Here is a 60,116-nt window from a genome sequence, read left to right as displayed (position 1 = left end):
GAGTCCCGAGCCTGCTCACACACTGAGTCCCGAGCCTGCTCACACACTGAGCCCCGACCCTGCTCACACACTGAGCCCCGACCCTGCTCACACACTGAGTCCTGACCCTGCTCACACACTGAGCCCCGACCCTGCTCACACACTGAGCCCTGACCCTGCTCTGAGCCTGGTCACACATTGAACCCTGACCTTGGTCACTGACTGAGCCTGGACCTTTATTTAGAGACACGCCATTAATTCGTCATATGGCCAAAGTTATTTCTCTGGCTCTATGCCTCAGTTTTCTCATGTTTCTAATGGAGGGCCTCAGGATGAGCTAGGCACTAAATCAGAAAATCCGCTATGCAGAAGGTGATCTGCAGCCCCCCTGGCCTGTGACAGGAGAGAATCAGCTGCTGCCACCTGCCATCCCCCACCCCCACCCACCACTTTCAGCTCAAGCATCACTGATTTTTGCAGCCGAAGTGATAAATGGCATTGTCGGCAAAATGACATCTTTCTAATCTGCTGCAAGACAGATGGATCCCCAGGCTCACTAGCTCTCTCTAGAGCCTGCCCTGGCCAGCTTCACTGAGGAGTGGGAGAGTAGGACAGACACAGGACCCCAGGCCTGGGGGGTGGCATGGCATGGGGAACGGAATTTCGGTCTCAGACCTTGGTTCTGGTAGGGTACAACCCTGGTGGGTTTTCAACAACCCTCTATTTAAAGTATTCAGTTGTTGTGGGGTTTGTGGTTTTTTTTGAGGAAGATTAGCCCTGAGCTAACTGCTGCCAATCCTCCTCTTTTTGCTGAGGAAGGCTGGCCCTGAGCTAACATCCGTGCCCAACTTCCTCTACTTTATATGTGGGATGCCTACCACAGCATGGCTTTTTGCCAAGCAGTGCCATGGGATCTGAACCGGCGAACCCCGGGCTGCTGAAGCGGAATGTGCGTGCTTCACCGCTGCACCACTGGGCCGGCCCTCTAGTTGTTGTGTTTTTTTAGTATTCCAAACATATTCTCTGCTCCTTTCTGTCCACAGTTAGTCCTTCAATTCAATTTTCTTTTTAATTAAAACCTGAATATTGCTCAAATTTGCAAGGATGAGCCATCAGACGCTGGTTTGAGTGGCCCTTTCTTCTTGCCTCCCTCTGCTCTTGGGGCAGTGGGCGCAGAAGAACGTGCCTCTGCCTGAGCCACAGGGTCTGGGGATATTCCACCTCCTCCCCTGCTTCCCTGAGCCCCTCCCCCTCCATCCTTCCTGCCCTCCGTCCCGCCACAGGCCCCAGGCTGCAGAGCAGGAGTGGAAGTGTCCCTCACGCCTCCTGTGGCCCAGGGAGCTGGGAGAGGGGCTGGTCCCAAGGTGAGGGCAAGTCAGAATGGGGGATCTGCATACCAAGAATTAATGAAGTACAAAGACCAGTCCCAGAGACCCCAGCCTCCCCAGAGACCCACAGGAGCACTGGCACTTGTCTGCCCAAAAGCAGCGAAGCCGGAATGGGTAGGGGTGGTGGGCACAGGCCTGGACTCACGAGCGAGGCAACACTGCCCCCTCCTGGCTAGTTTGTGGCTCCTCCTCTAACGGGCACTGCAAGGCTAAGCTGCTGAGGCTGGGGACACACAAGCAGCTCTCCAAAGACAGCAGGTGACACGCAGACCCTCCACCCAGCAGCCCAGTCAGCCCCTTTGCCTCCTCCCTAGGCAGACTGCAGCCTCCAGGTTCTGCCCATCCTGTCCAACCTTCTCTCACTGCCCAAAGACTCTTCTGAAAATACTGCGTCTGATGGAGCCCCATCACACTGAGGACAAAGCCTGAGTCCTCTCTAAGCTGCCCACGAGCTCGTCCTATAATCAGCCAGCCTCCTGCAGCACAGGCTCTTGCCACTCTGAGCCTCCCCAGTTCCCTGCCCTGCACTTTTTGGTCCCACCTGCATGATCTTGCCCTCATCTTTACCTCCACCAAGAATACCTCCCTCTACACACTGATTCTGCCTGGCCTCTTGGGTTCCCCCCGAGAGAACTCCCCTCTCCCCCCACCTCAACCAGAATGACCCCTCCTTCCCCTGCCTGCACCCACTTGGGTACTGACCATTGTCAGGAATCAGAGTCACACAGTCCTGGAACTGGAGGGAACTTAGACATCCTCCAGGCCTACCCCCCACCCTCGCTGTCCAAAGGGCAACTCTGAGGCCCAGAGAGGGGCAGGAGCTGCAGAGGCCACATGGCACATTAGTGGCAGAATTAGCTTTGTCCAGGGACAAACCTCTTTGGAGTTCACATGGCTGCCTTCCCCAGTGAGCTGGAACAGAACTCCTCCCAGCAGGGACCCCTACAGTGCCTCCCAGTATCCCCAGTATCCCCTCACCCAGGGCAGAGACTTGAGGAAGTACCTGCAAGTGTTTGCAAAAGGAAGGAATAAATAATGAAAATATTTATCTAATGCCTTCTGTGTGCTGGACGCAGCAGGCACCAGCTCTGCTACTTGAAACCTTAGTAAGTTGCTCAATTTGGTATAGAAAAATAACCTCTGTGGGGAGGGGTGGGCGAGCACTCCAGGAGGGGCCTCAGTCGTGAATGTCGATGACCAGCGGGCACAGGTTGGGGGAGTGCTTGATGCCCATGGTGAAAGCTGGCGTGCGGGGCTTGTGCACCGTGACCTGCTGGACGTTGTGGGAGCCAGGGCCAGGCCGAGGCGTGTGGTCCACTGGGTAGGCGAAGCGCTTGGCCATGCTGTAGACAGGGCTGTGGTTCTGGTAGACAGACGGCTCAGGCCGGGTGCGCGTGGCCGGCCCAGGGCCTCCTGCTACATTCTCCCTGTAGAACCAGTTCTTATCTCCGGAGGCCAGACTATAGCAAGGAGCGGCTCTGTTGACAGGGTTGTTGGGTCCCAGCAAGCATGGCAGCTGGTACTGGTTGGGGGCTGGATTGGGGTCCGTGACTCTGTATGGGCACCGGTAGCCAAAAGTGTGCTGGGGTGCCCTGCGTTCTCCAGGTGGGTGGGTCTTCTCCAAGCAGTAGTGGCAGGAGGCTGGAGTGGGGTTCAGGCCTGAAAGTGGGCAAATGAGGGGAGGGGTCTTTGGGTAGGGGGGCAGCCACGTCTCCTGGTGTCCAACTGGTGGGTCCAGGTAGGGAGCTGAGGTCTTGATGAGCCTAATGTGACTTTACTATAAACACCTCAGCATCAAGCAAGGACATCATGACTCCTGTATGAGGCTATGGGCAGGGGAAGGCACTTGGGCCATCCTGACATCAGGATTGTGACACTTGTCATAATATAAAACCACAGGTGTCATCAGAACATCATCCTTGGGCTGTCAGCCTTCTGACATTGTCCCTGTGACAACACCAAGCAAACATCCTGAAATCACTACAGCCCATGAGTTCCTTAGCATGACAATATCGCTACTGAGATATGAGCCCCATGGCATTTCTATCATAATGTCACCCCATAACATATATGCATAACATTGACTTCAAGACATAAGTACTGTGACAGAGACATGGTGATGTCAGCAGGGTGACATTGGTGTCTTGATGTGACATTGCAGGGAGATGCCAGCATCTACAGACAAACCTGGTCCTGAGGGAGGGCTCCCATCCTCCCACCTCCCAAACTGCCTTCCCATCCCATCTTACGCAGGTTGGAGATGCGCTCCTCCATGGGGACCTGCGGGCAGCTGGACATTCCAAACCGAGTTATTTTGGGATCCAAGAAGTAGCAAGGCCCAGGACTGCATACGTCCGTAATACCTGCAGGGCAGCCAGCAAGAGGCCCCATCAGCCCCAGACGCTGCCCCCAGAGTGAGCCTGGCTTGCTCTAGGCAAGATCCCCTCCCCCAAGAGAAGAACAGGGTCCCTTCCAATTCCTTGGGCTCTTGGGTGCTTTAGGACCCTGATCTCCTCATCTGTGAAATGGGGCTTTTAACTCCTTACCTAACATCCTCAAGAACCTGCTCAAAGGAACAGATAAAATAACAGCAGCCTGGCCGGTGCTACCCACCAGGATGGGTGCCAAGGGGTAATAATGGGCACAGTAGCTCCTGCTAAAGTGTTGAGAAAGGGCCCAGGCCAGGCAGGGGAGGGTGTGTCGCCCAGAGAGGGGCCTAGCAGACACCCTAGATCTCAGACCCCCAGATACACACCTACACCCTTGCCCAGCATCTCTTCTCACTGGTCCTGGCCAACAGCCCCAGGTCTCCTGCGGCCCTCTGACCCCACCCTTCCACAGGGTTCTAAGCCACCCAGGAAGCTTTGGGGGCCCCCACCCCCCAGCTATTCCTGCCCAGCCCCTGTGGCAAGAGAACCCATGGCATCAAGAGCTGAAGGTCAGACAGAAAGGAGCCCCTGCATGGCCAGCTAGATGGCCACAGTGACCCTCGAAGCTCTCTCAGGGGGTCCAGCTGGGAGATCTCCCCAGAGCTGCCTTTAGAGGGGGTGGGTCACTTGGGCATCCCTGCTGCCTTCCTTCTGGACCCAGTAGGACACCTGGGTGTCCCTCTCATGGCAGGTCTGGGTTCCCAGGGAACCTGCGGCTACAGAGAATGGCTCATGTTTCTCACTGCCACCCCAACCCTCCCACAATGATAACCCCACGCCCAAGGGGATGACGGGTGATGTGAGCACCCACGCTTCTCTGAGTGCCGGGTGTGCAGAGTGTAGGCTGGCTCCTGAAACATAGAGATGTCATGGTCTATGTAGCCTGTGCAGGATGGCCGGAGGTACTTGGCAGGGCCTGGACCTGTAAGGACAGACAGGGCAGCCCTCAGCCTGGACCCACCAGATCAGAGTCAGGGAAGCCCCAAAAACAGTGCGCCATGAGAACATCGGGGTCTTTGCTCCCACTGATGTTGCAATGCTACAGATCCCACCATCAAGCTGCTTCCTTTGCGGAAAGGCAGTGTTCCCAGATAAAATGCAATTTCTCTCTGACAGACAATGCGTAGCAGGAAAGGTAGTAGTTATAATGACTGAGAACTTATTCTCTGCCAAGTACTATACTAAGTATTTTATGTGGATGAGTTCAGTTAAGCCTTTCAACAACTCTGTAAGACAGATACTATTGTTTTTCCCATCTTACAGATGAGAAAACTGAGGCTTAGAAATATCAATCTGGCTAAAGTCACACAAGTTGGTAATGTGGCAATTCTGAGACAATCAGCGAACAGAACCCAAATGTTTAACCTCATACTAAACCACCTCCCACAGAGAGCAATGGTCAGTCATTAAACATGTAGTAAGAATTAGTTTGTCTGCTTTCAGTTGAGAGTAAGATTTAAGGGAAGCGAGGAAAGCCACAGCTGGACTCAAGGCTCCACTGAATCCTGGGCCTATTCCCCAAAACTGGCCTCACTTCACGCCCCTCCTTCTCCTACCGCCCTGAAAAGTTCCAGCAGCTAATACTGCCTATGAAGTTCAGCTTGGAGGTGCAGATCATCTGTAGGCTTCGAGGAGAGTCTGCAGGGGCTTTGCAGGAGGCAGGACTGGAAGGCTGGGACACCTTCAGCAGCCCCACAGGGAGAGGAACAAGCCAAGCTCAGGGCTCTCACCTTTGATCATTGCCATGATCACAGGGGTCTGCTTTACCTCCTGCCATGAGGGCACCTGCACCTTCTCCTCTGGGTGCTGCCCATAGAACACAGAGTTCCTGGCCCCCTTGGGCAGCTTCATGGCTGGGGCCAAGGAGGGGCCGACAGCAGCTACTCAGAGATCCAAGCGACAGGCAAGGAGCTCGGCCTGTGTGGGGCTGTTCCAGGTACCCTGCCCAAGCCCCTGTGTCCACTATCTCTCCCCAACTCCAGAGGCTGCGTGGGGGCTGGGAGGGAGGATGGGCCTCAGGCTCAAGCAGCTGAGGCCGTCTGGGGTGCAGCCAGCTGCAGGGCTCAGCAGGCTGGAGCTGGGGATGATGTCACCTCAGAACTTGGACTGTGAAACACAGAATGTTTATTTCCCCCAGTTGCCGTGGTGCCTGAACTATGGCGAAGAAATTCTACACTGGCAGCTCAGTTGTGGTACCCTGAGAACTCAGCCCTACTGCCCCCTAAATAGCCTGAGGGTCCCTAGGACCCTAGGTCAGGGAAGGGAAAGGGAGAGTTGGGGTGACAGAGCCTGCTCTTCATTCGTGGTGGGCACCCTGAGGTTGGAGAAAGGAATGGAAAGAGTAGGTGGGTCATGGGTGAAGGGTTCCTGCAAACAGCACAGGCCCCTGGGGTGGCCCTCTACCCCCACCCCTCCCACCTATCCCCCCAGGTCCTGGACATGCCCTGAACGTCTGGTTTTCAAAGTCTGGTTTTCCTTGGAAAAGAATCAAGCCAATTATGCCACACTAAGGTGCAACCATCTGATAGCTTCCCCAATGCCTAGCCCAGGGCACGGGATCCTCAGACATCCCTGTCTGGCTCAAGGAATACTTGCCAGGTGGTGGCATTCAGGCAGGGAATGGGGAGCAAATAAAGTAGGACAGAGGGGTGACACTGAGGCCTTAAGAGGCCACTTCTTGTTCCTGTGGTCAGGAGCGCCCCTTAGGGGGAGCGCGAGAGGAAACAGTGAGGGACAGGGAAGATCCTCAGCAGTTGTGATGGATGGAGGAGCCCCAGGGCTGAGGAAATGCTGAGGACCCCTTCACCTCTAAAAACCCAGGAGGTTGGGGGCCCCAGGGCCTGCTTGCACCCACCGATTCATAGCTTAGACTGGGGATTTGATCTGAACCAGCTAAGAGGGGTTTCCATCTTGGGAAAAAGTGACTACTGGCTTTAGAGAGGGGGTCCGTCACAGCCCCGGTACACAGGTAACGAACCTGAGGCCCAGAAAGGGTACAGAGTTGCCCAAAGTCTCCCCTTACCATAGTAGCAGAGATGGAACCAGGACACAAACCCCAGGGCTCTCTTTGGATTATAGCCTCTGATCTAATGGAAACCAAACCACGCTCTGGACTCATTCCAACCAGCAGGCGTGATGAGGACTTGGAGCAGACTAGCCAGACATGCTGGGTACTCCAAAAGATCCTTGTGGGACTGAAACGCTCTGAACAGAGGGCAGGGTTCCCTCCTCTGCCAGCAGCAGACCCTTCTCTCCAGGCCCCTCCCATCACCCGTGGGGTAGCCCAGCCTCTGATTTCTGGAGAGGCGAAGACCAGGCAAGGCTGGGATTGGCTCAGCCTCAGCTGGCTGTGGGCCACAGGCAGTGCCGCCTCCTCACCCCCATCCTCGTCAGTTTTTCCTTGAGGAAGATGTGGGCCTGCTGGGCCCCAGCCTTGATGGTCCCCTCATGCTGACAGGGGCCAAATGTGAAGCTGGGACTTCCACCTTCTTGGTCTGGGGGGAGGTGGTCTCCAAGTATTTCCCTCGCAGGGAGCCTTCCTGACACCCCCTACACTGCTCCTTTTGTCCTTGTGGATGACTCGCTTAGGGAAGCAAAGCCACTCTACACCCAAGCAGGTCACAAGCCACCCCACTTCTGCTCTAAATGCTCCCTTCCCTCCAACTGTAACAGAGACCTAGCTCACCGCTGCTGACAGACCCTCAGCCAGCTCCAACACTAGCGGTTCTGTCTCTCACAGCCCTGTTCCTCAGAGCCCAAGGTGGAGTGCGTCCCTGGCCTCCTCGGTACCCAGGCAGTGCCCCTCCTTGTCAAAAGCCCTGGTCCTAGAGGGGCCCAGCATCCACAGTCCCCCTCCTCGTCTCCTCAGGGCTGCCATCTCTCTTGACTTGTAAACCTGGCAGCCCCGGCCTGTGGTCTTCTTCCCCACCTCCCAACTCCTGAGATTATGCCTCTGACTTAGGCCTCCCTGGGGACCACCCACCAATCCCCTGGCCTCCCAGTTCTGAGACCTCCTCATCTCCAAACACCTCCCCTCCACTCTTTCAGCCACTCTCCCCTCAGCACATCCTGGACTTCTCACCCCCTCCCCCTGCACTGACCGCACGCCTCGCTCTGGGACACCATCCCTGTCCTTTCACTTCTCTCGCTCCGGTGCTCTCGCTGCACAAATTGCCTGCCATCACTGAGACCTCATCACTGACCCTGTACTTTCTCCTCATCCCTCAGTCCCCTCCTGCCTTCACTGCCCTCCTCGTCCAGCTTCTTTCCTGGCAAATCCCAGCCCTGCGTCGCCAGGTCTGCCTTGCCCACCTGCCCCAGGCTAAAAGCTGCTGGGAATAGTCTCAAGCCCTGAGCCCTGGACTTGCCTCCATGCCATCCCACAGCCTACCTCCACTCCGGTCACCTTGCTCTCTCCCTCTCTCCAGAGAGCATTTCCAACAAGCTCACTCTCCTCCACAGGCTTGGCCCTGCCTTCAGCCTCCTGCTCTGCCTCCTCCTCAGCGGAGAAAACAGAGGCCTTCAGACTGGACTCTGCCTCAAACCCTCCCCGCCACACCGTCAGAACCGCTGGCTTCTGGTGTCACCTTCTCCCACTTCCCTTCTCAGGCTTGGGAGGACCCAACAAGACCTTTTCCCATCTCCTCTGCCCACTCAAGAATCTTTGCTCTCCATTGCCCCCTCTCCTCTCTTTGACCCTCATCTGGACCCTTCCTATCACACTGTATATACCCCACATCCCTTCCATCTATTAGAAGCCATCTCCCGGGCCCTGCACACCTCTCATCATCATCATCCTCATCATCCTCATCATCACTGCCCAGATCCCCCTCCCCCAGTTCACAGATAAAGTTCCCCAAAGAGACGTTTTCCCTCTTGTCTCTATTCTCTCCTGCCTTTCACACTTTGACTCCCTCAGGCTGGCTTCAGGCTCATCCCTCCACCTAAACCGTGACCTGCATGTGGAAGTGGCAGCTCACGGGCACTTTCCACCCTCGCCCAACCAGCCTCTCAGCAGCCCCAGACCGAAATGACCAACCACTCCCTCCTTCCTGCAGCACCTCCTCCTGGTTCCAAGATGTTCTCCCGGTCTTCCTCCCGCGTCCCTTCACAGGCTTTCTTCCTGTCTCCTTTTCCTCACCCTGGCCTTTCAATGTTCGCATAAGCTTATTAAGTGCAATGGGAAATCAGCAACTTTACAGGGAGAGTGCTGGCAGGCACCACCTCAACCAAGTGACGTAAGTCAGCATCCCTGACAATGGGGCAGATAGATGTTGTGTACTTTCTGCAAGGAGACACCGAGAGGGACACGGCCTCACTTCTGGAGTGTTCCCATCAAAGATGCACAACTGAATCTAATTATGAGGAAACCAAACAAACTCAAATCAAGTTTCACTCTACAAAATAACTGGTCTGTACTTGCCAAAAATATCATGAAAGACGAAGAAACACTGAAGAACTTTTCCAGATTAATAGAAACTCAAGAGACAGGACAACTCAATGCAGCACAGGGGCCAGGACTTTCTTTTGCTATCAAGGAAATTATCAGGGAAATTTTCAAAACCAGACAAAAGTCTGTGGCTGGTTAAAGGTACTATACCAACGTTAATGTCCTGATTTTGATCATTGCACTCTGGTTATGAAAGAGAAGGTCCTTATTCTTAGGAAATACACACTGAAAGATTTAAGGATAAAGGAGCATTCTCTCTGCAACTTGCTCTCAAATAGTTCAGGGAAAAAATATATATATACATAGAGAGAAAAGAATTAAAAATACAACAAAATATTAACATTTGGGAAATCTAGGTGAAGAGTATGTGGGAAATACTTGTAACGGTCTTGCTACTTTTCTGTAAGTCTGAACTTATGTCAAAAAAAAATGTTAAAAGAAAACAATGTTGGTGTGTCAGAGCTCAGCCCTGGCCTCCCTCCATTTTACACTGCTCTCCCCTGGCCTGGGCAGTCTCATCTCCTCTCATTTCTTCAATCCCATTATCTGTACCCAAACAATTCCTGAATATACATGCCTCTGCTCAGACCTTCTTAGGAGCTTTAGACCCACATATCTGGCAGCCTGTGCAGTGTTACCTGGGTGTCTCACAAGCACCTCAAAATCAACATGCCCAAAGCTTTTCACGTGACATAACCTCTGTCTCCCATTTATCTCAATAAATGATGCCACCACCCATCCAAGTGCCCAAGCCGGAAATCTGGGCTTATCCTGGACATCTTCCTTGTCCTTACTCCCCCTATCCAACAACCAGCAAGTCACTTTGGAGCCTGTGAGCTCCCAAAGGCAGGGCTCCTGTCATTTACCCTTGTGTCCCCAGCCCCCAACATACTGCCTGACATCTGGTAAGTGCTTAAGAAATATTTGTTGAATGAATGAATGAGTTGATCCATTGATTGATCAAGGAAACATCACTCCTCCTCATGAGGGCAGAGTCCTATTTTCTGAGTCCCAGACACACATCCAGTCTGGCTCACTGGACGGCCATTTACAGTTGTGCAGGTTTGCATCAGCTCTCTAATGCTGTGTAACAAATTATCCTCAACACCTAAGTGCTTAAAATAGCAATAAGCAGCTATTATTGCACACAGTGTCTGTGGGTCAGAGTTTAAAAGTGACTTAGCTGGATGGTTCTGGCTCCAGCTCTCCCAGGAAATGGCAGCCAAAATGTCAGTAGGGGCTGCAGTCATCTGGAAGTTTGATGGGGGCTGGCAGATCCACTTCCAAGATAGCTCATACACATCAATGGTGAGTGAGTGCTGGCTGTGCGCAAGAGGCTGCAGTTCCTCTCCACAGGGGCCTCCACAAGCTGCTCAGCTGTCCTCAGGCCATGGTCGCTGGCTTCCCTCAGAGCAAGCAATCAGAAGACAGCAAGGCAGAAGCTGCCATGTCTTTTATGACCTTGACTTGGAAGTCATACTCTATCATTTCTGCAGTGCTCTGTCAGCCATACAGGTCAGACCCATCCAGTATGGGAGGTGACTACACAAGGGCATGAATACCAGAAGGTGAGGATCATTGAGGGCCATCTTGGAGGCCGATTACCACAGACGTTTCACTGTACAAGGACTTCTAGCCAGTGGGGCCAGTCGGGGCTGAAATCCAAGCTATACATTCTTATGTAGAATAAACATACCCACCACGCCCCACACAGGCTGAAGACAGCCCTGCCAGCTGGCTCCAACCAAGACCACCTCTTAGTTGTCAGTCTTGCCTCTCCTTCAAGGCACTTCTGGGAGTCGTGCAGAGAGTAGGACCCTCGCATCAACAATTGCCATCATCATAACTACCAGGCACTGCCCCTCATGGTTTATAAAGCCCCAGCACCTCTGTTGGAGGGAATCATCCAAGCACCATGGCGGAGCTATAATTTGCAGATGAGGGAAAAGGTGCAGAGAGGTGAGGCAATTCGCCTGAGGCCACACAGAAAAGCCTTGGCAGAACCAGGCTTCTGGCTCCTAACCCTACATTCTTTCCACTGCCCTGCCCAGTCGCCAGCTCAGACCCACGTCTCCTAACGCCCAATGAAACCTCATTGCCAGTCCTGAGCAGGTATTTCTCATCCTTTTAGGAGCCCTGCCCCACCCCCCAAAGATGCCTGCCCTATGCTAGAGTCTGAGCAAGTATGTTTACAAATTTTCCATCCAAACAGGGACCATTCATCCCCCACCCCAGGTTCTCTCTGCAGGCAGCCAGATGTCCACTGGTAGAGCACAGCAGGGGTTAACAGCATGAACCAATATTTAGAAATAGCACAACCCCAGGGGGAGTCAGCTGTGACCAGCTGGTCACATCCACCGAAGCCACAAGCCTTTGTGGACATGGTGTGGAAGACAAGTGCCTGCTCCCAGGAACAGAGGCTCTGAGAGGGTTTCCTGCTGTCCCCAGCCCACACCTCCCCAGTGCCACTTGGGCGTGGCTCAGAGCCTGCCCCTGGCCAGGGCAAAGCCCTGCCACTGGCCTCACACCCACACCCGGCAGCTCCTGAGAGCAGCAAACTAAACTTTTCAGCTCCTGAATTGTGTAATTGTTGTGAATAGCTGCCCCTGCCCCTCCTCAGCCTGGCAGCCTGCACTTGGAAAAGCCACATTGATGCCTCCGGCCAAGAGAAGGAGCAAGACCACTCCCGCAGAGGCCCCTGGGTCAGAGGCCCAGGCCTGGGACCTGCTGCCGCAGAGCTCCTGGCCACGAGACTACAGAGCCATGAAATTGGGGCCGAAAGCCCGGGTTCCCGTGCACAGTACTGGCCTGGGTTCTGTGACCTTCATGATGGAAGGCCAATCCCTTGACGTCAGGACCTGGGCAACTAGAGCACGCCCCAGCTGAGGCACCACCCCACCTAGGGCACAAGCACCCGCCATTTATGAGCAAGCTGGCTTTAGCCACAGGCTCCTTGGGTGGGGCCCAGGCAGTCAGGGTGCAAAACACAGAGGCATTGAGAGTGCCAGGCCCTGACCGAGGGCAGGACCAAGCCACGACTGCTGCCAGAGTGGGCACTCTTAGTCCAAGAAGCACTGAGGGGAAGTGTGACCAGGAGAGCCCGGCCAGCACGCTTGGCAGAACTCCGCTGGCAGAGAGTGGGTGATGCTGAGCTCTCTGTTGTTCTCCCAGAGGCAGATCACTTGGAGAAACTGAGGCAGCACATTCCATAGGTTATTGCAGCCTCATAAAATTCTGAATCCTCCTTCACCCCTGGGGTATTGGCAGCCTTCTTCAGTCTTTAAGTGTGTCCTGAGTCTCCCTCCCCTCCTCCCCATGCCGCATCCTGTGCTTTACTGGGAAGGGATCAGTCTAGGGGGCAGGAGAGGCCCTGACTCACACCTCCTGACCCAGCTAGGGCTCCTGGAGGGGTGCGAGGGGAAGACAGAGATCACTACTCCAGGGGGTCTGTGGAAAGGGAGGCCAGTGGTGGAAAGGAGGGTGGGAAGGCTTCCTGGAGGAAGATGAGATGAGGCCAGGGAAGCAGGAACAGTCAGGGATGGTCACCGAGGATGCCTAGCCAACCCAAGCTAGAGAAAGTTGTGGCAAAGGTTGGAAGGAGAGAGAGAAGGCCTGAGGATGCCAAGGAGGCTCTGGTCAGCTCTCCTCAGGACCGGGCCTTTGGAGCCTCAGCGGGGCATGCTGAGGAGGCTGGGGAGGGGACAAGTGAGAAGTAGGCACTGCCTTGCCCACCACCCTTCGCTCTGGGACAGTCGGGGGCAGTCAGGGATCAGTTTCAAAGCAATACAGGCCCTCAACTTTCTGCCAGTCCACCTGGCATGATGCCACTCAGCACGGGTCCCAAGCTCGGGTCCTGGGTACAGGCTGAGCAAAGGTCAGGCCTGTGGGCACTGGAGCCCAGAATCCCTCTTCCACTCAAGCCTCAGTTTCCTCATCAGTGAAAAGGGAACACTGTCCGCTGTCCCCCAACGCATACACTTCGCAGGGTTGTCAGGAGACCAGGTGAATGTTTTGTAAACCGGGAAGCTCCAGCAGAGAAGGGAGCCGGGTTTTACTGCGTGCTGGTTGTCATTATTTTTCCGGGCCTGTGTTTCTCTCCCCAGCTAGCAACAAGGCAGGGGGAGGCTGCGAGCTAATCCAGACTTGAATCTCAGCTGTGGGCGGGAACTCCAGCTGCAGGCTACACAGACAGACTGGGACTCCTGGTAGTGGTGGGTAAATCTGTGTGGGTGGGGTTCAGGAGAGATGGGAGAAGATAGGGAGGGGAAGGACAGGGAGACGGGCAGGTGGGGGTCTCTACCCAAGTGTTTGATCATAAAGAAGCAAAAGCTTCCCCCTCTCTTCTTTCTTCATCCCTAAAAAGAAAACACTTTTCCTCCAAACGCAGTCTTCCCAGCAGCACCCCCTGACCCTGGGCCCACACTTGGCCAGTAATTAGCCCCTAACAAGGACCAGGTCACTTGCTGACTTGAGGAGAAGGAAAAATAAGGGACAAGTTGTGGAACCAATGGCTTTATGCCACCGAGATCAGCCGAGCACAGTCCCGCCCAGGCCTCCTAGGGTAAACTGGATGGGAGTTCTTAGGCTTGCCCAAATCTCCACAGAACAGCCGCAACTAGCTTCTTAATCAACCCCAGCATGCATTCATTGAGCACTTACTGTATGCATCTGGCTCCGGAGGGAAAAGTTCAGCCCTCAAAGGGCTGACTTTCCATCAAAGGAGGTGGTGAGTGTGAAGCTTTATGCAATGAAACACGGGGAGGATGTGCAGGATGACAGTCAGAGAAGCAGGAGAAAAGACAAGTGCTTGTTGAGCACCCAGTTGTATGCCAGGTCCTGGGCTAGGCATCTGAGATACATTAAAGCATTTAATCCTCACAAACCCAATTTAATAAATTAAGGAACTGAGCCACAGAGAGGTAAAGCAACTTGCTCAATGTTGGACAGCTAAGTAGGACAGCTGGAATTGGACCCTACGTCTGTCTGGGCTCAAGATAGTGTTCACAACTGCCACACGGACCCAGCACCATCACACTGTGTTGTGGTGGTAAGAGTGCTGGTCTTGGGGTCAAGACCTGGTTCCACCTCTTAGCAGCTGTGTAGACTTGCTCAAGTCCCTTAATCTCTCTCGGCCTCACTTTCTTCATCTGCAAAATGGAGCTCAATTTTGTTGCAAACTATGAAGTGCTGTACACATGGTGGGACTGTCACTGGTCAAGGGGAGGGGCTGGGGAGAGAGCGCATGGTGGGATGGGATTAGGGATGGACTGAATCAGGCAGATGTGACAGAGGGATTCTGATGGAAGAAGGGAGGGGAAAGCACCCCAGGGGTGCTCTTCCACCCATTTGCTGGACAGAGAAACCGAGGCCAGGCAACGCTGAGACTGGGGCTAGACAGAGAGCAGGCAGAGCCTCTAGGTGCTGGAAGCTCTGCATTAATATTGCCCTTTCTTCTCCTGTTTGGGACAAGGCTGATGTTGTTCCCTGGGAGGGAGCCAAGAAGAGCAGGGCCCCAGCCTGAAGCTGTTAGGTAGGAGCTAAATCCAGGGCCAGATTCCAGGAGGCATCCCCAGGAAGCTGAGACACCCAGAGTCAGGAGTCAGGAGGCCTGGCGTCACCCTCCCAAATGGCCAAGGACCTGCTCTTCACCCGGGGGCCTTGCAAGAACCGTTTCCAGCCCTGAGCCACAGTCACCTCCTCCATAAGATGGGGGGACGGGGTGGTTCTCATTCACCTTGCAGGGTTATTTTGAGGCAAATGATACCATGGAGTTGAGAATCCTTCCTGTCTCGTGGAAGAGTCTAGAACATATCTCCTTTAAAAACTGGGAAACTGAAGCGGGGTGGGGGGTGGTAGAGGTCAAGGTCCCAACGCCAGTGGGCACAGAGCCCTGTAAAACCTCAGGCTGGAGCCTCTCTGTCCAAATGGAGTCCTCAGGAGGCCTCAGCAGCAAAGCAGCCCAGAAGCAGTCTGTCGGGTGGCAGGCTTCTGCCCTTCCTCCTGGGCCTGGCCTGGAGTGCAGAACCCTCCCTCGACCCTTGCAAGGGCAGAAGGGAGAGAAGTGAGGCGCTAGTCCAGTTCAGGTCTCCTGGCAGAGTTGGTCTCCTCCGGGAGTCCTTGAGTCAGAGCTCACGGAGCCTGGGCTTCCCTGGGACTTTGTCCCAAATCTCCAGGGTGGGGCTTGGGTCTGACGGAGCTGTAGGGATCCCCTCATCCCTGCACGGAGAGGAACAGTCCAGCACGGGCCCTTTAAGAAGGTGGGGGGCGGGGGCAGACAGCGGCGGAGCCCCCGCCTGAAACCGGAGCGCGGGTCGGCGCCTGCCCCGCCCGGAGTTAAGTACGGCGGCGGCCGCCCCAGAGCCCAGCCCGCGCCAGAAAAGCCCAGTTCTCTCGACTCGCGACTTCGGGCGTCTAGACTCTGGACTCTGCTCCGCTGCTCGCCAAGTTCTGCCACCCAGCCCGCCGCGATGCGCTCCGGCCCGAGGTCCCCGCCTCCAGCCCCCGCCCTGGCCCTAACTTTGACCTTGGCTGTATTGGCCCGACCAGCGTCCGCAGGTGAGTGAGGGGCCTGAGACCCGGCCCCAGACGAGCTGTAGGGGCTCCTTAGGAAGAGACAAGGAAGAGGAGGGCCCAGAAGCGGCCCCTAGACGAGGAAAAAAGGGGGCTGCGCTTTGCCATTCTAGGCTGGGATCCCTGGGAGTTCGACCACCCCCACGGTGCACGTGGGACCCCCAGCCATATCTCTCCGGCTTCTGGGGGCCCTGGTTACCTGAGGTTGGCCCCAGGGTCGGATTTCCTAGGGCATGGCTCTGCACAGGATTGTCCACTATACCCAGTGGGGCCACCCCAATGCTGTCTGTGCTCCCTGTGCCCAGTAGGCTTTCTGTGACTGCATTGGTGCCCAAAGGACGCCCAGTGACAGCAAGAAGCAAGTACTTAGAAGCCCAGGCCAGGAATGGGGACCCTGTGGGCCATCGGCACCTCAGCTGCCAGCTCCTTCAGCCTCCTCCAGCCGCGCAGCTGCACCCCAGCTCTGCTTCTGCTCCCAACCCCTTGTCCCCAGGTGCATTTTCTGTCTGGCCTCTTCACCACCGCCTTCCTCCTGCCCTCCTCTCCCCCTCCAGTCTTTTCTCTCCTCTCTTCTCACTGAGAGGGCCTGGTTGACAACAGACAGACCACCTACCCTTCGGCCTCCTAGAGGCAGTGCTGGTGCCCTTCAGGTATCCTGTGCCCCAGGAGGGGCTTGTCCCTCAGACCGCCCTGAGCAACCCCCTGCCACGCCTCCCTGTCCCAGGCATTGGTGCTTGACCCCAGCAGAGACTGAATGACAGTTTGCCTTCTGAGAGGTGCTGGGTCGTGTCCCCTCTCTGTTACAATGCCAGAAAGCCCACATTTACAGCATTCTTCCTTTGGTTAAGGCATGGTCTAATTGTGCCATAAGAACTGTGGCCTCAGGGCCCATCAGTCATTACTGCTCATGTAGGAATCAGGGCTTCAGCCAACCTCATTTGGGACCAATCCCAAGAGCAACTTTGAGCAGAGGAAGGGCCTGAGACTCCCTTTCAGGGGTGGGCCACACCCTTCTCCCCATCAGATGGGGAAGCCAGCTCTAATGGACAGCATCATGAGTACCCAGAAGGGATATGAGTCAGGGTGGACCCCCCCCACACTGGGATGAGTCAGAGCTGGATCCCCACACTCCCTGCTGCTATCCCCAGGGACCCCATTCCCCAAGGTCTCAGGGCCTGGGTGATGGGCTGGGCCTCTAGAGAGGTGGGAAGAGGACATCTGAGGTGACTGGACATCTGCTCGTCTAGCCCCCTAGCCTCCAGCCAAGGAAGAGAGTCCAGCACCTCCACCTTCTTGGGCTTCTGCTGAGCCATTCTCAAATACCTTCTCAGCCTCGACAACGTGCAGACATTGTGCTGGGCAATGGGGAGTGCACCAAAATACACAGCCTGAACTTGGACTCATTCACGAGGCAGAAAAGCAAGTTAAAACTCAAAGAGCAATTCCTATCATGTCTGTAAAGATCCAGATGAAGAGTACAGAGAAGAGAAATTCAGAGGCAAGGGGCAGAGGGTGATCCTTGAGTCAAGCCTTGGAGGATGGGGAAGGGGTCAGAACTCCAGCAGGGGCTCAGTGAACAAAAGCACTGAGGTGGGTATGAGCAGAAGGATGTGGAGGTAGGAAGGCCAGCAGCCTGGCTGGAAGGCATACTTTAAGCACAAGCCAGGAAGAGCCGTAGGGCCGGAGCACAGAAACCTTAAATGGCAAAATGCAGCCCATAGCCTATGCCCTGTCGGCACTGGGGAGCCCATGAAGGTTTCAGAGAGGAGAGTGGCATGGTATCAGTGGGGTTTTATAACATTAAGCCGAAGGATTTGGAAATGGAGGAGGGGGGAAGGCAGGGTGAGCTGGTATCCTCTCCTCCTCCCAGGGAGGGCTCCCTTCCAACAAACAACACATTGCTGTCACCATACCTGGCTTAGCTCCCCCTCCTGGTCTCTGCAGTAGGGGCAGCCCCTACCTGAGGAACGCCTCACTCCCACCCCTCCTGGACACCCCTAGCCCCAACGGCCCTTGAGGCCTCAGGGACCAGAGTAGCACAAGCTGGGATGCTTTCCCTGCACTCATCAATATTCCGGAGCATCCAGGTCATGGAGGCCGAGAGTTGAGCACTCCTGGAGACCATCTGGGCCAACCTTCCAATTGTACAGATAGGGAAATTGAGGCTCCAGGAAGGAAGCAAGGTGCTCTAAGTCACACAGAGAAGCCCAGCTGCCCAGGAGGAGCCCTCAGTCCTGTTTTGAGGGAGCTCCCTCTTACATGGGAGCTAGGCTTGGACCACTGTGGCAGTGTGGGTGATAAGTGTGGTGTCCAGCTCCCTCTGAGCCCTGTGGAGGCCCTCAGCAGAGCTACAAGCATGGGGAAGATTGGGTTTGAGCTGATGCAGAGATGGCATTCCACTCAGGAGAAACAACGTGAGCAAAACCGGGAGGTCAGGGTGAGCACAGAGCATGCAGGCCCAGTGGCTCTGTGTACCTCTTCCCTGGCCTGGCACAGCTGCCTCTGAAAGGCAGAAGGTAAGGGGTTGAAGTGGGACTTGGCCAGGAGTACTTGGTAGGGAGGGTTCCTGGGTTACCTGGGTGGTTCTGACTGATGGGGGTGTCTCAGAGAGCAGGGCCCTGGGGGCATCAGGTGCAAGGAGCTGAATCAGGGTACAGTCTTCTGCCTCTAAGGATGGTCTGGGGGGCCAGTGGTGCCAGAGTTAGCCTCTGAGCCCTGTGTGCACGCATGCACTGCCCCAGACTTCGGGGGGGGGGGCTAAGGTTCTTGGCCCAGCCCACCCGGACTCTGGAAAAGCTGTTCCAGAACCAAGTATAACTGAGACCCCTCCCGATGTTGGCCCACCCTCCCAGGCAGGACAAGAAGGGCCTTTCAGTGCTGCCTGCCCGGGGGCCTGGGGAGGGGACCCCACCAGGTGGGCCAGCCGCTGGCAATGTCGACAGGCCAGGCGGGAGGGGAGTGGGGCGTGTGTGGAGCTTCCAGAGGAAGTGTATAGGCTGCATCTGGGAACTGGGCGTGCTGCCCAGGAGGGGGCTGGGGAGGGGAGTTGGAAATAGCCCTGAGTACACACTCACAGATGTGGGTGCTCACACGAGTACACACAACCATGCACACAGCCAGCCAGGTTTACAGACCTGGGCTTGAAGCCTGGGCCAGGAGCCCAGGGTGGCACTTGGGGAGAAGGAGACAAGGATGGCATGGGGCAGGGGGAGCTATGCCACCCTGTGGCTCCTCTCCTCGGTGCCAGGAGCAAATGAACCAGGGGGCCTTTGGTCTGGGACTTGAACCTGCTCCCTCTCTGGTCCCTCTGCTCCTTCACCATCTCTCCCTTCAAAAGTACTAGATTCCCATTATTACTGAATGTGTATGAGTAATTTTTGAATGAAGTGAATTTGATGAACAATTTTGTACTTGGATTCTCTCTGGGGTAGGCACTCCTCGTTCTCTCTGCTTCTCAGGAGGGTTCATAACTCCCAAACAGTGGGGAGGATGGAGCTGTCTTACAACTGAGTTCCCACCTCCAGAAACACCCAGTGGGGGGCACTAACCATGTTGTCCTGCAGCAGCAGCCCTGCAAGTCAAGAAACATTCCCATTTTACAGCTGAGGAAACTCAGAGAAGAGCAGGGACTGACCTCTGGGCACTCTGGGCACACAGGCCATGGTGTTCTCACTCACCCCAACAGCTGGCTTTCCTGGATTAAGCCAGCTGGGCAGCCACCCACCAGGGGGCTCAGGCCACCCAGCAGGGGAGACAGACAGGTATTCAGGGGAGAGACAGTTCCCTGAGGACCCCAGATCTCTCTCCTCTCTCCCCATACCACTCCAGCAGGTGCCCCCTCACCTGTCCAAACCCTCCCCACTTTCTCACAGCATAAGCCCTCTGCCCCTCCTCTGACAGCTGGGGTGGCGGATGAAACCCCGTTTGTCTCAAAAGTAGGGTAGTTCCTCTGGGGGCTGCCGTCAAAGTGGCATGGCTCGCTTACGTTCTGGACAGTGCCTGTCCTGTTGACCGTTCCTTTCTCCCGCTCAGCTCCTGCCCACGCCCAGGCCGCTCCCAGCCTACAGAGGAGCCAGCTCTGCCAGCTCTAATGTGCATCAGCCAGGCCTCCTGCCACTGCTCATGCTAAACCGTTTCCATGTGTCTCTCTTCTGGTTTAACTGTCGTGGTGGGTCAGTGAGGCCGCCTCCCTTCTCAGATCTTACTGCAGAGATTCCCCACCCCAGACCAGCGCCCCCCATGGTTCATAGGGAAACTAGGGCCCAGAGAGAGGCAGCTACTTTCTCGGAATCACACAGCAAGTCCTTAGCAGGGTAGGGGCTAGGACTCCCAGCTCTTTGTCCTTGTGCACTGGTTTAGGTGGTGGCGTTGCCCACGGGCCAGCCATTCTCAAAAGGCAGATTTCCTATCTGCCTCTCTCGAGGATCTCCACAATCTTGCTGCACACAGGACTGAGCCCACAGAGGGGCGCAGAGCTCACATAGAGCCAACCAGGGGTTTTCAGACTGTGCCCAGGGTACTCCAGGGCTTTGCATCCACAGGTGGCGGAGCCTGGGAATATGTGATTCCTGTCCCCTCCCAGTTCGTGCAGAGCAGCTCCACAAACATGTGTTTAGAGATTGGGGTTTTGTGTAACATGGGGTTTTGATACCACATTCTATGACTTTAAAAAAGAAAAAAATGACTTGAAAACCAATGAATTGCTTTGAGTTGAAACATACTGAGAGCAGAGGAGACTCAAGTCAGATACAAGGAGGACTTCCTGGCTTTCAAAGAATCCAGATCAAGATTGATACCAACGGCCCCTAGAAGATATCCTGCCCCAGGTGGAGCAAGGTCTGGGGGCCTGAAGGAGGGGAGCCTCCTCACACACAATCCCAGCTTCCTCCCAGCCAGACCCAGGGACCTGCCCCAGCATTCCACTCCTGCCCCTCCTGGAACCAAAAGGGGCATTCCTGAGCATCCAGGTAGGGAAGAGCCTCGTGGTGCCACCTGCCTGCAGCCCAAAGCCGCCATGGCTGTGCTGGGCCCTCTCTCCTCACAGTGTATCAGCCTCCACATTCAGGGTGATCCTGTGTCCACAGGCTGCTGATAAACTAGGCCATCGGATAACAGTCCATAATCCCTGGTGCCCTTCCACCTTTGCTTAAGCGGTTCCTTGCAACTGGTCTTCCCTTTTTCTCGCCATCCTTCAAGGTACAGCTCCAGCACCACCTCCCTTGGGAGCCTTTTCCAACCACTGATTGCTGAGGCCCACAGCCTGGTCTGTCCTCATCCTGGGGCCCTGCCCTCCATCTCTGCGGGGTTACAGGGCTTTCCTCCTCTCCCCTCACTTGGCGTCTGCCCCCTGGTCCGTGACCTCCATCAGTGTGATGCCTAGTAGATGTGCATGTACACATACGTGCGTGCACACACACACACACTGTTGCTCAGCATCCTGGCTCAGGGCCTCGCAGGGAGAGTGACTAGCCCCTGAGCCAGAAGTAAGGGGGGAAACCCCCGACTCAGGACACACAGCCCCTGGCTCTACCGCCAGGGCAGGGCCTCTGGCCTGGGCCAGCCTGCTCCCTGGGGAGATAGAGGGGGCTGGGAAGAGGAGACCAACTTCCGTTCCCACCTAAGAGCAACTCCTCCCCCCACATTTCAGGAGGGGGCAGCTATAAATATCAGTGGGCTGGGGATGCTGATTCCCATGACAAGGCCCCTCCCTGCCCCCTTCCCTGTGCACAGCGGCTGGGGCCAGCCCAGCTCTCCTACAGCTGGAAGCTGGCCAGGCAGGCCTCAGTCCCAGACACACACACACACACACACACTTCCCACCGTGGTCAGGGAAGGAACAAATCACCCTTTTTGGGCGTCTTAGAGCAGCTCAGAGTGAGCTCCCCTTCCACCCCTGTCCTGACTCAGGCCCCACCTCTCCCTCCTCTGAGTCCTCAACTCTAGAAACCTCTGCAGGGCCGGGGGAGGCAGGAGGCCAGGCACACGGTGGGAAAAACATGGTGCTAGAGAACTTAGGGTTGAATTCTAGTCCCACCACTTGATGTATGACCTTCGGCAAGTGATGCGGCCTTTCTGAGCCTCAGTTTTTCCCCTCTCTAAAATGGGGACAAATAATTCCTACCTCCTACGTGTGTTGAGGATTAAAGCCCTTGCCTGGAGTCCATGCTCCTGAGGTTGCTGTTACTGTTAGTACCATCTTCTTCTGGAGACGGGGCAAGCCCAGAAATATAGGGGCTCCTGCTTAGGAATGGTTGAGAAAAGTTCTAAGGTGGGAGACTGGATGAGGTGGCCCTGTGAGAGGGTCTGTGTGAGACAAAATGACCTGGAAAAGGGGAGGTGGGCTCCCAAGGGAGCTATCAGCCAGCCGCTGCCTACTAGCCTTGGACCCTTCAGAAAGGGGTGGGGGTGGGGGGTTCTACACCTGACTGACTCACCTGAGGCCCACATACCTCTCCTACCACGAGGAGAGGAGCACAGCCCCTCCCAGCCCCACAAAACCCAGTAGCCCCTCAGATGGCAATCATTGAGCTGGAGTACAGTACAATCAGTATGTGTTGAACAAATGACCAAAGGAAACTCAAACCCTGCCTGGAGAACAGAGGATGGGGTCAAAGAGAATGAGCAGGTGCCAGGACCTTTTATAAGACAGCAAGCCTAGGAGCCTATCTTTTCTTGCTGTCTGCTTACCCCTCGGAGGGCCCCTGCGGAGGGAGGAGCAGAAGGCCAGGGCCCGGGATGTGAGATGGCTCGACTGCCAGAGCTCCCTCGGGGCTGTTGCCACCACTCAATGAGCAGTAGTGGCTGCATTATGAGGAGCAGAACCCAGACCGAGAGGGTGTGGGGTGCTCTCTGCCCTGGGCCGCTTGGACCCAGCAGGAGTGTTGGTGATACCTGGGTCCAAGTATGTGTGAGATCAAGGTTGGTGGAGGCCGGGGGAAGTGAGTCTCAGGGAATGGCTACAGAGCGAGGCTAGCAGCCTGGGGGAGTGCCACCTGGAGGGACGCTGGATAAGAGCCTGGCCAGAACCTGGGCCCCCAGGTCAAGATCCCAGTGTGTGGGCCTCCTCTACCTTCACCCCCATAGAGGAAACTCTTCTCTCAGCAGACACTGGGCAGCCCCACCAGCCCCCCGTATGTGTGCTAATAGAATCCAAGCACCTGCCCCCGCCTGGGGCTCTCTCTGGGCAGCTGGTGCCCATGTGCTTCTAGCCACCCATCTGGAGCTCAGCTGAGCCCCTCCAGGGGCAGGTACTCAGATGGGGGCCTGTCCCTCCAACTATTGACAGCCCTGGGGTAGGAGAGATGTTTTAGGCACCTGAGCCAGCTGTGTAACGGCAGCCCTTGGGACACCTGGCCCTGCTGTGTAGCCTTAGGTAGACCACTGTCCCTTTTTGGGCTTCTGGGTAGAATCTTCAGTCTCCAAGATCAGCTCTAAATTCCTCAGGACAGGGGACTCTGCTTCTGTCCAGAGAGAGCAAGCTGCTGCTTTGGGGCTACACAGCAAGGCGGGCTGGGCCTAGAATGGGGCTGAGAGGCAGCCCAGTCTGCCAGAGGTCCCTGGCATTGAGAAACCACTTTCCTACATTGGCGCAGAGTCCTCGGGCTCTCCCAGGATGAGAGTAGCGGTTCCTCTCCACCCCTGGTTCCCATTTTCTACCCGCTGGCCCCTGCCCCGCCCAACCTAAAATAAACCCAGACCACCCCGTCTTGTACCAGCCAGACCCACCCAGCCCCTCCAGAGCCAGTTGAGTCACCACTGGAAGCTGCTCCTTTTTTTAACTGTCTGAGTCACCGGTTGTGGCTATGGCTCCATGACAAATGCCCCAGGCTGCAGCTACCCTGCAGCCCCCAACAGCACAACCAAGGGAGGGGTATGAATAGAGGCTGGCAGCAGGTGTGAACCCAGGCCATAGCCTCAGCTTGTGATACATCCAGGACTGGGGAACTCACTCCCTAGCAAGTCTGAGCCCAGACCTTTCCCCACGGGTCCTGGTACTACCCCGCCCCACCTGCCCAGGACAGTCCTTCAGGGATCTTGGTGACAAAGCCCATCTGTGTCAGCTCAGCCCCTATAGCATTTCTTTGCCTTAAAACAGGTCTGGGCCTTCCACCCTGAGATTACCAGGAACAGAGGGCCTCTGGGCCCTAGCCCTGGAGGGGTGGGAGTGGGCAAGGGCAAGGCCTGGCCTGGGGTGAAGGCCATGGAGATGCCTAATTCCTGCCCTTCCTCACTGGGTCCAACTCCGACGCTGACCACTCTGCCCAGCGCACGGTGAAGACTTTCTATGGAACAGAAGCCCCCACTTCCGATCTGCCCTGGCTTCTCTCTCCCCTTCTACCCACAGTGTCAGCTGGGCTGCAGATCCCTCTTCCCCCAACCCTGTCTCTGTCTCTTCCCCACAGCTGTCTCTCCGTCTTTGCCTGCTGCCTCTCTCTGGCCCTGCTCTGTGCTCTTTCCTCTCCCCAGTCCCAGTGGCAGTCCTAGGTGCTCCCTCTGCAGCTGGCACCCCCCTGCCACAGCTCCTTCTCTGTCTTCCCAGTAGACATAACACACCCTCACCACCCATCCCACAAGGGACTCCGGGCCCCAGGGACCAATCCCGAGAGAAATTTTCCATCCCCATCACCAAGTCCCTCTTTCCCCTGCCCCAAAGCACAGGCTACATCCTGTCCCAGGGAATGTCAGGATCCCACAGGCACTTCCTTGGGGGCTGAGAAAGGGGGACAGGGGGCCTGGGAATGGCCCCACCCCCAGCCCTGTCTGAGCAGGAGCCTGCACAGCCTCAACCCCATCCATCTCCTGCCTGTGGCTATGGCCTCCAGCTATAAATAGGGGCTCTGATTCTATTTTCTTTAAAAACAAGCACCAGACTGTCACCACAGGCCCAGAAAAGCATTCCCTGGCTGGGGCAGTTCCCCACCCGACCCCAGCTGTTGTGTCCAGCCTCCTGCCTCCAGGCACTGGGGTCCTGGAGGACAGAGGAGGACTGGGAAGAAGTCTGGAGGTAAGACAAGGTGGGGGAACTGGGGCAAGCCCCCAGAGGATCACCCAGGGAATGCGGCTGTCCCCTGCCTTGCCAGGCCCCACCACCTCTCTCCATCTCCACTCTCCAAGCACATCAGTCTTGTCCCAGAGACTCAGTGTTAACAGAGAGAGGTGACAGTAACGCAACTCCACAGTGAAGCCACAGTTGCATGTCTTTGCACCCCAAATGCAGAGAAGGAGCTTTGGGCCGCGGGGAAGGGTCGGGGAGGACTTCTTCCCTGAAGGAGCGTGAGGGCATTTCACAGGCAGAAAGGAAAGGAGAGCTTGCCAGGCAGAAGGCCCAGCCTGAGCAAAGGCCTGGAGTGGAGACCTGTCAGGTGTGGATGGAAAACAGCGCAAGGCCCGATGAGCCTGGCATGTGGAGTGTTCAAGAGAGGTGAACAGGAAAGCCTGGCAGGGCAGGGGCAGGGTCACCCACAGCTTCGGTGCCGCACTAGGGCTGGGAGTTGATTGTAGGGCAATGGGGAGTTATCGAAGGCTTCCAGGCAAGGGAGGATGTCAGAGCGACTTTCAGTGTAGGTTAAGTTTGGCTGCTATTAACAAAACGAGACAGGAAATTCATTAAGCTAGGCAAGGGATGGTGGCCATCTGCCTTGTGGGATGGCACAGAGGAGCAAGAAGGGGAGACAAATTTGAAAGAGAATTTAGGGGCAGGATGGGAAGGAGGAGGGAGAATGTCCAAAACGACTTTAAGATTTCTGCCCAGCAATGGGTGGCTGGTGCAGCCTTCACTGGATAGTGAGCAGCTTGGGGAAGAGATGACACTGAGTCTGGCTTGAGATGCGTAGGCTTGGGTTTGGGGGTTCCTATGGGTGTTCCTGCTGTTGATGTCTAGGGAGCATTGGCAGGTGGGCCCAGAGCCCTGGAGTGTTGGTGCTGGAGACAGAGGTGTGAGTTCCTAGCAAAGAGGCAGTGCATGAGACCCGGGGGAAGACATAGGCTAGAGATAGGAGGGCAGGGGTGGGCACAGCTCGGACAGTGCTGACAGTCTGGAGAGGTCCACGCAGTTGGCAGGTGGAGGGTGCTAGGCAGGAACCTATTCCAAGAGGAATTGGGCCTGCCCAGTGGGGAGGTCTCAGTCTGGGGGTCTCTGGGAAATCTGGTTAGCACAGAAGCCACTAGCAAGGACACTGAGGTTTCCTGGTCCACCCTCCCAGGCCACACCTTCCTGCCAGTGTACCACCAGTGCCAGGAGCTTGCTACTCTGCCCGTCTGTTGTCAGCTCTGCCTGATAGAAAAATCCCTCATGTGGGCCAAATGCCACCTCCATTTGACCCTCCATCAGCATCCCTCAGTGCTGCTGTTTCCTCTGTCAGCACATGTGTGTGGGCCTCCTGGATGCCCTGGGCAGAGAATACGGGCCATGGATCCTGACCTCGAGAGCTTCCAGTCTGGCCAGGCCTATGGCCCTTAGGCCAGAGGTGGCTCCGCTGTACCCGCTGTAATGGCCACACCTCTCTACCGTCAATTTCTGCTGAGCTGGGCTGGGTTCGCCAGGAACTAGGTTTGTGTCAGTCTCCCCATCCAGGTCCCCTTTCTACAGATGGGGAAAACTGAAGCCAGAGAGAGCACGTGGCTCTGATTGGAGAGTGTGTGTGTTGGTGGGGGATCCCTCACCCAAGCCTTTGCTTCCTCCAGTCTCCTGGACATGAGACTTCTGTCTGTGGGGTCATCCCACCCCTTTTCCCTATATTTCAGATGGGGGAACTGAGGCAAAGATAGTGGTGGCTTCTCCAAAACACACAGCCTATTGAGCACAAGCTGGGCCAAATCGGTCCAGGCCTCTGTCCAGACCAACAGTCATTGCTTCCTCTGTCCCCTATCCCAGCTCATGTACTCACTGTCTCCAAGCCCAGTCTGCCAGTCGGGGAAGCCCAAAGACACCTCCCTGACAGCCCTGCTCTTAGCGGTTTCTCCTCCTGGAGTGGAGGGGAAACTCAGAGATGAGCAACATGCTCCCCAGCTCTGGATTCAGCCCAAGAGAGGAGTTGGCCTGGCAGCCTCTTGGAGGCAGGCCTCTCACCCTGGGCAGAGCCCACACCCCAGCCTCTTCACCCTCTTCCCTGACCTCCAAAACCCCAGTGGGCATGGCTGGCGCTTATCACTGGTTTTTGGAACGTGCCATCCTCAGCTAGCCCTGAGGAAGGTCCCTCCCTTGATCCAACCAACCCAGAACCCAGCCCCATCCAGCTAGGCTGGGAGAGGCCGGCTGCCAAACCACCCATGAAAGCAGATGCTCTCCCCTCCCTCCACATCCACCCCCAACCCTGACACAGGGAGCCCCTGAGGACAGGAAAGGAAAAGCGTGTCTTCCCTAGGCAGGGGGCCAGCTCTCACACCCTCCTCTCACTGGAGCAGGCAACAGATGCCCCACTTCCGATTCCCACACAGCAGCCATCCCATACACACACATGCACACATGCCCCTCCTTGACTCCACAACACCCAGTCCTGGACCTGCACCCACAGGAGCTGGAATCCGGCTCAGCTCCTGCTCCTCCTGAGTTTCTAACACAGCCCTCTTTGAGCCTCAGTTTCCTCATCTGTAAAACAGGAGCTAACTCACAGGGACCTTGCTGGGGTGGGGGGGCTGGGCAGGCCCCTTGCCAGGTGAGGGTCCCTCACTCTGTTTCTTTCCTGCCAGAACCCCTGCCTCAGCCTGGGTCCACTGAGATGAGGGTCCCACTTTCCCTCCAGGGCCAGGAAACCGACAGAAAGGGGCTGTGGAAGGGGGCCCAGAAACCCACCCATCTCCCTGTACTGAAGGAAAATTATAAGGCAGGGAAAAGCCTCTGGGAATTGCTCCACCCGCAGCAGCCCCACCCCTCCTCCCTCCTTGCCTCCAGCAAGTGGAGCAGCAGGGCTTCCACAAAGACTCCATTGAAGGCCCGCTTTCCTCCTGCCCCAGCCCTCCAGCCTGGGTGGACTCTGGGCTGCTCCATCCAGCAAAACTTTTCATTTTCCCTCCCACTTCCTCTGTGCCCCACGTGGCCCCAGGGTTGGGATACGTGGCTGGGAGCCCAGAGCACCAGCCCTGCCCCTGTCAGCATCTGTGGACCAAGCTCAGCATCTCCCACCCACCGGTCCCAGGGATACTCTCCTTCCAGAGGGGGTCCCTAAAATTGGAAATGTTCCCCAAGATATACCCCTCGGCAGAGGTGGCCTCTAGGTGCCTGGTTAGAGGACCAGTAGCTGAGGCCAGTGACCAGGGTCAGGGCTTAGCCAATAGCAGAAGAAACCACTGTCCCACCCTGGCCTCCTTGGCCTTACAAGGGACGGGAAAGGCAACCAAACAGAAAATCAAGGGAGGGAGTTGAGGAGGGACGGGGCCACCTTGATCCCAGCCGAGATCTCTGCAATCTTGAGACAGGAGGCAGTCTGCCCATGAGCACTCAAGATCTGACATTCCTGCACTCTACTGGGACAAGCTATTGTCTCTGAGAGGGACAGCTGCTTTTTAAAGTTCTGTGTGACTTTGAACCAACCTACTATTGTTCCTGCAGCTGTCGCTTGTCGGGCAGGAGAGGAGCAGGTAGTCAGCGGGCCTCTGGGATGGCCCTGCGTTGTGGACTCCCAGTCTGGGAGAGCCAGAGCAGTGCACTGTGGGTCTGCAGGTGCGTGAGCATCTCCCAGGCAGCAAGCCCTGCAGAGGGTGAGTGTCTAGACCCCAGTGTCGCTGCTGCGGGCGGCTTATGTTTCCCTTTGGTCTGACCTGAAGCCTGTCCCTGACCTTCCCCATTGTTACCTTCAGAGATAACAGGCTTGAGGGAAGGTGAAAGCTTGGTTTGAGCTTTGAGGGGACTGTGGGACATGCTGAGGGAGGGCTGACACCTGAATAGACACAGTGACAGCTTCTCCCTTGCCTGGGAGCCCAGGGAGCCAGGCGTGGCTGGAGAGAGTCACGGTCCAGTATCCAGAGCCAGACCGGGCGCCGCATCCTCACCTGCCCCACGCTCACGGCACGTGCTATGACATATGCGCTGGCCAGCCCTCCTGCATACTCACAGCTGTGCCGCCCACTGTGCCATGCAGGCGTCTGTGGCACTCCGTGGGGCTGATTCCTTATGCCAGCACACTGCACTGCTTTCCCAGCTCTGAAGTGGGAGAGGGCAGTGCAGGAACGTCAGCCCCCAGGCCTCAACTCCTCCAGCCCTGGTTCTAAGCTCTGGTTCTAAGTCAGGGAACTTTCTGCCCTACCCCAGCCTCCTCAGAGGCTGCCTGGCTTGGGGGCAGAATGCTGGTAAAGTTAAAGCTAATCCCTTGGAGGCACAAGGGGAGGAGATCTGGCCTGAGTTCTGGAGGGCCTGGGTGATCTCAAGGAGGACTCAGCTGCTGAGACAGGCACCTGGCCCACCCCTGCTCTCACACAGGGCGGGCATTCAGCCCCCAGGTGGGCCACACACACACTCATGAGAGGAGACAGAGAGCCCTTCATCCCTGCCTTGGCCCTTCCAGAGCACCCACCCCACAGCCCCCCTTGGACTCCCTCAGGGGGACTCTCCCAGCCTCACCCCTACCTACCCAGGATCTGAATCTGGAACCAGGATCTGCCTCCCCTGGTGCCAAACCCCAAGGAACTATGGTGGAAAAGTTCAGCTTCTCCTCAGAGCAGGACCCCCTCTTCTCCCCTCCCCTCTCCAGCTGGCTGGCAGAGTACCCCCCCCCCCCCCACCCTCCTCGCTCCTGTCCACAGCGGCACACTTGCTGCCAGCATCCTGCCTTCTCTGTCTCTCTTGGTTTTTTCTCCTCCAATTCCTTCCTCAGGCCTCAGACTGGATCCTGGGTTAAGTCTTTGTGGAGGAGTCATCTTTATTTCTCATTCTCAGTTTTAATATCTTTCTCAGGCTTTCTGTCCCTCCCAGGTTGGTTCTCCTTTTCCGTCCCTGTCACTGCATAATGCATTTATGAATGAATGAATGAATGAATATGGGTTCCCCCTTCTCTCCCCATCCATCTCTCACCTCCTGCTCTGTCTCATGCATAGGTCTCCCACCACCCACCCTTGATTGTGGGTGCAGGCCCTCCCCCCCCCCCCCCCCCCCCCCCCCCCGCCCCAGCCATTGTGCCCAGCAGCTCTAGGCTCTCAAACTTTCTCCCTTATAAAGTCAGGCAGCAGCGGACACCCAGGAATGCTGCTGCTACCCATGGCGCCTGCTGTCTGTGGAGCTGCTTGGCTGCCCCAGGCGACCAGGAATGTGGTGAGAGGAGAGCGGGACACACAGACATTGATTGCCAGGGAGTGGGGCAGGGTTGGGGTGCCTGGGCAGGTGGGGCTCAGACAGATGCAGGGCTGGGGACTGCAAGCTTTCTCCTTCTCTCTGTCAAGTTGCTTCTCCTCTGGAGCCTCAGTTTGTCTGTCTGGTAAGTGGAAGCAGAGCACCCTACTGCAGGCAAGGGCTGTGGAGAGCTTTGCTATTATGGAACCCATCACCAAAGGGCCGGGGCACAGGGCTGGGGAGGCACGAGACCCCAGGCCTGGCTCTCTGGACTGTCCTAGTGCAGGGTGATCCTCCCAGTTACAGCCAGGATGGGGCAGAGGCAAGAGGGGGGACAAAGACAAAGACAGGGAGAAAGGAGGAAACGCAGAGGCAGAGGCCGGCAGCACAGTGGCTGAGTGGCCAAGACAGAGCCGAGGGAGAGATGGGAGGGAGCCAGTCTGGCTAGACCGGGGGTTCTGAGGACTCAGAAGGAGCAGGGTCTGCCACAGCCCCCGGGCAGGAAAGGGCACTGGTGCTTGAGACCCTGCCCCTGGTGAGCCTGGGAGGGGGTGGGCAGTGTGATGGGCAGAGACACTCCCCACCCAGTGACCCCTTGTCCTAAGACCCTGCTGATAGGTGAGGGTTGGGTGTCACAATGGAAGTAAGCCTCAGGTTTGGGGTCCCCCAGGTCCCCATTCATACACGTCCTAAGAGTGTCCCCAGGGAGCTATGAGATGTCCGCACAACCTGTGCCCTGCCAGAGGGTGGCTTGCTGGGGGACCTTGGCCTGGGCTTCATCCCCATGTGTGACAGGGCTTGATGGGGAAGGACAGACTCTTTCTGTGCCCCCAGCCCTCCTCTCAGGAAAAGGGATGGAGTGGCCCCGCCCTGGGCCCAGACAGCAGCGCCCTGTTTGTGGCAGGAAGGGTGGGAAGCTGTGGGACTTCTCCACCTTCAGCAAACCTCTAGAAGGATAGGTGCCGGGCAGGAGGGGCGAGAATCTCCAGGAACACACGGCCCCTTTCATGGAGCCAGGCACAGCCGAGTCACGGCGGGCGGACACCAAGGGGCAGGACAGGCCTGGGCACAATCGTTGCTCTGTCCTGGCAGCTCCCAGCCCACACACGCGCACATACACAAACACACAGCCTTACACAAACCCAAAATACACCCCAGCAGCCACCCACACACTTGCACACATGCAAATACACGTCTCCATAGCCTTGGAGACTCACCTGCGTACCTTATTCCCGACAGAGAAACCCATACGTGTGTCACTCTTCCTGCCCCTCCACTTGTCCTACAGACCCCTTGGGGCATCCTGCCCCCCCCCCCATGCCACCCAACTACCCAGGTGGCCCAACCAGTGACCCTCTGCACACTCATACTTGAGAGCAGACGGGTAAGGGACCTCCAGGACTAATCTCCACAGACGGGAGTAGGAAGAAGTGCCCATTTTACAGAATGGTGACACTGAAGCCTAACCTGGGCCCCTTCTCCTGGCCCAGAGGGCAGCACACACAGCTGCTGCAGGCCTGAACGAGTGTTTGATGAATCATGGGTCTTTTTGGCCCAGGAGAGGCAAGGGCAGGTCTCCAAGCATGCTGATGCCTCCTCTCCTCCCACTCCCTCTGCACCCCGATCAGGGTGCTGAGCCTGGCTTGGCGCATGCTACTTTTCCCTCTACCCCTCTGTCTTCAACTTTTCCAGAGCCTGCATATCCATGCCTGTCTCGCTTGGCCTCGCTATCCTCTGGGACTGCCCCATTCACTTCCTTCTCTGCTCCTCTATACCAGCCTCACCTCCCGCAGGAAACCCTCTGGGATTGGCTCCTAGCCCATTACTTCTTTATCCTGCATCCCCTCTCCAGCTGCACCCCCCTACCCCAGGACAGGGATTCTGGGTTCTTGCAACTGCAGCCCATCAGAGATGGTAAGAAGGGGCAGAAGAAGATCAGGAGGTAGGGGGAGTGGTGCTGTCAGAGTTTCCAAATCCCTGGCCAACAAGGCCTCAGAGGCCTCTGTTGCTCTGTTGGGGCAAGGGGGCTGCCTGGCCTGTGCGCTCTCAGTGCTCACACAAGGCAGCTTATGTGAGCCCTTTCCTGCCTAGCCCCACAGGAAGTAGCAGGGCCCAGCCCCTCAATGGGTCCATTCAGACCCCAGCTCTCTGGAAAGTACCTCCGCTTCCTGCCACCCTCCCACTCTGGCCTGGAGAATCAGGCCAAACATGCTGCTCCCCTCCCCTGCTGGGAGGGGGCTGGAGGCAGGTGGTTCAGTGGTTAGAGCCAGCCATCTACTTCGGCTCCTGCCTGGTCCAGCCCTGACCATGTCCATGTCCCAGCAGGTTTACACACACCTTTAGCAAAAGGGAATGTGGATGGGTGCGTGGGCTCACTCCCGCACAGGGCAGGGCAATGGGCCCTCTCCCCAGGGGTGGCATGCAGGTAAATGTCTAGCAACAGGCTCTCTGGCAGAGAGGGAGTCCTGATCTGTAGTGTTTGCCTCTTTTCATGGTATAAATATTCTCACTGGGCAACATCACCTGGCTCGCAAAATTCCTGCACATTTAATAGTCAGTTCTTGCCAGCTGCTCTGAGCTCTGGCCTGCCACGGCAGTGGCTCCCTCCTGTGGGGCCACGTGCCCCTACCCTCTGCGCTGTGGCTGCCCTCAGTTCAGTGTGCTGCATTTTGTTCTTAAGAATCAGTCCTTGCAGATAAGCTACCCCCGTGGGTGCCCACCACCTGCCAGTCCCCTGGTCTGCCCCTCCCTGGCACTGTGGTGTGCTGGACTGGCTCAGCCATGCCCACCCAGATGGTTTTGCAATTCTTGTTTGATTCTTTTAGCTTCCCAGACAAAGTTCTGGTGTTGTAACAACAGGAGATAATTAGAGGGGATTCCAGCTCAGTCCAAGGGGAAGAGCATCGTCTTGCTTGGCCATCGCTCCACATAGTGTTGGCTGCCCTTGGGGCATTCAAGTCTCAGGCTCCTCCAGTGGCTAATGCTACTTCCCTAGGCGCATGTCAGCTGACTCAGGCTGGCCGAGGACCAGCACGTATGTGGCTGGTGCCAGATCATCCCTACCAAGGCCAACAGCCTTTACTCGCCCACACAGGCTTTAAGGGAAGCCCAACAGGGATGAATCACTTTTATAACCATTCCTGTCCACCCCGCTCCAGCCCTGGACCTCTGGGAGGCAGAGTCAAAGTTATATTTGGCCCTAATCTCCAAAAAAGGAATGGACCAGAAATTGTGGCAGCAGGTTGGAGGTCAAGGGAAGCTAATTTGGGGAAACTGCCTGGAGGAGGTGGCAACTTAAAAAGAAGAGGTGTCCCAATGTGGGACAAAAGGGGCCTGCACAGTGACCGCTAACCCTGAGAAGCCCCAGACCCGGCCTGCTGCCTTGGGAGGCCCTCTTTGGCCTGACCAGCAGCCCCTCAGCCTCTCCCAGCCCTGTCTTCAGCCTCAGACCCAGGCTTGGAGAACTCAGCTGTTGTCATCCCTGGCTCCCTGGCCATGGTAGAAACAATGGGGCCTGGATCTGACCACTCACTGGGGACCATTAGTATTTCTACAACAGGAAGCAATACCGGGTGATAGAAGAAGTTTTGGCCCATTTTGGGTCTGGCACTGCACGTGGTCTCCATCTGGCCTCAGAGACTTTGCTCCTCAGTGGACTCAGGCCAACAAGCCGCCACTCCCACCCCCAAAGATAGCTGGGAGCATGGCCCAAGAGAGAAGTGGGGATGGGTGGGCTGCCTGTCTTAGGACCACTAGGAGGCGCCAGCCGTGGCGCCAGCCAACCATGGGGGTGGCACACGGCATGGAAAGCATGGCCAGGAACCAAACCGTAGGGGCACTTAGGAGAAGGAATTCTAGCGGGGATCAGTTTGGGGTAGGGCTGGTTCTTCTGAAATTCCATTCCTGGGGCCTCTGACCACCAGGCCAGGTGGTCAGGCCAGTGATGGTTTCCCCTTTGGCCAGGGAGGGGCCAAGCCCAGGCCCAGACCCAGGATGGGGATTTCTCCAGGGCCTAGGGGAGGAGAGCCAGAGCTGCAGAGGCACCTGGCCCCAGGAACCTGTGAGGGGAAGATCTGAGTTGCTTCGAATTGCTGGATCTAGTCTCCTTCAGAGCCAAGGTCTAGGGTGGACACAAAGTGAGGCTGTGCCTTCTGGTGCCAGGACCAAGCAGGTGCTGGCATCTGGCGGAGGCCCACAGGGCAGCGCCATTTAAAACAACTGTGAGGGCACACCAGCATGAGACCCCATCCCTGCAGCCCACCCGTCCACTCTGCAGTACCTTTCCTCCTCCAGGCAAGAGTCTGAGCCTTCACCCCAGCCTCCTCTCTCACAGCCTCCTTCTTCGGTGAAAACCACCTGGAGGTGCCTATGGCCACGGCCCTGACCAGCATAGACCTACAGCTGCAGTTCTCCACGTCCCAGCCCGAAGCCCTCCTTCTCCTGGCGGCAGGCCCGGCTGACCACCTCCTCCTGCAACTCCACTCTGGCCGCCTGCAGGTCAGTGACAGCTCCCTGTTGAACTCCTTCTCTAGCTTTTAATGGCCCCCAACCGGCTGTGTGACCTTGTGCAAGTTGCTTTCACCCTGGGGTCTCAGGTCCTCCACTGTGAGATGGACAGTAGCATCCCAGAGGGTGTGACTCCCTCATGAACTGGCTCTGTTCTCCTACTCTCCAGCCTCACTTCTCACCACAACCCCTAGCTGGCCCTTTTGTCCTCTAGCCGCACAGACTGCTTTCAGTTCCTTGTGGCCTCTTGCTGCCAGGCCTCTGCTCCCTGCACTCCCTCTGCCTGGTGCTTGCTTCATCCACTTCCTGCACCTGCCTACTTCCAGCCTCTCCTTCAAGTCTCAGCGTGGACATCCCTTCCTCCAGAAAACATCCCCCTGACACTCACCTGGGCTGGCTGCCCTCTCCTGTGCTCCAGCTCTGCCTCTGCATCCCTCTGCATGGCATCAATCCCCCTGTATCTCCATTGTCTGTCCATAATGGTAACAACCAGTACGGCTGTAGCTTCCTCATTTTTCCATTTCATCCTTCAAGTCACTAGAGGCTTTTTGGCAAAGAGTCTTCTGGCTCTCTCTTGACGATTTCTCCTAACCATGAAGAGTCTGAGAACCCAAGTTTGGTCTTAGTCCAAACATGGGGGAGACATCTGCTTCTACAGCCCAGTGGGGAGAGGACTGTATGGCCTCGTTACCATCAGTCCATCTGCTGCTGCCATTGCTTCTCACTGCCACAAGGTGTCACTGTTGAACACGGCCTGGTACAGCCTGGCACTGCTGCTTTTCCTCTCTTCCAGGTACAGTGATGTCACACCCCTAGAAAGGTGCTCTGTACTTGGACTCCCAAGCTCACTGTTCTTAGTGCTCTGCTCTTTCAGTTCCCATACTCTGCCATTCTACCATCTGGTTGTGGAAGCACCACACCAGAGCTAGTTCCAGTGTCTGTGTCAGTGAGACAGAACCATGTCCCTCTTCTCTCCCCAAGGATCTCCCCTCACCCCAGGCCAGGGAGCTTTTCTTTGCTAAACCTCCAAAACACAGAGCACCAGGTTGGACTCCCTGTCCCTGAACAGTGATCCTGGCTGCCTCAGAGACCCCAAGGTGTTTTGCCCCACTTAGTGGGACCCATCAGAGGAGTCCCAGGTGCCCATCAATTCAGGGGTGGAATATTCTGAGTTCCAAGGTGGTTTCTCTGGCACATCTCACCCATGGAAGGAGAGGAAGAATAAGAAAATACAGGCTGAATCTCTAGGAAAGCATCTTACTTTATGTCAGTTCTTTGTGGGCAGGGACCACGTGTGATTCACATCAGGGTCCCCAGAGCCCATCCAGGCCTGGTGCAGAGATCACTGGTGAGTGTTTGGGGGATGATAAAGAGGTGGCAAGAAAGAGAGAGGGGTGGCATGAGAAGCCCTTGTCCTAGGCCCTCTGCTCTGGGGACCCCAAGTGTAGGGGACCAACTATGCTCTTACAGCAGAATGATGGATTCAAATTGCTGCCCCCTTCCCCCATGTACCCATCTCTCCACAGGTCAGACTTGTCCTAGGCCAGGAGGAGCTGAGGCTGCAGACCCTGGCAGGGACGCTGCTGAGCGACTCCGTCCTCCACACCGTGGGGCTGACTGTGTCAGACAACTGGGCCTCGTTGTCAGTTGATGGGCTCCTGAACGCCTCAGCCCCAGTCGCAGGAGGCCCCCTGGAGGTCCCCTATGGGCTCTTCATAGGGGGCACTGGGAGCCTTGGCCTGCCCTACCTAAGGGGAGCCAGCCGACCCCTGAGGGGTTGCCTCCATGCAGCCACCCTCAACGGCCGCAGCCTCCTCCGGCCACTAACCGCAGACGTGCATGAAGGCTGTGCTGAAGAGTTTTCTGCCAGTGATGACGTGGCCCTGGGCTTCTCTGGGCCCCACTCGCTGGCTGCCTTCCCTGCCTGGGGCACCCAGGATGAAGGCACCCTGGAGTTTACACTCACCACACGGAGCCGGCAAGCACCCCTGGCTTTCCAGGCAGGGGGCCGGCGTGGGGACTTCATCTATGTGGACATATTTGAGGGCCACCTGCGGGCTGTGATTGAGAAGGGCCAGGGTACCGTGTTACTCCACAACAGTATGCATGTAGCCGATGGGCAGCCCCATGAGGTCAGTGTCCACGTGGATGCCAACCGGCTGGAAATATCTGTGGACCAGTACCCGACACGTACTTCCAACCGTGGGGTCCTCAGCTACCTGGAACCACGCGGCAGTCTCCTCCTCGGGGGGCTGGACGCAGAGGCCTCTCGCCACCTCCAGGAACACCGCCTGGGCCTGGCACCAGGAGCTGCCAACATCTCCCTACTGGGCTGCATGGAGGACCTCAGCGTCAATGGCCAGAGGCAGGGGCTCCGGGAAGCCTTGCTGACTCGCAACATGGCAGCTGGCTGCAGGCTTGAGGAGGACGAGTACGAGGAGGATGCCTACGGGCCATATGAAGCTTTCTCCACCCTGGCGCCTGAGGCTTGGCCGGCCATGGAGCTGCCTGAGCCCTGCATGCCAGAACCAGGACTGCCTCCTGTCTTCGCCAACTTCACCCAACTGCTGACCATCAGCCCGCTGGTGGTGGCCGAAGGTGGCGCAGCCTGGCTCGAGTGGCGGCACGTGCAGCCCACGCTGGACCTGAGCGAGGCAGAGCTGCGCAAATCCCAGGTGCTGTTCAGTGTGAGCCACGGGGCACGGCATGGTGAGCTAGAGCTAGACATCCCGGGCGCCCAGGCGCGGAAGATGTTTACCCTCCTGGATGTGGTGAACCGCAAGGCCCGCTTTGTCCACGATGGCTCTGAGGACACCTCCGACCAGCTGGTGCTGGAGGTGTCGGTGACCGCTCGGGGGCCTGTGCCCTCCTGCCTTCGGAGGGGCCAGACTTACCTTCTGCCTGTCCAGGTCAACCCTGTCAATGACCCGCCCCGTGTCATCTTCCCTCACGGCAGCGTCATGGTGATCCTGGAACACACTCAGAAGCCACTGGGGCCTGAGGTGTTCCAGGCCTACGACCCAGACTCGGCCTGCGAGGGCCTCACCTTCCAGCTGCTCGGCGCCGCCGGCGGCCTCCCAGTGGAGCGCCGAGACCAGCCCGGGGAGCCAGCGACCGAGTTCTCCTGCCGGGAGCTGGAGGCGGGCAGCCTCGTCTACATCCACCGTGGGGGCCCCACGCGGGACCTAACGTTCCGGGTTAGCGACGGGCTGCAGGCCAGCCCTCCAGCCACGCTGAAGGTGGTGGCTGTCCGGCCAGCCATTCAGGTCCGCCACAACACAGGGCTGCACCTGGCCCAGGGCTCCGCTGCACCTGTCTTGCCCGCCAACCTGTCGGTGGAGACAAATGCTGTGGGGCAGGATGTGAGCGTGCTGTTCCGAGTCACCGGGGCCCTGCAGTTTGGGGAGCTGCAGAAGCAGGGGGCCGGCGGGGCGGAGGGTGCCGAGTGGCGGGCCACACAGGCGTTCCACCAGCGGGATGTGGAGCAGGGCCGCGTGAGGTACCTGAGCACCGACCCGGAGCACCACACCGAGGACACTGTGGAGAACCTGGCCTTGGAGGTGCAGGTGGGCCAGGAAACCCTGAGCAATCTGTCCTTCCCCGTGACGGTCCAGAGAGCCACAGTGTGGCTGCTGCGGCTAGAACCGCTACACACTCAGAACACCCGGCAGGAGGCCCTCACCACAGCCCACCTGGAGGCCACCCTGGAGGAGGTGGGCCCGAGCCCCACCCTCTTCCACTATGAGGTGGTTCAGGCCCCCAAGAAGGGTAATCTTCGGCTACAGGGCACGCGGCTGTCAGACGGTCAGGGCTTCACCCAGGATGACCTGCAGGCTGGTCGGGTAACCTATGGGGCCACAGCACGTGCCTCAGAGACAGTCGAGGACGTCTTCCGTTTCCGTGTCACAGCTCCACCACATTTCTCCCCACTCTACACCTTCCCCATCCACATCAGGGGTGACCCAGATGCTCCTGTCCTCACCAACGTCCTCCTCTCGGTGCCTGAGGGTGGCGAGGGCATCCTCTCTGCTGACCACCTCTTTGTCAAAAGTCTCAACAGTGCCAGCTACCTCTATGAGGTCATGGAGCGGCCCCGCCATGGGAGGCTGGCATGGCGGGGGTCACAGGACAAGGCCATCATGGTGACATCCTTCACCAATGAAGACCTGCTGCATGGCCAACTGGTCTACCAGCATGACGACTCGGAGACCACAGAAGATGACATCCCATTTGTGGCTACCCGCCAGGGCGAAGGCAGTGGTGGCATGGCCTGGGAGGAGGTACGAGGCGTCTTCCGTGTGGCCATCCAGCCCGTGAATGACCACGCCCCCGTGCAGACTATTAACCGTGTCTTCCACGTAGCCCGGGGTGGGTCGCGGCTGCTGACTACAGACGACGTGGCCTTCAGCGATGCCGACTCAGGCTTTGCTGATGCTCAGCTGGTGCTGACCCGCAAGGACCTCCTCTTCGGCAGCATTGTGGCTGTGGATGAGCCCACGCGGCCCATCTACCGCTTCACCCAGGAGGACCTCAGGAAGAGGCGAGTCCTCTTCGTGCACTCAGGGGCTGACCGTGGCTGGATCCAGCTACAGGTGTCCGACGGGCAGCACCAGGCCACCGCACTGCTCGAAGTGCAGGCCTCAGAGCCCTACCTCCGTGTGGCCAATGGCTCCAACCTAGTGGTCCCTCAGGGAGGCCAGAGCACCATCGACACAGCTGTGCTCCACCTGGACACCAACCTAGACATTCGCAATGGGGATGAGGTCCACTACCATGTCACGGCCGGCCCACGCTGGGGACAGCTGCTCCGGGCCGGCCAGCCTGCCACAGCCTTCTCCCAGCAGGACCTAGTGGATGGGGCCATTCTCTACAGCCACAATGGCAGCCTCAGCCCCCGTGATACCCTCGCCTTCTCCGTGGAGGCAGGGCCTGTGCACACAGATGCCACCCTACAAGTGACCATTGCCCTGGAAGGACCACTGGCCCCCCTGCACCTGGTCCAGCACAAAAAGATCTATGTTTTCCAGGGAGAGGCAGCTGAGATCAGAAGGGACCAGCTGGAGGTAAAGGGCTGGGGTGTGAGCAGGGTCACGGGCCAGATGAAGGGGGCCTTTCCCTCCAGCCTTCATGCTGTGCGTGCTTGGACATTTTGGGCTGTGCCTGTGGTGACTCCTGGGTCAGGTGTGAGCACGTGCCTTAGGCGTGCACCTGTACATGTGTGTGTTGTGTGCCTGAGGGTTTCTGGGGAGTCTTGTACGTATAACTGCCTGTGAGTGGTGTGTGCCTCCACATGTCTTGTGCATGTGTGTACATGCTGTGACTAACCGTGCAGATTCCTAGGCCCCACCCAGACAACAGAATATCTGAAGTGGAGCCTGAGAATCTGTATTTTAATAACGATAAGTTCTCTGGAGGGTTTTCATGGGTACAGACTTTGAGGACTATAGGCCTTGGAGGCAGGCTTGGCTGCCCCTGCAGGTTCCCATGCGTTCAGCTCTTTTTCCAGACTTTAGACCAGGACTCAGGGTCTGGAGAGGGCTACTGACCCCCCAGGAACCTCACAGAGCAACTACAGGCTGTCCAGCAGGCCTACTGACTTGCTGTGTGACCTCAACAAGTCCCTTGCCCTCTCTGGGCCTTATTCTCCTCACTGCCAATTTCTGAGCCTCTTGTGGTTCTGGCTGTGGACTTTTGGGCAGACTGTGACTAAACATGTCTCGCATCAGGAAGGCTTCGCCCTGCAGGAGGCAGCATTTGAGTTAGGCTTAGAAGAGTCTGGGGTTTCAATAGCAGAGAAGTGGGGACAGTATTCCAGACAGAGGGAGCAGTTCAGGCAAAGGCACAGAATCAGGAATGTGAGTTTGGGGGCAGTGTGTAGCCCTTTGTGGCTGGACCATCAGGTGAGGGGGCACCCAGTGGCCCTTGGACTGGACCTGGGTCTGCCAGCTCCATAGAGCCTAGAGTCTAGGAGTCTGTGCCTCTAAGAGGGATAGGGCACCCTCTGGTGGTGAAGGATGGCAATTGCGGGGGCATTCTCTGTGTGTATGTGCGCATGCGTGTCTAGGTGTAGGACGTACATGTGTGTCTCTGTCCACACATCAGTGTGTGGTGAGATTGTATGTCTGTGTCACTGACTCTGAGGATTTGTGATTATGTGTTCTGAGGGAATGTGTGTCTCAGAGGCCAGGACAGCCTTCCTCTGTGACCCCCGTGAGTACCTGTGACCCTCTGTTAACCAGGCAGCCCAGGAGGCAGTGCTGCCGGCAGACATTGTGTTCTCGGTGAAGACCCCACCAAGTGCTGGCTATCTGGTGACATTGTCTCACGGCACCACGGCAGCCGAGGCACCCAGCCTGGACCCCGTGCAGAGCTTCTCTCAGGAGGCGGTGGATGAGGGCAGAGTCCTGTACCTGCACTCCCGCCCAGAGGCCTGGAGTGATACCTTCTCCCTGGATGTGGCCTCAGGCCTAGGTACCCCCCTCGAAGGAGTCCTCATGGAGCTGGAGGTGCTGCCTGCTGCCATCCCACTGGAGGCACAGAACTTCAGCGTCCCCGAGGGCGGCACCCGCACCCTGGCCCCCCCGCTGCTCCGCATCATTGGGCCCTACTTCCCCACACTGCCAGGCCTCAACCTGCAAGTGCTTGAGCCACCCCAGCATGGGGTCCTGCAGAGAGAGGAAGGACCTCAAGACAGGACCCTCGGCACCTTCTCCTGGAGAGAGGTATGACTGTCAGGGAGGCCCTGGGGTTTCAGCCCAGCTCTGGGGGCAGAGTAGGGGGAGCCCCAGGGCCTCCCAGTCTGGGGGTATGTACTTAGAGGAGGCATGGAGCCCACATTTATGGAGCACCTCTGCTTTAGATACCTCATCTCATTCCTTCTTCACTGGGCAGACAGAAATGATTGTCCCTATCTCCTTCACCCCTTCCTTCCTTCACTCGGGGAGAAATGATTGTCCTCATTTCCAGAGGAGTCAGTTTCCTCCCGCACCCAAAGGCAGGTCATGAAGACCCACGGTGAGTCTCAGGCCTGCTGAGGCCTGACCTGCAGCCCTGGGCCTGCCCACAGGTGGAACAGCAGCTGATCCGCTATGTGCATGATGGGAGCGAGACACTGACAGACAGCTTTGTCCTGGTAGCTAATGCCTCGGAAATAGGCCGCCAGAGCCATCCTGTGGGCTTCACCATCACCATCCTGCCTGTCAACGACCAACCCCCCATCCTCACCACAAACACAGGCCTGCAGGTAAGCGCATTCTAGGACCACCTCCCACCTCTTCTCCCAGAGAGAGGCCCAGCACATAGCTCCCCCGAGCCTCAGTTTCCTCCTCTGTAACATGGGGGCTCTGCCACGTGCCTCACTAGGTTTTTGGGAAGAGAGAAGAGCTGTTATACTGAAAATAGAACACAGGTGTGAGGCTTTGTTATTGGACACTTATAAGTGCAGTAGGCAGCCTTGTGAATGGCCACACTTGGCCCTGCTCTTCCCTGACTCACCCTCAGCAGGAGGCTTTTTCTATAGCTCAGGACCAGAACTCATGAAGAAAGTTTTCAAGCCTTTAAGGATGGACTCCAGGTGGGGAACAGTTAAGCTCCCCACTTCCTCCCCCAGAAAGTGAAGGCCACAGACTGGATCCCCAAGCCCCTGCCCCTTATACCACTGCGGAGCAGCAGTGCCCCCATTCAGCAGAGGTGGAGGTTGCGACCCAGATAGAGGTGACAGAACTTCTTCACAGTCACAAAAGTAGTTACTGGTATAACAGTAAGGGCGTGGCTTGACCGAGGCCACACAGCAAGATAGCAGATGGGCAGGACCTTGAACGCTGACTTCTAGGGTGTGCACTCTAGGTCAGCAGGAGCCGTGGAAGGCTTCACAAGGGGGCTGATTTGGGCTGTCTGTGACATGGGGCACTAGGCATCTTTGGTGGTATAGGATGTGCCTGTGGGAAGCAGCCCAGTGGTGGAGAGGCCTATGGAGGGTACAGGCTAAGGGCTGCCCTGAGACCACAAGCGGGTGGTGCTGTGTGGCAGCTTGGCCACCAGGGGGTGCTATCCACCGTGTTTGTGCCAGAAGCCTCGCTAAAGCCCTGCCCTCGTAATTTGCAGCCCTCCTTCCAGACCTGCGGCTGGGGTCCTCCTGGGGCTCTGGGAGGGAGCACAGGAATCCAAGAGGGCTGTTTTCCAGATATAGAATCCCCTCCCCAATACTGCCCACAAGTTGCTGACCCAGCAGGATGTATAATAGGACCCTGGGAACAGGATCCTGCCATGCTGGCAGGTGACAGGCCTGAGGGGATCTCCCCTTCACTCTGAGCATGGGGAGGGGCTGCTCACACCCAGGCATCCCTCACCCATCTGCTTGGGGCTCAGGCCTGCACTGGAAACACCTGGGCCTTCATCCCAGTGCTGCTTCCATGCTGCGGGATGACAGCCAGCCATCAGCCTCCAGCTCTCCATGCTTCATGCCCTCTTTCTCACCTGGAAGGGGAGACCATTTCTAAGTATCCTGGGCAGGCAAAACTCACGTTCCCCAGTGTGCCCAGCCCCTGCCCAAACTTGCTGTGGAGGGTCTGAAGGGAGACCCCTGCCCTGCCAGTGGGACAGGGCTGGATTAAGCAGCACTGTCTGTCAGGGTAGGTAGGGTCTCTGAGGGGTGAGAACCTGGTGAGGCTGAGAGCTGGGGGCTTCCTGAGGTAGGGGGACATGAGTTGGCCTTGAGGGACAGCAGGATTAGGGCAGATGGAGAGCAGGGAGCCTGGGCGTGGGGGCCCTGGGGTAACAGGGGAAGGTGAATGGGGTGGAGGGCCCTTTGTGCAGGGGGCCCAGAAAGGCATAGGCCTCAATGCCAGCTGAGGGCCTGAGCTACAGTGCGCTCAGAGCCCCGATGGTGGCCCCATGGCCGGGGAGGAATAAGGAAGGTAAGCTTGGTAGGGGCAGAACCTTCACAGTCCTGTGTCCCCAGATGTGGGAGGGGGCCACTGTGCCCATCCCTACGGAGGCCCTTAGGGGCACAGACAACGACTCAGGGCCTGAGGACCTGGTCTACACCATCGAGCGGCCCAGCAATGGACGGGTAGTGCTGCAGGCGGCGCCGGGCACTGAGATCCACAGCTTCACACAGGCCCAGCTGGATGGCAGGCTCGTGCTGTTCTCACACAGAGGTGGGTGCTGAGAGGTGGGGATGCTCTGAGGATGGGGCGCCAGCATGGGCCTGCGAGACCCAACTCCACTCCTGTCCTCAGGAGCCCTGGACGGAGGTTTCCACTTCAGCCTCTCCGATGGCGAGCACACTTCCCATGGACACTTCTTCCACGTGGTGGCCCAGAAGCAACTGCTCCTCTCACTGGAGGGCAGCCGGACCCTGACCATCTGCCCAGGTGGGTCTGCCAAATGTGGGTGGCATGCCAGGGTCATGCCACCCCTCTAGCAGTGGCAGGCTTTGCCCTGGCTCCTGGCCAAAGGCTGACAGGCCCCTTTTGCCTCTCGCAGGGTCCATCCAGCCGCTCAGCAGCCAGAGCCTGAGAGCCAGCTCCAGCGCAGGCACCGACCCCCACCACCTTCTCTACCGCGTGGTACAGGGCCCCCGGCTTGGCCGGCTGTTCCGTGCCCAGCAAGGCAGCACTGGGGAGGCCCTGGTGAACTTCACTCAGGCCGAGGTAAGGGCCCAACTCTCTACAGCCCCCGCTCGGACTCCCTCCAGCCTCAGGTGGCACACTCTGCCTATGGACACGAGTACCAGCTGCAGCATCGTTGGCAGCAGGCACTCCCTGGGCCTGCCATGTTCCAGACCCTGCATGCCTTGCCTTCCAGGAGCCACCAGGCTGGTAGGGCAAAAGGGGCTTAGTGTTACAAGGGGAGGGAGGAGAATGCAGGAGCCCAGAGCAGGGATTGGGTCCTGGGGCTTGGCTTCTAGAAGGAAGCTGCAACAGGACCCTAGGGGCTGGAAAGGGTGCACTGTGTAGGGGACACTAGTACACCCGAGTGGCTGGTGAGGGGCACTGCTTGGTTCAGGGGCATAGAGTTAGATGAAGGCAGCTGTTGGGCCTACAGGCAGAGGTGTGAGCCTGGGGCTCAGCTCAGGGGCCAGCAAGAAGCAGAGGGGGTCCTGGCAGCAGATGAGTGGACAGAAGGCAGCTGAGGAGGTAGAGCTGAGAGTGAAGTTGCCGTCTGTCCATCATGGCATCTTTAGGGCATAGCTGTCCCAGAGCATACCAGAGGCCACCAGCAAAAGCTAGAACTCAGCCCTGGGAAGAGGCAGACTGCTAGCCTGCTGGGATCACAGAGCTCTCTGTGCTAACTGTGCCAGTGGGGCCGGCAGCCATGACTTACATTAATGCCCCTTCTAAGTTCAGGAGGGGCCAGGGTAGCCTTGGTTCTCCCCAGAGGCAGAGCAGGTGGGGAACTCTCAGGCATCAGGGAAGGAGGTGGCTTTAACGAGGTGGGAAAAGGTTGCTCGGGTCTCTCACATCAACCTCCCGCAGGCCTGGGTTCTCCATTCTCCAGGAGCCCTGGCTTCTGCTGTGGCCATTCCTGCCCTCTTCCTACAATGAAATATTCAGCAGGCTGTGGCTGCAGCAACTGCACCCTGAGTCCCTAGGAGCCTTTGTCATCAGATGCGCAGGAAGAGAGAGGGAACAGGACCAGGCCTCAGGGCCCCACCCGCACCTGACAGTGCTACACTGTCCCACACCCCAGCAATCTGAAGGACGAGATTGAGTGGCCACCAGGGGGCCAGGCTGGCAGTGCCACCCAGGGAAGCTGGGAGGGGCTGTGTGGCAGAGATACCTTCCCCACCTTGGAGAAGGGGGCAGGGCAGGACTGGGGAGTGTCTGACAGCACCACTGTCCCACAATACTCTGAGCTGGGTGGGGCAGGGATCAGGTGTCCCCATTTTGCAGATGAAGAAAATGAGGCTCACAGAGGTCAGGTGACTTTATTCAGAGCACATGGCTAGTAAGAGGCAAAACCAGGACTCTGCGTTCTGACTGCTAGTGCAAGAGTCCTCTCACCAGAGGACACTGCTTGCTCCCAGAGCTCAGGGACTCCTCCCCACCTTGTCGGGATTGCCTCACTCCCTACTGGACACCTCCCACCCACAGACACTCCTGTGCCTAGGCATCCAGCCTCCCACTCCCACTCCCAGGGGTCTCCATTTCCTTCCTGCCCACCCCTCAGCCTGCGCCAGAGGTTACAGCTGGTAGTCCTTGTGGGCCACATCTGGCCCACAGATGTGTTTTATTTGGCCTGCACAGTGCATTTAACATTTTTTAATTAATGGTCAACCTATAACCTTGGGGAGATGTCACCAAAAAACCTGATTTCCAGTTTCTTGAAAGGCCTGTGTTCCCTCTTACAACAATCAGCTGAGGAGCAGCCACCAGTCTCCACAGGGCTCTGCTCCTCCTTTACACCAGGTCTGGCTCCCCCTTTAGAATGGGCAGTGCCCCCGGGTTCACCACAGCCCATTGCCCTGAGGGCCTCCGCACACTCAGACCACGCTCAGTGTCCATCTTACTATTGCACAAGTCTTGTTTTTCTGAGAGAAGGAACATAGTTCCCCGTGTCTCCTAAAAGGGGAAAACAAAAGATAAGCCAAGAGGACACATTGGAGTTAGAAGGGGGAGGGAACTTATTTCTTTATGGAAGTGAAGAATGTTCCTTAGTGTTTAACATGCAGACAGCCCTAGAGAAGAGCAGGTGACTGGAGTGGAGTTGCTGTAGAGGGAGTGGTAGGAGATGAGGTCGCAGGGGTAACCGGTCACAACGAGGTCTTCGTGGTCAAACAGTAAGCCATTGCACTATCTGAGCAAGGGTGACATAAACTTACTTACATTTTGAAAGGCTCATTCTGGCTTCTGTGTTAACAAACTGCCGGGGGGCAAGGGGCGGGGCTGAGGCTGGGACACAGTTAGGAGGCTATTGGCAATAATCCAGGCCAGAAATGATGGTATGTGAGATAAGGAGAGGAGTCAGCGATGACTCCAGAGTCTTTGGCCTGAGCCTGGAAGAACACAGCTGCCATCCTGTGCCGTGGGAAGACTGGGAGGCAGAGCAGGTCAGGAGTCTGTCTGGGGCAGGCTGAGTCTGACGTGGCCCTTGGACATCCACAAGGAGCTGCTAAGGAAGCAGGTGGATATATGAGTGCAGAGTTCGGGCGAGAGCAGTCCGGGCTGGAGATACAAATAGGGGCGTCACCAATATAGCTAGCATTTGAAGATGTGAGAGTGATCCAGGGCACATGGGGAGCACCTGTAGATAGAGAAGAGTCTCGAGGCCAAGCGTGGACTTTGGGGAGAACAGGGGGACCAACAAGAGAGTCTGTAAAGGAGAAACTAGAAAGGTAGGAGAAAAACCAAGAGAGCAGAACGTCCTGGAAGCCGGCTGGTGTGTTGAGGAAGGAGTGTTCAATTGTGTCAAATGCTGCTGAGCAGGCAAGCAGTATGAGGTTCAAGAACTGACCACGTAGGCCATTGGTGCCCTTGGCAACAGCAGTTTTGATGGCATCACAGGAACAAAAGCCTGGGTGGAGTGTGCTCAGGATAGCTTGGGGGGAAGAGTATAGCCTATTCTTTTTGGAGTTTTGCTGCAAAGAAGAGCAAGAGAACTGGGGGGCAAATGGTAGAAAAAGTGAAGTTAGAAGTTTTTTAAGATGGCAGAATAGCATAGTTTTGTGACAATGGGAATGATCCATTTCGGGGGAAATTGACACCATAGGAGAAAGAAGGGAGGTGGTGGAAGTGGTTGAGAGAAGGTGGAGTATTACTCTCTCCAGAGGTTCAGAGAAATGAGGTGATTTGTTCAAAGCGGGAGAGCCGGGATTTGACATGTCATCTGGCTCCAGGACTCAGCGCTTCACTGCTCACGATTGCCTAATGGCGACCCACTGAGCTAGTGAGGGAGAGCGCCGTCACAGACACAGTGATAGGTCTAGCCGGGGAAGCCGAAAGTGAGGCTGGGCACTGAGGGGCTGGCAGGGAGACCGCAACGCCCAGTGCCGGTGCCAGCCTGGGAGGGAGCTCCTGGGCACCATAGGCTGGACCTTCTTCTCATCCAACCATGGGGTGTCCCCACAGGTATACGCTGGGAATGTTCTGTATGAGCACGAGATGCCCCCTGAGCCCTTCTGGGAGGCCCATGATGCCCTGGAGCTCCTGCTGTCCTCGCCTCCTGCCCCCGATGTGGCCGCCACTCTTGCTGTAGCTGTATCTTTCGAGGCTGCCTGTCCTCAGCACCCCAGCCGCCTCTGGAGGAACAAAGGTGAACAACATCATGGCTGGCAAAGTTGAGGGGACACTGGGAGAGGCCCACAGAGGAGGGGACACAAGGCCAGGGTCAGCAGCTCGTGCCAGCTCCCAGGACCTGGGAAGTTATAGGAAGGGTGGGCAGGTGGGGATCCCTTGAGATCAGAAGGCAGACATGGTCCTTGTCTTCCTGGGGACTCTGACCCTCATTCTGGGGTACTTGGTCTGAGGGAGGAGGCACAACCTTGCCCCAAGGGCCTGGTCTTGGGGTCCATGGCTCTTCCCTCAGTGGACTGGACCTTCATAGTCTATGTCCCACCCCTAGGTCTCTGGGTCCCCGAAGGCCAGCGGGCTGAGATCACCACAGCTGCCCTCGACGCCTCCAACCTCCTGGCCAGCGTTCTCTCACCGCAGCGCCCAGAACACGACGTGCTTTTCCAGATCACACAGTTCCCCACCCGGGGCCAGCTGTTGGTGTCCGAGGAGCCCCTCCATGCCGGGCGGCCCCACTTCCTGCAGTCCGAGCTGGCTGCAGGGCAGCTGGTGTACGCCCATGGAGGTGGGGGCACCCAGCAGGATGGCTTCCGCTTCCGTGCCCACCTCCAAGGGCCAGCAGGGGCCTCAGTGGCGGGACCCCAAACTTCAGAGGCCTTTGCCATCACAGTACGGGATGTGAATGAGCGGCCACCTCAGCTGCAGGCCTCCGTCCCGCTCCGGCTCACCCGTGGCTCCCGCATCCCCATCTCCCGGGCCCAGCTGAATGTGGTGGACCCAGACTCGGCTCCCGGGGAAATTGAGTACGAGGTACAGCGGGCACCCCACAACGGCTTCCTGAGCCTGGCAGGGGCCAGCCCAGGGCCTGTGACCCACTTCACGCAGGCTGATGTGGACGCCGGGCGGCTGGCCTTCGTGGCCAATGGGAGCAGTGTGGCAGGCATCTTCCAGCTGAGCGTGTCTGATGGGGCCAGCCCACCCCTGCCCATGTCCCTGGCTGTGGATGTCTTGCCATCTGCCATTGAGGTGCAACTGCAGGCACCCCTAGAGGTGCCCCAAGCTTTAGGGCGCTCCTCACTGAGCCGGCAGCAACTCCAGGTAGTTTCAGATCGGGAGGAGCCTGACGCAGCATACCGCCTCACTCAGGGGCCCCAGTACGGGCATCTCCTGGTGGGTGGGCGGCCTGCCACAGCCTTCAGCCAGCTCCAGGTAGACCAGGGGGAGGTGGTCTTTGCTTTCACCAACTTCTCCTCCTCTCGTGACCACTTCAGCATCCTGGCACTTGCCAGGGGTGCCAACGCGTCAGCCACAGTAAACGTCACCGTGAGGGCTCTGCTGCATGTGTGGGCAGGAGGGCCATGGCCCCAGGGTGCCACCTTGCGCCTGGACTCCACTGTCCTAGATGCAGCCGAGCTGGCCAACCGCACAGGCAGTATGCCCCGTTTCCGGCTCCTGGCGGGACCCCAGCACGGCCGTGTGGTCCGCATGCCCCGGGCCAGGACGGAGCCCAGGGGCAGCCAGCTTGTGGAGCAGTTCACTCAGCAGGACCTTGAGGATGGAAGGCTGGGGCTGGAGGTGGGCAGGCCAGAGGGTATGTCCCCCACCCCCACAGGGGATAGTCTCACTCTGGAACTGTGGGCCCAGGGTGTCCCGCCTGCTGTGGCCTCACTGGACTTTGCCACTGAGCCTTACAATGCAGCCCGGCCCTACAGTGTGGCCCTGCTCAGTCTCCCTGAGGCTGTTCGGACAGAAGCAGGGGAGCCAGAGAGTGTCACCCCCACGGGCGAGCCTCCAGCAGCCTCCAGCCCCATGCCCACCGTGGCTAGTGGGGGCTTCCTGGGCTTTCTTGAAGCCAACATGTTCAGCATCATCATCCCCGTGTGCCTGGTCCTCCTGCTCCTGGCACTCATCTTGCCCCTGCTCTTCTACCTCCGCAAACGCAACAAGACAGGCAAACACAACGTCCAGGTGCTGACTGCTAAGCCCCGCAATGGCCTGGCTGGCGACACTGAGACCTTCCGCAAGGTAGAGCCAGGCCAGGCCATCCCACTCACAGCCGTGTCTGGCCAGGGGCCCCCACCAGGGGGCCAGCCTGACCCAGAGCTGCTTCAGTTCTGCCGGACACAAAACCCTGCCCTTAAGAACGGCCAGTACTGGGTGTGAGGCCTGGTCTGGGCCCAGATGCTGCTCAGGCCAGGGACAGGCTTGCTCAGGCCCCAGCCCCATTGCTCCCATGCCCTGGTGCTGTCTGAGTGTCCCCAGAGCCAGGGAGACCTGGGGACACTAGGGACGGAAGGTGCTGGGAGGAAGTCCAGGGGTCCAGGACAGAGCGGAGTGAAGAGCTGGAATCTCGCCAGCTCCCTCCATGCCTAGAGAACTGCAAGGCGCCCAAGGCCAGAGGCAAGCTCAGAGTTGGGGCCCTGCCCTGGAGCTAGCTTGGGCTGTGAATACCAGAGCAGCCTCCTAGATGGGTCAGGACTCTGGGTCCTGGGTCTCTGACCTTGGGTAAGTCACACCTGACCCAGCCTGCTGAGAAGGCAAGGAGAAGTGAGGGCAGGGAGGGGCACATGGGGATTCCTGGCTTTTCCACTCCAAGCCAGGCCTCCCCTCATCTCTGCCCCAGGGCTGAGAGGAAAACTTTTTCCCCTGGTCCTTTAGGAAGATGGTATTCCCTGGAGCAGAGGGCAGGAGGAGAGAGCCCCTCCACTCTCTAGAAGGCACAAGCCAGTATAATAATATATTCAGGGTACAAGGTGGGGGGTTGCTCTGGAGATGGGCTTATTTAAGGGGAATTGTAAGGAAGCTGTTTAACATGGTGCTGAGCTAGCCCCAACTAATGGAGCCCGTGCGGGCATGGGATAGAGGAGGGTCTGAGGCCAGTTCATTCCCAGGCCCCATTTTGATGGGCTGAAGGTAGGCAAGCATGGGTCTGTGGCCCAGGAGCCGACAGGGCTGGGCAACATGCAGGGTCTCGGGCCAAGGGCCACTGCAGGGCCTGTGCTCCCAAAGGACTGGGGGGTGGGCATCTGGGGGACTCGGCTCCATGGGGCCTGGATAAACGGTGCTTCAGAGGTTCTGGACAGCTGTGTGTTGTTTGTCTGACCATGTACTGGGCCCTTCTCCACATCGGGCTGAACTCCCCTGGGGCAGGCCATCCCGCCGGGCCTCAGCCAACAGGGTAGACGGGGCCATGCAAGCCATGAATTTCCATCTCCTGGGGCCTTCCAAATCTCCTCTACCCACACCTGTGTGGGCAGGTTGGCCAGGCTGTGGAACATAGGCTAGGCCCTCTCCAAGGAGCTTAAAGGAAAAAATGAAACCAAGAGATATTTGGTGTCCCGGGTCAAGATTTCTTAGCCTGAGTTTTGGCTTCCACAGCCCTGTCCCTTGCCATCTACCTCTCAAAAGGTTGGAGCAGCAAAGGTGAGGAGGCTGAGGGCGACTTGGGGATCCTAAGGCTGGGACTTGGTGTTGACAGGGAGGCTGAAGGGGATTGCCACAGATGCCTCCCCTCAGCTCCCTGGGGATTGTCACAAGGAAGATTTCTGCTGGTCTCCACCCTTCCAACAAGAGGACCCAGGGTGCTCCTGTTCAAAGGCAGAGTGAGCAGCAAGAATTCTGAAAAGCCCGCTATCCCTGCACATGGCCCAGAGTCCATCATTTGGATAGAGATGGGTTTGAGACAGAGCATCTCCAGAAGGCCCTCTATGAGTTATTGAGGAGCTGCCATACTCTAGCCCCTCCCCTTTTGAGGGTCTCCCAGGGTCGGGGGCGGTGGAGACAGATTCTGGGTCCCAGGGGATACCTTGGGCCCTGGGAATAGGTTGACATCCTCAGAAGAAAGCAGCATGAGAGGTGTCTGAGCTTTGGAGGGAGGGGGAGTGGACAGGATCCTGAGCACAGCCACATTGGGGGTGGAGAGCCCCAGCTAGCCTTTGGCAGCTGACCTGGGCCTAGGGACCAGAGTCGCCTCTTCCCTGTGCCTCAACATCTGTCACATCTAAGCCAGGAACTAGGGCAAGAGAGAAGATTCCCTCCTCCCCACCATGCTTCCCCTGGCCCACCCCTCCCCGATGCCCTCTACGTCTCAGCATCCAGACTCCTACATCCTCCTTCACTCTCTCACAAGCTCCCGGCAGGAAACCCAGAATCCCGCTGAAAGGGCCCCCAGAGGACCAAGAGGGGACTGAGAACCAGAGAGGGGAAGAGGCTTGCCCAGAGTCACATAGCAAAGCAGCAGTCTAGCGGACCAGACCGCTGAGGCCCAGCCTGCTCTTGTTGCCACAGTGAAAAGCCACCTCACAAGGTGGGAGGCCGGGGCCGGAGGTGGGAACAGTCCCGGCCTCGACTCCCTTCATGAGCCTGGTCTCTCCAGCACCCCCTGACCAGCCTCATACAGGGGCCCTGCCAAAGTGTCTCCAGGCCACACCTTACACTCTGCCCTGTCTCTCTCGAGCTCAGGGCTGGATCCTCAGGGCTCTGATATCTGGGGCCAATCTCCACCCAGGCCGACCAGTTTCCCTGGGAGTGTAAGCTGAGACAAAGGTGACAGACCCGCCAGGCAGGATCTGGCCTCGTCTCCAATTTCCCCCAGTCCTCCCCAGAGGACTGACGACACCCTCTGTTCAATGCAGCTTGGCCTGCCCTGCCCCTAGTGAGCTGGCACAGGCTGACACTGCTCCAGCTCCTCTAAGCCTGTGCTGGACAGTGGGCTGACACCTAGGTATTGGGCTAGCAGCTCTGCCAGGACCTGGGAGAGGGTCTTTCATTGGCACACCAAACTCAGAACCCATTCTAAATGTGGGGCCTCAATTTATGTAAATCGCTTGCAGATTTCTGATATCCAACCCAGGTTTAAGGGGATTCCAACCACTTTGTGAAATAACTCACCATCCCCTTCCTTTAAGGAACTAGCTCCTCCCAGGCACTGAGGATGAGAGCCAACCTGTGTACAAGTGTTCGGGAATGTCTCAGAGCCTCTGACCCTCTTACACACACACACACACACATAATGTGCACTTGTGCACACAGCTGTGCACCTTCAGACCTTCAGGCGCACAACACAGAGATAAATACTTGCCTACATGACACACACATGCACACACACACATAAACAGGTGCACTCACAAACTTCTGTGATAAATGCCCCTCGCTTGTGGCCCTCCCACAGTCCCAGGAGCTGGCCATGTTGAGCCGAGGGCCAGGATGCCCTGCTCCTCCAGGGACCAAAGCTGACAGCAGCAGAACTGGGAAGTGACCCCACAGTGGGAGGGGTGGTGGAGGGAGTGTTGGGAGCAGGGTAGGAGTTGCCAGAGGGGCTCAGATCCCCGGGTCCCCAGGTTGGAAGCCCTGCCCACCACCCTAAATGATTTAGCCTCTTAGGTGCTAAAGAAGGGGCTCCCTTTGTGCCCCTCTCCTCATTCTAGGAGCTGGCCCTTTAAGTGGAGCTGCTGTGACAGCCATGGAACCCACAGAGCTGGAGCCATCCTCCTCCAATAGGAAGCAAGAGAAAGAGTCCTCCCCCTCCCCCCCACACACACTTCTCCTGACCAGTGGGAATTGCCAGGGGTGCTGGCATCTTCCTCTGGGCCCTGAAGATTCCAGATCTTAAAGGGATAGAGGTACCTTGACAGCCCCCCTAGAGTTCTCTGGTTGGGTCTCCTGTTCCTGGTCCTAACATGTGAGGGAGCACTGGCAAGTGGATGGACTGGGCTGGGAACCAGACCTGCTGGATCCCTCTCTCCACAGCTCCCGTCCTCACTGAGGTGCTCTCCTGGTTAACACCATCCCTGTGTAGTTACCGCTAGGATTAGTCAGGCATTGGCAAGGGCATTTTGTGCCAGAAATGCTGTGGGAGATGCAGATAGGAATCCACCTAGCCCTTCCTGAAGAGCCCCAGACATGCCAGGGAGTAGCTACCACACCATGATGTGTGCCCTAACCAGGCAGTGTGAGCTGGCTGGTGAGGGCGAGCCCAGAATAGGAGGATGGCTGGCTCTGGCTGCTTCCTTCTCTCCTTAGAGAATGTTGGGTCTTTCCATGGAAGGGGCGGCCACGCAGCAGCTAACGCTGATGCAGCTAATGCCCAGCTTACTTCCTGGTCACATTTCCATCCTCAGCTCAATGAGGTACAGTATTTAACTGACAGCTGCTGTCCTCATAAAAGGTGCCAGCTCCTAAGAGGGCCCCCTGTGGCCACCAGGATAACTGGTGGGTTGTGCTGAGTTCCTTCACATTTCAGATGTTCTAGAAGCCCCTAAAGACAGAAGTAGCCTTGGTTAAATCAATCAGTGACCAAGAATGGAATTTTCTACCCAAACAGCCTCAGCTGGGGGCTGGAGGAGCTCCCCTGCCTCCCAACCTGGGAACTACCAGCTCTGTTAGCCCAGAGCCTGGAGCTAAATCCAAGGCTTTTTTCTGTTGCCTTGTGAGGTCTCAAAGGACTCAAGTGACCCAGTCTTGGGGTCCTGAAGGCCCAGGTTAGATGGATTATCTAAGACTTTGAAGCCGACGAGGGTGAAGCCGGCAGCTAGGTCTAATCCGGTGGAGAGGGTCTGCAGGAAGTAGCCTACTCCCCCCACTTACCTCCCAAAGACAGGTCCCTGGAAAGTGTAGCACCCCCTACACCCTGCCTTCTGCAGTGCAGCTGGTCCTTCCCTCCCCACTTGTCTGGATCTCCTCTGCAAAGGGAGGAACAAAAGGAGGTGTCTGGCCAAGGTCACCAGTCAGTGCATCAGGTCTGCCCCATGGTGGAGCAGCAGCAGCTGGCAAAGGAGGAGGAAGCAGCTGTCCACCAGGCTACCACCCAGACCTGGTCAGGAGGAGGCGATGGGCCCCAGAGCTCTCCATCCTGCAGAGGGTGGGGAGCAAGAGAGGCTGGACCGAGGCTGCCACACTGTCTGTCCCTTCTACCCCCAGAACAAATGCCGGCTGTGGCCCCAGCATGTGTGCTGTGAGTACCTTTGGGGTGCCCAGCTCCCCTCCCTCCCAGGTGGCTGAGGTCCCCAGACTTGGCAAAGTCCCCAGTCCTCTGTACCTTGTAATAAACACAATTCAATGCTGTGTGTTCCATTCGGGCAGGGTCCAGCTTGGCCCAGGGCTGGGTACGTAGTAGATATCTGGTAAACCTCTACTGCCAGAATAGAGCCAGCCCCTCCCTTCCCACTGGCCAGGAGGTCTCCAACTGCCAATCCTGCCCAGACCTCCCTTCCTGAGTTCTCCCTCTGGTTCCCTGCTTCCTTCATCCCCCAGGGGTGCTGGCTGGGCTCCCAACCACTGCTCTGGCGCCCAGATCCCCTCCAGGGCCCAGGTGACCTGGGCCCAGGCCCTAAGTTTCTAAGGAGCAGGTTTTAATCTGTGCCTCCCAGACTCTTCAGAGCTCACCTCTCTCCCTCCATACTCACTCATGGCTCCCTTCCACCCCAACACCTGGGGTCTGTCTGCTCAGGACCCCATGGGCAGGACAATTTTACCAAATCATATGTGGAGGCACACCACAGGTAGAGTCACAGTTGATTAAATAGACAGGAGGGGGAGCCAACCCAGAACCTCCCATGCTCAGCCTCCCCCTTCCACTACAGCCCCTTCTCAGAACCTCCCGTGCCAGCTGGTCTAACTACTGCAGGGCTCACCAGATCGCAATCTTCAGGGGCAAGGGGTCAAGCAGGGCTAGGGGTGAGCCCCCTCTACCCAACCCATAGGACCCTGCATTCAACGGGGGGCTGAATCCCAACCTTAGAGGAGTGACTTGCCACAATCACACAGCAATTCACTGGCAGAGCTGGGCCTCCTGGAGGCTCAGAACCCCTCCAGATGCCAAGGATACACCTCTCAGCAATGGGGTTCCTGGCACCTAGAGAGACATCAGGGCAAGTGTGGGGGGCCAGGGCTGTCAGACGTGCTGGCCAGGATAGAGACCTCCAAGACCCAGAGAGCAGCAGGGTGGCCCTGTCAGGTCTTGTTGGAGAAGGTGGAGCCTGTTGTAAAGAGCTGTTGAGCGAGCAGACAGGTGGGTGAGGCTGGCAAAGCCTGGGCACTCCTGGAAGGCAGCAACTCAGGGTGAAGGGCCCCTTCTGAGTCGGTCCTGCTGAAAGGTTGCCTTAGGGGTATGGCACCTGGACAGGTGGCTGGGGCAGGGCCTGAGGACCCCAAGAACGTTCCAGGCCTCAGCACCTCAGCCCTATGATCTTCCCTGAGAACCTCAGAGTCTGGGGACAGAACCCATGAACTGAAGGAGGGAGGGCAGAGGTGGTGACTGTCTGCCCCCAATGAACTTATACAAGTCCACCCACCTGTTCTAACTCAGGATAGGATCATGGACCCCAGAGAGTATGGAGCCAGGCCTGGGGGAGCTCGCAGTCTGCTTTCTGCCTGGAGCCCCACCTCCTGTCTTCCTTTTTGCCCCATTTCCCATCCTTACCTGCATCCATGGGATGTGGCCAGACAGAGGCCCCAGCGCAGTTCCCACTCCTCTGCCTCAGTTAGGAGCTATTAAAACAGTGCAGCTGACCAAGGCTTCTTTTCAAAGGGTCATCATTGTAGCAGAGCTCTTAGAACAGCACTAGGCACATAGTGAATGCTCAGTAAATGTTGACCATTAGTATTAGTGCTGTAATAACAGTGGTTGTGACTGAATTGCCTAGCATGTGAGGCTGGCATACTGAAGGTGCCTAACGAATGTTCAAAGCTGATGTTACTGTTATTGTTGTAATTTGTTACAGACATCACAGTGTCTGGTGCATAGCAGGTGCTAAATGAATGCTTAGTCCTCCTGGAAGGCCAAATGCATACATTTCCCATCTGGAAAAGAGGGACATCGAGGCACTCTCCCTTGCTGGGCTTTGGCAGGGAGAGGGAGGTGTGCAGCAAGGGTCAAGTTCTAGGTGGGAGAGGCTGGCAGCACTGCTCTGACCTCCCCTTCTGCACTCCCACCCCATTGATTCAGAGGACTCTCCCTGAGGTTGGGGTGGGGTGGGCAGAGACCATCTGGCCTTCCTTGGAGGAGGCTTGGACCCGGGGACCCAAGAAGGAGGAGCCCTGCTGGAACCTGCCTGCCTAGGTGGAGGTGGGCAGGGTGGGAGGGGTGGACTCGGGGAAGACCTGAAGGAGGTCCTTCCTGGAGAAGGAAGCCTGGGCTGTGCCCTGAAGAACAGGGAGTACTGAAGTGAAGGCAGAGCATGCGAGTTGGGGCAGATGATGTGGAGCCTGAGAGATGAGGAGACTGGGCCCTGGAGCAGACAGGGAGTCTGGGTCAAGCTGAGAGAAGCAACCGTGAAAGCCCTGGTCTGACAGGAAGTAGCCCCTGGGAGTAAACCTGTGCTGGGCTGGAAGCATGTTCTTCCACACTGCCCACCTTCCAGGGCCAACCCCTTAAGATGCAGAATGGGAGTGGGAAGTCCGGTGCAGCTGAGCCCCTGAGCCAGAGCTCTGCAGCCAGTCGCCCCCAGTTTGAGTGGCCTCAGTTGCCCAACTACCCAGGGGTTACCCTAGGAACCTTAGGAATGAGCCAGGATGGGATACCACCACCCCTCATACGTACATACCCCACGCCCCACCAAGCTGACACCAGCCCAACTGGGCAGGGCTTCAGTGCCAGGGAGGGAGGAGGCTGTCCACTCTGCCAGCCGGGACAGAACAGCCTCAGCCTCCTGCTGGCCTGCTGGCCCGAGAAGGACAGGGAGGGGCTCTCGGGGCCACCCTGGCCTGAACCCAGCCCTCTAGAGGATGGGGCAAGGACTGGTGCGTACCCTTCTCCCACCCTTTCACACTCCAAGCCTTTCTGAGAAAGAGGGAAATACTCCCAGGAGCAAGTCACTGGGTCCTGGGAGGTGTGGGACATGATGTCAGGGAGGAAGCATGCATTCAGCCACCAACTCCTGCAGCAACATACATGTGCACACACACATTCATGGGACTGCCACACGCAACCATGCACACAGGCACATGCAAACGCACTCAATGATGGCGGCAGATCTGTGCAAACCAGAGCCTGCACACATACCCTCCCTGGAGACCTGAGACACGGCCGTGCAGATGTCCTGGGTCACCTGCTGCAAGCCAGGCACTGTGCTAGGCACCGGGGATGCAGCCATGAGCCAGACAAACCCCAGCTCCCCTGAAGGCTGCCTTCTGACAGATACATCTAAAATCTAGCTTTTGCACTGAAGTATTTGCAGATCAGATTGTGTGATGTCTGGAGTTTGCTGGAAGCAAGGGATGTGGGAGAATAAAATATTGGTCCAGCCTTGATAATTATTGAAGCTGAAGTGTGGGCACTTCATTATACTAGTTTCTCTGTTTTTGTATATTTTTGAAACTTTTCATAATAAAAAGTTAAATACATTCACATAGTAATTGGCAGTTGATAATAAGTAAAATGAAGAAAAACAAGGCAGGGTAAGGGGTCAGAGGACTAGGACGAGGAAGGCTCTTCAGATTGGATGGTCAGGGAAGGCTTCTCCAAGGAGGTGCCACGTCCGCGCCCAGGATCCAAACCCGCCAAACCCTGGGCTGCTGAAGCGGAGGCGTGAACTTAACCACTTGGCCATGGGGCCAGCCCAGATTCTAAACTCTTAACACAGTCCACAAGGCCCCTCTCTGGTTTTGAGGATGCAGCACACCTGGAGCAGTGACAATGCCCATACTCATGAACTTGTGCCCCTGTGTAATCATGATAACCATCATTTGAGTGATACTGGGGGAAACTGAGACTGAGTGGTGACCTTGCCTGAGGTCCCCCCAAGGAATCCACCCGAGGAAGGCCTGAGGTGTGAGCCTGCATCTCTTCACTCTTGGGCCATGCCATCCTGTGTGTGATGGTGTGTGTGACAGTATCCTGCCCTGGACTGACAAATAACCATGACAGCCAGCAAGGAGTCTGATTCCTGTGAAGACAGGGTGACAACAGGGGACAAAGATCAAGGTCAAGGGGAGGTCAGGGGCCTAGTCGCAGGCCCAGCCCTGCCACAGGCCTTAAGGGGCTCACCGCATCAGTTTTTTCACTTATGAAGTGGGCCTGCCTCTATCCAGGGCTGCTCTGAGGCTCCACTCAGAGGCTGGGAATCCAGGCTGCTCCTACCTGAGCACTGGCTGTGTGCAGGCACTGTCCAGCTGATGTGCTGCTCACAGAACCCTCCCAACAGCCATCTGGAACTCCTGTGATAAATGGAGAAATGGAAGCATGGAGCATTTAAGAAACAAGTGTGTGAAGAGTAGGATTTGTGCTCCAGCTCAGCCACTGGGGGCCTGCCTCAGGTGGTGGAGGGAAAGGAACCAGGGGGCCTCTTACTATCTGGGGGGTAGCAGGGCTATCTAGTGGACCCTCATACTCACCCTGCCCAAAGCAGTCCTGCCAAAATGGCAGCAAGGCAGATCAGGTCAGCCCAGAAGATGTTCCAGGGGCCTTCCGGCTCCAGCCAGCCTCCACTTGTACCTTGGGCATCAGCCATTTGCCTCCCAGGATGGGTGGCCCAGGCCTGGGTCCCGTCTCGCACCAGCTCGGCTACTCTAGCACTTCCCTTGATGGGCCCCATTTCCTGGTCTGTACAATGATGTTGAGAATCTCTTGCATACAAGGTGGTTGTGAAATTCTGGCCATCTAGTGTCCACCACGGTGCTGCCTACACTAGGGGAGGGTGGAAGCCCCAGAGGTTGGGAGAGCTAGGAGCAGTGGGGACTTGGACCCCTTCCCAGGCAGAGCTGCATGTAGGCAGCCAGACCTCAGGTGACAGGGGGTTGCACAGGGTCTCTAAGCAGCCCGCAAAGCTCCTTGTGCTTGAGCATGTGGTGGGAGCTGTGGAGTGATGACCCTAAGCCCCAGAGGAGGCCACAGGCCACAGCAGGGACTTTTGCTAGCCCCTTGAGGTTCCTTGAGGCCCACAAGATAAAGGGGCAATTGAGGGAGCCCTGAGTGCCCAAAACAGAGAAAGGGCCAGACCCACAGATGCCTCAGGATGAAGATCAAAGGAGCAGATGGTGGGAAGGGAGGACGTGGGGGAAGATGACCAAAAGGCCCCATGCTAACCTAGGACCATGGTGGGCACCACAGGCCCTGAGCCGGGGTCCAGGAGCTCTGCAAGAACCCACGACAACGTTGGCAGCCAGGAAAAAAAAAAAGTAGCAGAACACTAAAAGAAGAAGCAAAAGAAAGGGAAAAGACGAAATCAAAATTAATAAAGTTTAATTAAATACCTACAAGACAAGACATTGTCAAGTAATAAACTGAACCCAACTCAAATCCGTATATATGATTTACCCTTAATGTGGAATTAGGCACATTTCATGTGTGTGATTCAGCCCCTAAAA

General features: G+C 57.2%; 2 protein-coding genes across 2 annotated transcripts; one reads left to right on the top strand and one right to left on the bottom strand.

Annotated features, from left to right (window-relative positions):
- Positions 1-2,544: 2,544 nt before the first annotated feature.
- Positions 2,545-5,647, bottom strand: LOC124234816 (outer dense fiber protein 3-like protein 1). The gene is made up of 4 exons (XM_046652256.1): positions 5,527-5,647; positions 4,608-4,718; positions 3,617-3,730; positions 2,545-3,026 (listed from the first exon to the last, which is right to left on the bottom strand). Exons 1-4 carry the CDS (start codon positions 5,645-5,647, stop codon positions 2,545-2,547), a joined length of 828 nt encoding a protein of 275 aa, XP_046508212.1.
- Positions 5,648-15,586: 9,939 nt separating this feature from the next.
- LOC124235774 (chondroitin sulfate proteoglycan 4) lies at positions 15,587-50,911 on the top strand. Its single transcript, XM_046654187.1, has 10 exons — positions 15,587-15,800; positions 34,409-34,572; positions 36,108-39,644; positions 40,821-41,303; positions 41,648-41,824; positions 43,541-43,739; positions 43,821-43,955; positions 44,068-44,234; positions 47,652-47,835; positions 48,145-50,911. Exons 1-10 carry the CDS (start codon positions 15,713-15,715, stop codon positions 49,974-49,976), a joined length of 6,966 nt encoding a protein of 2,321 aa, XP_046510143.1. The 5' UTR covers positions 15,587-15,712; the 3' UTR covers positions 49,977-50,911.
- Positions 50,912-60,116: the final 9,205 nt, after the last annotated feature.

The sequence above is a fragment of the Equus quagga genome, chromosome 2 (assembly GCF_021613505.1).
Source record: "Equus quagga isolate Etosha38 chromosome 2, UCLA_HA_Equagga_1.0, whole genome shotgun sequence".
NCBI lineage: Eukaryota > Metazoa > Chordata > Mammalia > Perissodactyla > Equidae > Equus > Equus quagga.
The sequence above is the reverse complement of the archived record's forward strand: the minus strand, read 5'-3'. Positions and strand labels throughout refer to the sequence as shown.

Coding starts and splice junctions, on each gene's coding strand:
- LOC124234816 (XM_046652256.1), bottom strand. CDS start 5,647: ATGAAGCTGCCCAAGGGGGCCAGGAACTCTGTGTTCTATGGGCAGCAC. Junction 4,719..5,526: donor GATCATGGCAATGATCAAAG/GTGAGAGCCCTG, acceptor CTGTCCTTACAG/GTCCAGGCCCTGCCAAGTAC. Junction 3,027..3,616: donor GGAGCGCATCTCCAACCTGC/GTAAGATGGGAT, acceptor GCCCACTTTCAG/GCCTGAACCCCACTCCAGCC.
- LOC124235774 (XM_046654187.1), top strand. CDS start 15,713: ATGCGCTCCGGCCCGAGGTCCCCGCCTCCAGCCCCCGCCCTGGCCCTA. Junction 15,801..34,408: donor GGCCCGACCAGCGTCCGCAG/GTGAGTGAGGGG, acceptor CCTCTCTCACAG/CCTCCTTCTTCGGTGAAAAC. Junction 41,825..43,540: donor CCACAAACACAGGCCTGCAG/GTAAGCGCATTC, acceptor CTGTGTCCCCAG/ATGTGGGAGGGGGCCACTGT.